Consider the following 72089-nt stretch of genomic DNA (forward strand, 5'->3'; position numbering starts at 1 on the left):
TTTTGTTTGGCCAGAGTAATGAATTTTTTGGAATTTGTTCAAATTGCGGTACTTTTTGTTCAAACTATCGGGTATCGGAGTAAAATGTCAAATGATCGGAAATGAACCACATATCTCAAAAAATGCGTCGATAACGAAATAAAAACATATATAACTAAACTGGCACTTTTACGATTTTAAAGGTTTAACGCAGGGGTTCTTAAACTGGGGTCCATGAACCCCTTGGGGGTCCGTGAACTAATTTCAGGGCGTCCATGAAGGCCAAATTGAAATATTAATGTACGTTTACAAAGTAATCAAATTAAAAAAAAGAATTTAATTAAAAATAAAACGTTTTACCACTGAATGTTAGACTCCCTTTTACTTGAATCATCAGCATATTTCTGACAGGCTGTTTGATTGTAACGTCAATCTATGACGTCATTTTTAATAATTTCTTGCCTACAGGGGTCCACGTGAAGCAAAAAATAATTGTAGGTGTCCGCGGTGAAAAAAGATTTAAGAACCCCTGGTTTAACGCTATCAACGATTTCTGGTGGCACACATTATTTTCATGTAACCCATTTGCATTATGCTCCGGCCAGGCTGCCTTGTCTTAATGAACTTTGTGCACTGAACGTCGTTGCTTTAACGGCTACCGTTTAGGCGAGCATCGAGTTTTTATTTTTGCAGAAAACGAACGAATGGAAACTTTTGTTGTTTGGCATGTTTCTGCAAGACGCCATTTTAGCGTCCCATGTTTGCCCCGTGCGCCTGACAAAAAAGTCGAAACGTCATGCGCCATTGTTGGGTCTATTTTAAAGTTTGTGTCGTTGGTTTAAAAAAGGAACCGCTTTCGCCTTCGTTCGACGTTCCTGAAACACTGTTGCTTCGCATGTGGGTGCTACAATCAGTTCTTTAACGTTCACCTTCGTGGAGTGATGCGCCGCATCCCATTTCCTATTCGTAATTTCTGCGGTTTCTTTTGTGTGTTTGCGAAAATAAACCACAAACTTCACTGAAACGTGTTTTATTTGGAATCAACGTGAGAGTGAGCGGCAGTTTGGTTTTATCACAAACTGCAAGAAGGTACAATGTTGACCGGCAACAGATTAAGTTTTTTAAAAAAACGGTTCTAGTAATGAATAAAACAAACAAGCCAAAAACAACAATCGTTATGTCGCGTAAGGTATTTCAAACATTTTGGTAAATCTAAAATAAAAAGTAGGCCTATAGTATTTTTTTCATAAGAATAATCATAAGCAGGGATGGGAGGCCTCTACAGGTTTCACATGGGAAAAATATGAAAATAAACATTGTGAAGTCGCATGGTTGGTTAAAAAAACTTATGAGCTTGCTTTACATATTTTAGGTTCTTTCCATAACCTCAGGACACTTAGTTACACTTTTTTATACAATGGAATTTTTAGTAAACGGTTTCAAGCTTGTTTGGGTTCTAAATAAAGCTCATAAGCCAAATATAAACTCTATACGTTCATTAAACAAACAACAACACAACAAAATATAAACAATCACCAAGCTCTTTGTTACAAGTGCGATTTGTTTAAATTCACAAATTAAAAAATGGGTATTAACAAATAATAGGTAAGCAATAAGGAAAAGGCACTCATTGGGAAAACTCCCAGCAATTCAAGGCAAAAACATCATGTGGTCGCATGGGGAATTTCTCAGTGACACTTTAAATTATGCTATAACAACTGCAACAATACCAAAAACTAAATACAATCGAAGTATTTTTGGTATAATCACGCATACAACAGGATAAACTCGCCAGTTGCTACTTTTCTATGACAGCTAGCTTTGTTGAAGGTTCAGCCACATGGTCCGCCATGAATGGCTCGCAATTACGCTCGCTGCTGGGAAACTCACCGAATATTTCTTAATCTGCATGGGGGGTCATGCAATTGTGTCGGCAGTACTTGGTATCGCAAATCAGACAATAAAAAAATACAACAGTTAGTTTATCAACATTAATAGGCCTATTTATAATGCAGGCAGTGGTTCACCCGCCCAAGGCCACTTTAATGTCATCCTCATACAGCGCAAGTAGCAGCAAGATAGCCCAGCCGAGGCACATGCCTATGTTTTGTACAGCGAACTGTAGTAACGGTGTGTCTGTTCGTTCCTCCACCATTTCGTGCATCTAAAACATACACAATTACACAGTCCGTCGTTATCCTTCCTTACATACAGTTTCTATAAATGCTATATGAAAAACATAATTTTTGGAATCCGCTTAAAAAACACAATAACACATTCAAATGTGGTTATATTTCTATCTGCATAAAAGACCCGGTCAATGTTTCACAAACGCGTTTGTGTAATTTAATAATAACTAATAATCTTTAAGTTCGTTCATTGTTAGATCCTCCGCTGGTTAACATACTTTTGCCCAATTGCCCGTCTGGCCAGCAACATTCTTTTTTTTGCTGCTGCCATCTGTTCAAAATAAACTGTATACTGCACATCAACATAAATAAAACGGTATTGGCTTGCGGTATGACATATTTGTAGACTCGGGCAGGCAATAAGTGTACATCAGCGTAAAGGAAAATTGTTATGCAGTGATATATTGTTCATTAAAACTTGCAGTGCAATGGACTGCAGAGCGTTATTTGCATTGCCAAATGTCAAAACTCGCGCTGTTTAAAACCCACCACATCCACAAGCGCAATGTAGAGGAACATTCCAGCAATAACCGCAAGCATCCATTCGCGAACCGACGGGTTTTCGGCCACGCTCAAACCGATTTAGAGGCCGATAAAGGCGCAACACGCCGCAAGGAAGTTAAAGCCTAACGCCATCCACTTGCTCATTCCGTTCTTCATGTAAATGGCGAAGTCGCCTGTGAAAAACAATTTGTGATAATTGGTTTTACATTGGTGGGGACTCGTTCGGCAATCAACCTATAGAAAGGCAATGAGCTTACTAAAGTTAAACTCAAAACTTTCATCTGTATACTCACCGAACTCGTGTGGCAACTCGTGGCAGAAGATTGCGATGGAAGCGCCGACGCCGCCGACCCAGCTCGAACTAAACGCCACTCCTAGAGCAATACCGTCGCCAAAGTTGTGAAGGGCGTCGCCGACCAAGACCATAATTCCGATCGGAGTTACTCCTGCAAAGTAACTGGTTCAATAACAATTCTTTTGGTTCTGTGTTCGGGATCCGCTGTTTGCGTAGGGCGCTTCGAAATAAATGCCAAATGTTCACCAGGCTTTTCTAACCTCATTGAACAGCAAGCTTTAAAGTCAAAAAAAATGTTTGTTTCCAAAAAAGTGAACCGAGGCGAATTGATAACTTGGAAAGATAGTGCCGTGTGCAATACATTGAATCGGTTTGTTTGTGGCTAGATTCCATGCCCGAGGGAAATTAAGCATTACGAATGGGTTCTGGAATATTGGATCCTTTTTTATACGTTTTATCGCGGAAAGTTACGCCTAATCGCACGTACGCGATTGGCAAGTTTGAATAAAGGCCTGTCGCCGTGGTGCTGCTTCAAATGTATCCATGCAGTGCAACGTCAGCGTTTTTTCGGGCGGCCAACTACTTGCCGATAACCTTTGCCTTATCGCCCTAATATCATTAGGTGTGCGTCAAATGCCTAATGGGCGTTAAGTTGCAACATAACACTCAAACATAAAACGCACAAACCATACTGCCTGGTTACAAAACAAGTTTAGGCCACTATTCAGCGAGGTTAAACACAGCGTATTTGCAAACTATTAGTAACTAACAAATTAACAAAAGGAAACTACAGAAATCATCTCGACGAAGGTAGTAACTTTCGCCAGAGCCAGTACAAAGCACAGCCAATTATAAGAAATATCTTGGTAAGCTACTGACTAACTAAGTTATTTTAAGTTAGAATGACTGATTTTTTGAATTTTTAGAAATTAAGTGCATTTTGGAATACAATACGCGTTTTTTTAGTTGTTTCAATAAAAATACCAAAACCATTATATTCCCTAAAATCGACATTTCGTTTTACCAATTTTAACCAATTTCAATCAACCGGAAATATTGGGTTTAAGGCATGACAGATTCCATCTATATTTGCTGGAGTCTCTGATGATTCAACATCACAAAGCAGAGCTTAACATCGATACAACATCGGCACTTTTGTATTTTTAACACCTATATTTACTGACCTATATTCGCCCTCTCTTCCTGTTATTTTTTTCTTTTTTTCTTTTGTGTATGTAGCCTATGTGTTATTGTTTTTATCTTCACTTGTATTTCTACACTGATGATGGCATGAGGTATTGCCGAAACGTTTGTAAACAACAAAATTTCGATTTTAGTGAATATAATGGCTTAAGTTTTTTTTTTATTAAAATTAAGTGCATTTTTTCGTTAAATAATCGCTGTGTTTGTTATTAACGTGACGAAGTGAAACAAGTGAAAAAGTTAAACACAACGCCAGGTATTTTTATTAAACAGGGCGGCCACGAGGGTTGAGAGCCTTTTAGCGCGAAGCATGAAAGGTTTAGAACCACTGATATAGAGTCATTGCAGCATAACACGGCTGATTTTAAACGTATGCCTTCTGGCAATGTGGTATTACTCGATTTCCAAAAATAAGGCAAAAATAAGAACTAACATTAACTTTTTTGTTGTTACCGAGATTCACAAAGGCCGCATTACTAAAACGTGTAGTTATTGTCATTTGTTTGTTCGAAAAATTATTGCTGAATATTTTTAAAACGGCAACTCACCACAACAGATTGTTTCGCGAGGAGCTTCGTCCTCTTCGATCGTCAGAGGCACCTGGGACGGACGCGACTCTATTGGTTTCTATTTCCGGAGCAAAAAAAAACGTTTAGAAATAGTGGAAAAGCATCGAAACAGACACCCTTATGCATTACAACTGTGTTTTTCGAAACCAGGAACGATCTGACAGGGCAAAAAACTTTAAACCCAATCCTAAACACGAAGCTCTGCTGGGCCGAAAGTGTGTGGCATTTTTACTAGCAAGCAGACTTGAACAACTATATTTATTTTAGCGTTTTCAATTTAGATTAGAATTGAAATTAGAGCATTTCAGTTTTTTTCAAATTAGATTAGAACTATAATTACCTAATTCTTAAAAAAAAGAAATTCAACAAGAATTTCATTTCATTATTCACAATTCATTTCATTTAAATCGCAAATTATTCTAATTCGGTTGTAAATGGTAAATATTCCGGTACCAATTGTTATGCTTTCCAGAGGGTAAAATTCACTTACAAGTCGTTCCAGTCAAAACATTTTAATTTCCTTATTTTTTTATCGAGAGATTAAAATACCGTTTGACAAAGTATATTTGGGAATATCCGAATTAGATTAGAACTAGAATTATAGCAATTCACAAGCTAGATTAAAATTCCAATTAGCCGCATTTACTCTAATTCAATTAATTCGAAAACTAGAATTAGCTGGTTGTCCAAGTCTGTTAGCAAGCTTAGCTATGAATGTTGCACAGTGGTTGGGTATTTAATAATAGCAAAAAATACACCGCATGGCGACCTTGTGCGGCAAGCTTATTTTCTTGTCGACATCACAATCGTCAGAATTGCTGTTCGCGATCACGGCGGCCGTAGTCATGTGCATTTCTCCGTGATTGTGACTTTTCTTGTTGTCGTGATGGTGATGATGACTGCCGTCCTCGTCATCGTGAACGTGGAACGTGATATTGGTCTGGCGTAAAGTTTTTGCATGAAAAATTTATGCTGGTCATAATATTCAAATTTTTATATAGGTGTATTAAAGTCGATGCGAATTTGGTAATGCAAATTTATTTTTCTATGTATTGTGGAAACAAAACTAGATTTACGAGACCACTGTGCAATGTAAAGTTAAATATTTTATTTTTAATATAAGCCCGGGTATTTAAGTCCAAACGTGAATAAACAGAACATGTTGTTTGTGTTTTTTGACGTTTTTTTATCAAGCCGTATCACTTAATACGGCTGTTATACATTTTAATGCAGAAATGTGGAACATTTCGTACAAATAAAAGGAGTTGTTACCGAATATCTGTAGTGCTCCGCAACCTTTTTTAATAGTGGCGCCCCACCAGGTTAAGGCATTCGGTGATTATGTCAGATGAAATATCCCGAAAAAGGCCGTAGAGAAATGGACAAATATGAAAAGAAGATAAAAATCAGAAGACTTATATTTTAAACGTATATCTCGTTTAATGTTCTAATTTGCATTTTTTCTGAGGATATCCGATGCATACTTTTGTCGTATACCGATATCCAAATTATTGTGCAAATACGGGGTTCCAAATCTTTGTTCTATCATTAATTAATCATTTTCTGTGTTTGTTTTTCAAGATCGCAATGGCTTCGTTGATCGCAACCCGTAGGCGAAATACATTATTTGGTATCGAAATATTATCGACTTCATCCGACTTTTACCAAGTGTAAATCAACTGTTGGTTCCGATCCGATGCTATCGGACATTTTTTTCACAAATTTTTAAAGCTTGTTGCGCTTAAATCGTTAAAAATGGATGTGCGTCACATGATTATGGCCCATTTTAAATTGAAAATACAACTGCTAAACTTTAAAATATTGGTAGTATTTGGAATCGTTTGACATTTTATGTCGATTATAGAATCGATAATATCGGATGTTTTCAGAATATTAATGTTTAAGGTTCAAGTTCCACTTTAACACATTGAACGGGACAAAGCGTAAAAAGAAAACTAATAAAATAATATTCTTGATAGCTATCGGCAAATAAACGCAGCGGGTCCTCACCCCTCTAAGTTGGTTCCAAAGCCGGAGCGAATTCTCAAACAAGTAGAATACGTAGATGCCGGCCACCACCACCAGGATTCGCCAGATGTAGGCGTTTTCATCCTTTTCCTCGTCGCCGTGGTCATCGTCGTGGCCGCCCTCCCCTTCTTCATCGTGCTTGTGCAAGCCTACCACCTGTGCATCGGACAGAACACTTAAAAATATGTGAGGTAAAGCAACACCTGGCTGGTGTTAATTTTACAATACAAAACGTTTTATCATTTATCAGCCATAAAACACGACTTGGCGATTATTTTGATCTTTTTGTGGGTAGGAATCGAATTACGTTAAAATATCATAAGTGCATCATATTATATTATAGGGTCGGTCGAATCAGCCAGAATATCTTGGAAAATAAAGTAAAAAAATTGTAAATATATAACCTGATCAGAAGACACACAAAAATACCTATACCTATGTCAATACGATATAAATGGCCTGTTTAATTTTTGTTCTGGTTGTTTAGGCCGATTTTTGTTTTGGTGCAATTGGTGATTTCGCTTATTTTGCTGTTACAACTAAAGTTCCTTGATTAGTTGTTGAAAAAATGCCCTAATTTTGCCTTGGTTACCACATCACTTAATTGAAATCGTGAGTTAAATGATACTACATGCTATTTTAATAAAATTGCTAGAGGTGAAATCTCTCTGTAAAGTGGCAAGGTTGCCGAACATGCAAAGAAAAAAAGGCACAAGCATTCGATTGAAACGCGATTGAGTGTCATTGCCAGCAAGGTGATGTTATCTGTATTGATCTTGGCCCATTTCTGGCTGTGCATCGGAGAAATATCGACGTGGTCGAATGCGACTGCGATAGGCGGCAGATGCAATCTATTAAATTACCGGGATATAGGATACCGGTTTTCGACACGAGAATGCGTTTTGTGCATCACAGTAGCGCCTTACGTTAACAAAATCACGTCATCAATACCTCACGGTCAATACGCATTAGGACATTTCGATGTATTTGTATACAATTTTACGAAGAAAATGGTATTACCTTTGTCAAGATAAACATAAGACTTTTGCGAGTCAAGCTTAAAAAAGGAGAATTCGAAGATGACGAATTTCCGCCGGCTTTACTTTTGCGGTTGGTATGATTAAAGCATAATGGCAATAAAGTGTATGCAACGAAATAAAATGTATTCAACGAAATGTTGTTGGATGTAAGCATGTTTTTGACTTAAATAAAATACGACACCGAATTAAATGACTGCGTTGTGGCAGGCGCTAACTAAAAGGTACGATAGACCGTATCTATTTCCGAAACGATTTCTTGAAACGTTACGGGTTAAGGCGATTTTGTTTTGGTCTTGCCTTGTCGATGTTGCATTAAACACAAGTCTGCTTATACAAACCATGTGCATATGGAACTGTTTCGCCTAAAGTATTATGACATGACACGTGGGGGCGGCGTCGTGACCGTCCAAAATACAAAACAAATTGACCGTTTTTCGCAAAGTGTATGTTTCGCCTAAAGTATTATGACATGACACGTGGGGGCGGCGTCGTGACCGTCCAAAATACAAAACAAATTGACCGTTTTTCGCAAAGTGTGTTTCGTATTTAATAAAATCTATTACAAATAGACTTTATTTTCAACAAAAAAATTAAAACCGGCCCTAAACTAAATTCTCAAAGCTTCGCAAAATACCTCGGGAATGAGATGCAGCAGCGCATCCCCAGAAAGCGTTCCGACACCGAGGGCGATGAAAAACTGCATGACGATCTTGTACCAGCGACTGTTCATGTTAGGAAAGAGAAGGAGGCCACCGAAGGCCAGCATGCTGATCAGCAGCACAGACACTGTGCCATAGCCGTATCCTGAACCGTTGGAGAAACCCCAGGGATTAGAGTACGACACATATGTAAATATATGTATAATAAATTGAAAACGCAATGTTATAGTTGAATTCTTCCAATTTTGTTAATGCTGTTTATAACTTTTTAGGGCTTCCGCTATATTTTCATGCAATATTCTTGCTTATGTACAGTTTTAAAATATCAGTACCGGTAAAGTGTTTTTCCGTATACCAATTAATTTTTTGTTATATATTTTTTTACGACAAAAGGCATTTATCCAGTCGCAGGACAGCCACATGAGGTAAAAAAATATATAAAATTTGTTTCGGTTGCATTAGTATTAAAATGTTAAATTTTTGCCATTTACCATTTGATTTCCTAAAAGTATATTATGCTCAAGTTTAAAAAGAATCACTGTTTAAACGCATATATATATATACTTTTTTACCTTTAATCTTTCCATTTGCACCCTATTTTTTGTTTTTTATCATTGACAACCTAACACTTTTTATTAACTTTAAAAACTGTTTTCAACCAATCGTTACTTGCTTTGTGCGGTTGTATAACTTGAGGCGGCCGACTCGGTTGTTTTTGCTTCGTCGTGGTGGTCATCGGGTTCACACGCTCCGCTCATAAGTTGCTGGATGAGGGCAGGACAAATCCTCGTGAAACTTTCGAGACTGAACGTGGTGTTAAGATCGAAAATAGACACCATTTCGTTTGTTGAGTAACACTAAAAAAAGAAGTGCAAAACTTAGATTTACATTTTCAAAAAAATACATTTAATAATACAAAGGGAAGTTTTACTTTTATTATGTAGTCTTCTATTTAAACTTTAAATTAGAAGACATAATACTCTTTGTTTGAGGTTAATAGCAAACTTACTTCCCCAGTCGCCTTCTTTAGAAAACCTAATAGCAACAATTCATTGTCATGCCCCAAAACGAAACAATTTAGGAAGCTTCAGTCACATTGGTACTGCATGCTGGGATTCCAGGAACAAAATATAAAACGCTGTGCTGAAGGTCATACGTGTATGTCAAATGCTAAAATAAAAAAATTACGTATTTTTGCAAGACTCATTGGGTGTGTTCAGCAAATCGTTATTCAACTTGTAGCTTTATAGGGATGACCAAACGAAACATCTTTACTTTCCGGTAAAGCGTCCCAAATAATTTGACCTAGCAATTTCTGAAGTTTTATGTTTGATCTCAGAACAATATAGAAAAACAAAATAAATTCCAAAACACCGCACCAGAGTATGGGCATAAATAGCATGACTAGTAAAACCGAAATTATAAACTTAAATAGATAAATGCAAATTTGCCGTTATAACTAAAATGAAGTTAGAATTAATAAGAAAATGTTAGACACAAAAGTTCTGTTTATGGCTTTTTAACGACTCCATTACTGAGAATAAAAAAGGTGAACTGAATTTTGTCGCGACATTTAGAAATTCCAACGATCCTCTAAAATAGGGGTCGGCAACCTTTTTCTAGTCGCGGGCCAAAACCAAACTCAGAAAGGTCTCTGCGGGCCGCACAACATATGTTAACTGAGATTGCGTGTTATTGCAATTATAAACAGCTGTAATTTAGGCGGGCCGCGGATTTTTTAGCATTTTAAAAACGTGCTTAATTACATTTAGGAAGGTACGGTGTTGGCACAAAGCGCAACAAAAGTGTTTGCTTGGTTTGAAATTCGAGTCCATACGTAGTCATCCAAACTACTAATGCAAAAATGTAATGAAACTACTTTGAAAAAACGCGATAATTTAACAGTTACTCTATTTTGGTGTTTGTTAAGCATTTAAATTCAGGAACACCGAGCGAACGAATCGAGCGCGATTTTTTTTTTGGTATTACTTTTCTTTAAAATTTCTTCGAGATTTTATTGCTTTTTCACTAAAATAATAGTTAAAAAATGTATGTCCATTATTTTTGAATACGTTTTCCGATTGTCCGCGACGCACTTGGCAGCCTTCCACGGCGCATCGGTAAAGAAGCGCTGTTCTAGTTAAAAAACAGCATTAGAACGTAAATAAAAATGGACGTAGAAAGAACATTCGCGCGAAGCGCGTAATTTTTTAGCATTTATGTAGTTAAAAATACTTAAATGCGAAAAAACCCCCGCGGGCCGTAGGTTGCCGACCCCTGCTCTAAAAGTTAAAAACGATTTTGTTTCTTGTAAGTTAATTTATTTTGGGGGGTTGTACAATAAACAATGAAAAGTCAAATTGTAGGTCGTTGCGTTACGAAACAAAGGTTTCTGAAAAAGGCAGGTAGAAAAAGGCAAATTTTGCCTCGCGTGAGCACAACCAATGTTTAATTCCGTTAATCCAGACAATTCCTTGCTGAAACGACATCACGTTTCGATATCGGGCATTAAAAACTAAAGGTATGCAAATATCAAGGTTTATCCAAATCATTCTCATCATTTTACACGGAAAATACAATGAAATAAACTTTTTGTTTAAGAGAGTGCGACCAACAGTTGTCGGATTATGGACTGTACGGTACGTGCTACGAAAAAGGGTTTTGGAAAGTGATACGGAAAATAAATATTGTGTTATACAGTTTACTCTTAAAGTGGAGCGATGTCGTTTAGCCATGTCTCATACTACGCACTGCTGAACAAGTACAAATATTTTTGTATAACCATTTAAAACTTACTCTTGATTCCCCTTCGTCTTCCGCACTCCTCCGATGGCGATCCTTTCCCACAACGATGACATCACTCCCCCCTTGTTCTTTGACGTCATCGATTGTGCTTTCCACCTTCTTTTCGGTGGCGAAATCTTCTCCTCCCAGTTTTAGCTTAGAGAACAGCTCCGAAAGCCCTGAAACAAGCGTATAGTTCAACCCGCTCGACGGGTGAGTCCTTAGGTGGGGCATGGATAATTTTGCAGTGGCAGGACAAAAACATATTTTCATGACATTTAGTTGGCCTGGTGGGGCCTAACTTTTTAAACAAAAGTGGTGCCTGGTTCAACAAGTTTGAAACACTGCTCCAGTCGAAAACAAACATTTTCTCTCCCAATAAAGTTTTCTACATAGTCTACTATCAACCACTAACCTTCGACGTCTATTTTTCCAGTATTCCCCTTTAAGAATTCCTCTACTTCCTCAAGGAAGTAGGAGGGATCTGGTAGGAGGCAGTCTGATCTTGCAACAGAGGCGATAAGCTGCATCAGTGCCTCCCTGATCGTTGCAACATTCGAAGTACAGCGTTCCGGAAGAAGGGTGAACGCACTAAAACACTGGATGCAATATACAAGGTAAACCTAGGGTCTATTTAAACTGCGTTGCTAACGAATCATTCCCTAACAACGGAATCGCATACCATTTTTACAACAAACTTTGGTCAGGTTCAATTTTCCAGTATTGTTTGCTTTAAAAACGGTTAAATCTACAAAAGTAAATATATGACAATAAGATACACCAGCAAATTTATCTATTGGGCCTGTTGCCATATACTCTACATAAAACAATTTTTTTTATTTGGTGTTTGTTGATATTTTTGTGTTTTTTTTAAAAGGTACAACAAAGAGATTTTTTTAACTCAACCGATTTAATGCGATAAAAACAACACAGTTTTGTTAGTGCTGTGGTTCCCAAGCAAGGGGACTCAAATGGTTGTCTAGACTCTAGATCAGTGCTCCGCAACCGGTGTGCCGCGAGACCATGCCAGGTGTGCTGCGACGTTCCCGGAGTGGTTTTACGTGCGTTTATAAGAGTACTTTTCACAGTTGAATTAACACGAAAACGGTACTTCAAGGCAGGAATCATGCAATATTCCAGGTGTAATTAACTTTTAAGAACTTTTCTTACCGGTAATATATAAATTTTTTGTAAAATCTGTGTTAGGTTCAATCGCCGTAAGTCGAATTTCTAAACGTTTTTTTTTTACTAACTCAACTAGGAGGAGTACAAATAAACATCAATTGCTTTCAAACTTTACACCCAAGTGGAAAAAATAAGCTCGAAACCAATGAAATATCATATCTAAAGCAGAATAATCTACAATCCCATAGTTTTAAGACAACCAAACTACTAAAACCAAATACGCTGTAATATCATTGACACAATAAGATCAAATAAAAAAGAACTAAACCTGTCTAAATCAATCCTAAGTTCATCGAAATAAGTCATACATGAACAAAATAACGCCTAAAACTAAAGGGATAGGGTAATAGACGATTGGGGGCGATCGGTCTGGCATCGGATGTTTTGGTGTCGACGTTTCGGCGCTTTAGTTTGAACGACGGTTATGGCGCCGTTAAGCCCCGCTCTTTTTCGCATTGGGTTGTTTGCCCCTGTTATAGGACGTAGTGGTGGGTAATATGTAGGGTTAGAAAATATATTAGCGCTAGAATTATTAGGGGAATTACTGATAAACTAAGATTGGGACGCCGGGCTAGGACTTTTGATTTAGACATAAATAAAACTAAGCGGTATTCGTTCTGTTTTGGTCTTATTTCGAACTGTGTTTTATTTCTACCTTGTTGTTATTCTAATTTCGGTCCTATGGCTGGAGTCCCTTTGGCTGTCTTAAGGTATTTTAGGAAGACCGTAACACCGCAAAATCTGAAAACAAAAGAATGTAAAACGTCAAATTTTCGGCGCCTTCTGCGCGCTTTTGAGAATTCGCTCCTTTTGTTCTGGGCAGCCTAGCATATTTGCTTTTGTTGTTTATTGTCAAACGAAAGATATTTCGTAGGTGTGCAACCGAATACTTTTAGCTTTGTTGGTGTGCCGTAAGTGAAAAAAGGTTGCGGAGCACTGGTCTAGATTAGAGTCTGGAGTACTCTAGAACAGGGTTTTCCAAACTGTGCTCCGCGACGACTGCGATGGTCTGTAGCGGCATGACAAGAAATTAAAAAGTCACACATATACGTTGAACAGTACGCCCCTTTCAAGGATAATTCCCGCAGTTATTCACAACTTAATGATTTCGATTTATGTAGTCAAAAAGTTGTTTACAAACAATTCTCGTATTCCTCGTGTATGACGTAACAATATATTCTTTTCGCCATTCGGAAAAATACAGGTCCAGACTTTCCGTGGACTCTGACTTAGTTTGCCTTTCACAAATAACTTTGAGAATTGATGATTTATGCAGAAACAAGCAATTCCCTCCGACCCATTGAAATTGACTGTTTAAATCAAAAATATTCAGCTTTATTTATTGTTTTCTTTGTATTGCGCTCCGCGAAAAAAAAAACGTTTCACAAATAGTGGTCCAAAGAAGTTTGGAAAACCCTGCTCTAGAGTAGACTATAGGGGTCGCTGTGTATTATTTGTCACAAGAAAAATTGATATCATGGTCAGTGGTCAATTTAGTATAAACTTTGAGTTAAAAACCATTAGTAAATAAATCTCGATTGACAAAATGTTAATTTTCGATGTAGACAGTTTCAAAATTTGGCAAGAATGTCCGGATTTACGCAATAAAAATAAACAAGCAATTGTTTATTATAATAATTTATATATAAAGTTACGGTTTGAGGTGAGGCATATGTGTATCAGAACGACTTTAGTCGTAAATAAGAAAATCATATTGCGGTCATGACAAAACCACTTTGTCAAGATTTTATAGTCTATAAATTTAAATTCCGATGACAAACAGCGCATCTTTGACCAGGCCTAAGGGCATCCTTCATTTAGCCATGCATATCATAATGCAATTTGTCTGTCCAAATTGGCGATTATATGGCGTCGATCGCGGTTAGAATACATTCAATCACCTTCTTGGCTCCAGGGTTTGGTGTAAACTTGCCAGCTTTTATGATGTCGTTGATTAGAGCGCTTAGATGACTTCGGCACACCAGTTGCGGTTTAAATAGGTTTACGATGTTGATTGATGCAATGGGCGCTCGATCTTAGAAGAATTTTTTAGAAGAGGTTTTAGAAAACGTGATTTTTAAAAATATCGTTAAGCAGAGCAATTTGCATATTACAATTTTAAAATGAGATTTTTTTATTTTGCACATAAACCGTAGTACATAAGAGTTAAGGGTTAGCATTTTTTATTTTTTGTGAATCCCACGAATACGTCTAATATACTTCGTTTATACAGTATAACAACCAACTTACTTGATGCAGCAAACGAACTATTGCAATGTGTGGCGTTTTTGATTTTGGAAATGATCAAAGGCAAAACGGTTAAAAATTGCGACTCGGAGACCGTGTCGTTGGGTGAAATTTCCAAATACATGAATACCTGGTCACTCGTCAAGCACTTAAATGCAAAAAGACACCAATGAAACAAAATGGATAAATTGATCAGCAATAGTAACATGTGTTTATGTATTAGTTCAATGTTAAATTTCTTCATTAAATTAACATATTATGAGCACCAGACAAGTCATACCGATTCGTTGAAAAGTTCCAGCATTTTTGACATGGCATTTTTATCCATTATTGTGCTTTCAACCGCGTTTAAAATTGTCTCGAAAGCTTTTTCCTCGGCAATTGCATTCTCTGATTCTCCACCGTGACCGGAACCTGGTGGCGATTCCGCAACATTTAAAGCGGGTGCATAGCCGGGACAAAATCCCCCAATAAGTAGGCAAAATATAAGCAGCCATGTAGGCAATGTATCCATTTTGAGTGTTTAAACCAGACGAGTTCTTTAATTGCTAAGCTGGATAACCTCATACAACATAAATGAGTCAGTTATCATACACAAATTTTCACAAAAAAACAACAACACCCGAGTAATTTACAACAAAATACAAAAAATGCAAAAAATCCTCTTTATTTTTGAACGAAGTGTATATGATTATTTTGAACGAAGTGTATAGATTACAATAAATATGTATATTATTTACCTACACCTAAGCAACATAAACATTTTTTTCATATCCAAGACAAATAACGTACAGAATTAAATTAACAGACATAGGTTTGATCTGAAATGAGCTCTAAAACAAATAAAATGAATGAAACTTTATGGCTGAACTATTATTGTGTTGCGATGCTCACACCCCTAACTGTCAAGCAAGAATAGACGTTCGACAAGCTTCGTTATCTGATATTTAAGGATCTCGCATCTTCTACTTAGGAAGGCCTTCAGAATTTTATACGACGCACTTTAAAACGATGAGGTTGCTTGTCTTGAAACAACCCAAACGCTTCGGGGCGATAAACAACGAGCTTTAATTGATTGCTTGTACGTTCTGTGCAGCACCTCTCCAACTGAGCTCGGCAGGATGTGATATTATCTAGACACAAGTTGTTAAAGATGCTATATACGCTGCATACGAAACGTTTTTTAAGTTTCATTTTTGGTATAACTGCCGTGCTATGAAACACAAAATTAGCAAGTGCAAGAAACGAATCTATAGCTATTCTTTTTTTGAAAAACGATTTTCATCTTATAAATTTCGCGAAGAAATTAAAACATTTCCGCATTTAGTGCATGTCATATAATACACACGAATCTAACGGCTTCTAAATAGCAATTGATAAACAGGGACGAGTAGCGCAGTATATAGTACACGTATATACTTTGGGATTCCACAAATGATGCTGTAGCAGCGAGTTGAGGTATACATGTAATATTAATGCGCAGAACCGGTCAAGTTTTCCTACACTGAAATATTAACGAAAAAACTGCTTACAACACCGACTATCGTGATTTAAGTACATATAGATGTACCTCTACGGCTTGATATTGTAGGCCAATAGTAGGCCTTCTTGACAGAGCAACTATCCCGGCATATACAGTCACTAGGTCAGCTAAAAGGATCACACAAACAAGTACAAAGAAAATCAAGTGGCTGGTTTGCAACATAGCGCGTACTTCGTAAACAGCAACGAAAATAATAATGTATAAATTCACGGGGAAATATTTACAGATAACAAAGGTAAAACTAATATTGTATAGTATACTTTCAAGCGGTGGCAATATTCATTTTTATAGCCTTATTCTTATTTAACAATATACATCAGATATAAGGCTTCCCTACGATACTACCAAATAGGCCTAGCCTACTATTTTCCAAAAACCTGTTCGTCTGACTATTAGTATGTTAAGAACGGATTAGTACTAATGTGATTTCAGTTATATCATTACTGAGCTTATCCTACCTAAATACACTCATTCACTGAATTTTCTACGCTCTTAGGCATAAGCATTCAATTATGCTTAAATGGGCTAGATTTTGTTGAAACCTGACAATTACATAGACAAAGCAGCACCGCTTCTTTTTTAGGTCTGTAAGTTTAATAATTACCGTTTCGGCGCTTTAAGCACGGTGCATTCTGCCATGAAACTTCGTTGATTTCAGTCTAGGTCCTAGGAAATAACTTATGTTGCTGAAGCAATTGTGGCTGCTATACAACAGCCATGCTGCACTGACTTGTTTTACTATATTTGGAATATACACAAAAACCGCGCGCCCATTTTCATTTTGGAAAAAAAACTAAATCAAGATTGTTGCAACGCGAGAATTTGACAGTTTATCACGGCCGATGCACACGAAAGACGTGATAGTCGAAAATCAAAATCGTGATCGGGATAATTAGAAACGTAGGCCGGGAAAATGCACGGTAAAAAAATCTTAAACGTTTACAACGGAAAGGATCAAATACGTTTGCCGAACACCTTACTGGACGTTACTTCGAAAGCAGTTTATTTTTGGTCAAGCAGTAGCAAAGGCGTCATGTATTCTTTATTATTGCCAACATGACCTCGATCGAACCATGGTTAAGAACCACTGGTCTAGATTTTCATACAAACAGGTTGTTTCATATAAGGTGTAAACTCCCTATTTTTTTAACAAACAAAAAGTTTACAATTCGCTTGAAATTTTCACAGACAGTAAATTTATAAAACAGTTGTTTAGATTCAGAAAGTTAGTTTTCTGTTTGTAAATTCGACTGCATTTATGTCACGTTGCTGATACCGTTCCGAAGTATTCTGGACTGGACATCATTGATACCGATAAACTATTTTTGTAAAGCTTTAACATACTTTTAGAACTATTCCTATACCTCGGTTTACTGGAAACCGCTCGATCTACAAATTTCTAAACAAGCTTATCGCGTTCATACTGATGTGCAAAAGTATCAACAACATTTTAACAAAATAAGCAAAACTCGAATAACCGCCTTATTTTTATATTTTTCTTCATGGTATACTGTGCAACCTAAGTCTTGGAATTGTAAAATACCTAGTTTTTAACAGATAAATATAGGTATACCATATGAACGAAAGTGTCTTGGAATCCGCGAACAAAAAACTTTTGATTTTATAATATTTAGCTGATCGAACATCAATTTCACCAAATGCTTTTTACCATCTTCTATAACATTCATGTGACAAAACGGTAGTTTTTGTAAACAGTTAAAGCTCGAGTAGACTAAAGGAAGCAAGAAAGTCTTATTATAGTACTACGTAACATATGAGGGTCCTAAAACACAGAAACATAACTATGCTTACAGTAATTGTTGTAACCCTCTTGCTCTTCGTACACAACGCACCGGTTCCTACAAGAGCGCACCAAAACATTGGTTCAGCAACGTAATTTAGGTGCCGCAAGGGGTTCGACTTCAATTTGGCCCGCTTTTTATGTCCGTGCTAAATCAATTGCGACTCCACGTACATCGTCGTTTACGCTTCGCCTTCGCCCGTGGCGTTTTAGGTTTGCATCAGTGACCGACGTCAGAAGAGAGCCCTTGCAGCAAACATAGAACGTCGGGTGCCTCATTAAGACTGACGCCCAGCGCTGTACTTCGACGACCCCATGTAAACAAGCGCAATACCAGATATCGTCGTTAACATAAAGCAATCGGGATTACGCGGCGTGGAATTAGGTGACCGCTTGTAAGATATTTCGTGTGTTTAAATCGTAGACTCTTTCTAATCTTTACGCCAGTTATTCAGTATTGTAGGTTTGAATCAAAAGCGACCCACGTTATGTGAGAAAGATTCCTAATTAACTTGAAGAGGGCGTGAAGCGCATACAGATGTGACTCGAATTTGTCGTTTAAAAGGATCATCATACGTCCTTAATATTTTATTGTCGCTCAAACATAGCAAATGCATTATATCAAAACAATGTAAAAATATTTAGCTAAATGCTAATGCAACCAACAAAATTAATCACCAACTATATCCATACTACACAATAAAGTTATCGGTCAATTTTGATATTTGTATTTCGGGCTTCACCTGGGGATAACAAATAATGAATCAATAATAACTTAGATAGCGAATAACGTAAAAATACCATGTAGAACAAAAAAAACCTTTCTACGTCTCAACTTCTTTTCTTTATTAGCCAATATTTTGCCTGTGGTGCGACCTTTGGCGCATGTAAAATACGATTTAAAGCGTACATTTTCTTAAATTGGCAAAATAGCCTACAGATCAAATTTAAGTTAGTGGTGTAGTTACTAACTAAATGGTATAAATGAGTATTTAAAGGTAAGCTATATCGTCTGCTAAGTGAACAATAACTACATGTCGAGTCAAATCAAGTCCCAGGGGTAATCAATTCATTATAATTACAGTATTCTAAATATATCGCTTCGGTTACAGGGCAACCTTAACTCAGGGTCAGACAGTCTAATGCTATTGATGGCGGAATAACATCCGAAATGTTGGTTTATGAAACATATACCAACCATATTTTTGCATTCAACTTCTTTTTGTAATTGTTTAATTAGTTTACTGGGTATGTTAGTTTCCCATATGTATTTGTTCTATAGGTTACTTGCAGACAACACATTTTGTTACGACAGCCTTAGGTACGCTCAATATTTCTTGATCTCAAGGGATACCAAATTGATAAAAAGGACCTCCCCATACAGTACGCCAGACAATACTTTAAGCTAAAACCCTATTGTCCCACTCCTTAAAATTAAACCTTCTACACTTTCCCTGCTTACCACCATTCTATAATACTATCATGTTACCTATTTTAGGGTGGTCCAAAACCTATTATTTGTTGCCCGAGAAACGTTGTTTAAATCAAATATACTGCAACTTAACTCTGTTTACGTCCTGATCCTATACTGGTTATTTAAAGATAAGTAAAATAAGAACAGCAAAGTTATTAAAATCAAGGTTTAAATTGTCAGTGTTTGATTGTTTGTAGTCATCATGCAGACAACTGTACGTGGCCTGCGAATCGAAATGATTTTAGAACGCGCGAATAGGCAAGTTTGGACCATCCTGATCTATGTAAAGATTACCGTACTTTAAAATAATTAATCCTCACTCTGTTGAACAAACGTTCGGATTGTTATTATAAGATATTGGTCTCACTTTTCAAATAAACAAGCTGCGTGATTTGACGCAAGCATTGTGCGCTAAACACAAAAACACAACTTTGGGCACATCTAGAATGTTTTGTCATAATCGTCATAGCATTTACGTTAATATATAAACGTAAGCCAATAAGTATTAAGTAGTGTATGTAGGACGATACCATTAACTCTAACAAGTAATGGTTTGATTTTTGCGGTTACTTCGGTAAAAATATGATGCAGTAATGTGTCCGTGGCAAGTTTCGTTTAGGGTTTAGTACGCATTTACGTCTATGTCAGTCAACACATATAAAATAATACAAAGGTGGTAAAAATTATTCCATATGACATGTAACTTTACCTTATCATAAACTCCTCACAGATACCTTTATAAACTGTTTCAGCGAACATCGACGATGACCTGTTCTTCGCATTTCGAGGCTCGGTAACGCATTTCTATGCTAGGTATAGCCTACGTTCCTGTCGTGTATTACCTAGCAAAAATATGCGCCCTTTGTAGCACTTTTGGCCAACATCCACTGTGTCACACACAACTGTTTTTAAACCCATGCAGGTAGTGTGCAGCTACGCCTGAATTTAACATGTAGCAATTACAGCATTTATGTAGCCGCCTGCCAGAAGTGTGGAAACAAACATATCGGGCGAACTAAAACCAAGTTTTTCACTAGTTTGAACGCCCATCGCTAACTCTAGCGCGCGTAGCAATTTACTTATAAAAATAACTCGTGCCTTAAAACCAATAGGTTATTCACCGGTTAGGTTTCCCACAATATTAAACATTCTTTCAATGACATAAAATTTATTAAAGGAAGGCGGATGTCAAAAGTGTTTTTTCCTTTTCTGTATATAATATAATGTTTTTGCTATTAACGAGGCTTCAAAAGGTATATAGTGAAGGGGGTTGCACTCCAGGAAAACTTCATTATAGGCTTACTCCGCTTTGGACAGTATTTTGTTTCGTTTTCTGTTTTTTGCTAAACATGTGCCACCGAGTTATAAGCAAGCCCCGGGGTAAAACATCGTTTTTCGCGAAAATGCCATAATCGTTTTCTACTTTCACAACAGCGACAAAATAAATCCCAGTTGCCTTTTCGTTTATTTTCATTCGCTAATCACTGAGTCGATGAAGTCCCTCAGTTTGGCGACACGAGCGAATATGCTAGCGATCTCTGTGTCGCAATTCGCCTCGCCGAAACTCACGATGCCCATGTGGTACCAGCGATCATTCACGTAACAGCTCAGCGGTCCTCCGCTGTCGCCCTGTGTAAGGCATAAATAAGGTTATTATTTGTATTTTTTAATATGCTCAAAAGGTATTTTGCAAATTTATTGAGCAAAAAATAAAAAAAATACTTTTCCTTTTGTAACACGACAGGGTTTTGTGGGATTTACCAATTAGAAAAATGTACACAATACATTAATAAGTGTAATTGTTGTGCAAAAGACGCCCGGGCTCTTCTACCTATGTGTCTTCTAATAAACTTATTAGAATAGCGCAGTGGCATTTTAAATTTATAAATATGTTAAAGTGAGTAAAACTTTCTTTTCATGTTTAAATTAAACCTTATATATTTCATTAATATGTTTAATATACAGCAAAATACAGCAAAGCTAGTAATTCAGGTCAGACACAATAAACATATCTTAAAAGATATATATATATATTTCGCCAATCAAGGCATCGTTAGTATATGTCAGTATATCTCATTCAAATTAAGATATACTGACGATGTCTTGATTGGCGTAATATATATATATCTTTTAAGATCTGTTTATTGTGTCTGACCTGAATTACTAGCTTTGCTGGAATATTGTGCTGTTACTGATCAGGAATTAAGGTCGGTATTTATCTTGCAAGGGTCAAGGTGATTTCCATTATTCACATATTCAGTGCAACATAAGTTTTATATATTTATACATAATTTAGTATTTGTATGTTTTATTTGATCGGAGGGGAGCGATTAGAATATAAAATAAAGTAAGAGCTACCTAAAAAAAGGAACCACTTTTCTGTATAACTATCTCTTTTACTTTAGTTTTCATTTTGCCTTATTCCAGTGATCCCAACATTTTATGGCTTGCGGTAGCCTACCCTCAAGTAATTCACTAAAATGTCACAATAAACGACACTGGAACGACACATATCAACTTTGCACAATGTAAAAAAATATAATTTTGAGTTGTAAGAGGCTTCTATATAAGCACCACATTCTTAAAGATTCCCTAATATTTTTTGGCACCTCTGAGCATTGAAAATGGCTCCCCAGCATGGTGCCGCGGCACCCTGTCCGGAACCACTGCTCTAGTTTATGAACGTAGGAGAAAAATCCTAGTGTTTAAAGATTCTTACAGGTCTCAAGTCTTCCGGGCAAGTCATAAACCTTGAATCTCGTCAGAATAAAAAATTGTTATAATAGGCCAGTCACAATTTCAAAAATGTGCTTCATGTGACGATAATCTTGGAAATGTTTTACATGTAGACTAAAAGGAAAACAGGTCATATCCTTTTTAACTACAGAATAGTGGAATTCGCGGAACGTACAATATCATGTAGCACCGATGGAACATGTTTGGCTTCTGGCTCTTTACCTAAACTAGATTACCGCAAAATGAAACGAATACCTTTTTTCCCTGCGAGGATCGTGTGTCCTTTGCAAGGGCCAAGATTTCATATGATTCCTTTTAAATTGTAATGCCAACTTTTTGGGTCAAAGAATCTCCGTTTAGTTAGTGCAAGCAACCAGAATGTATATAGAGAAAAACACAAACTCTACTAAAAACTGATTTGAGGCCTTGTTGAATTTGTCACACAGAAGTATTAAGTTGGTGGCTATATATATACAGCCAAAGAGACTCCTAACAAACCCATAAGCTTGTCTTGGTAAATGCATCCAATATTGATATAAAATGGTCGGTTTACATTAACAAAGTTTTGTAATTCATTCTTGATGGGAATATACAACAAGATGTAAAAAGAAATAATAACTACATTACAAGGTAATAAGTAACCTATCCAGTATTAGGACTCACACGACATAACAGTACCACATGCGCAATATTATCATAACACAAACCTAAGGTTGTTGAAAAAAGTCCAAGTCGCCTAAATACCATCTAAAATAGTACAGAAAGGTAATAGGACAACTGGACGCAGCCGTTTCTGCACTGGCCGTTCTAGCATTGCCAATTCGGCGCCGTGGTTTGAACCACGTCATTTTCGACGGTGTTAGGGCACAGGAGTATTTGCTGTTGGTTAGGATTATATGAATAGGCCATCGTTGTTACGAATTAAGTTAGGGTTTAGGTTTGGGGCTGAAAATCTTGTTCTGGTATGGTTTATGTCTTATTCTGATGGTTTTAGGTCATATTTCGATGTGTTCTTACTCCAAAAGATATGTGTTTTTTTTGCTAAAAGTAAAACTACTGTTGGCTAGACTATAAACGTAGCGTTTAAAATTATTCAAAAAACTTATAAGCACTCGTATGGTTAATGCCGATTGTTCAGTAAGCCAAACTTACGTTGCACGCGCCTTTTCCCTCTCCACCTGCACACTGCATATCTGCGGTCGTGTCGAGGTTGGCTTGCTGGTACAAATTGAAGCAGTCTTCATCGCCCATTAAGGGAAGAACGGCCTGTTGTAAGATGTTGGTGCCGCGGTTACCTCCTGACGAATGCAAAATTAGACTTATTTAACTACAAAATAGTTTTTTTAGGCGCGAAGATGAAAGCTGTATAGTTGAATATAGAAACAAAAGAGAACTTTTGTGCAATGCTACCATTAAAAATGACGAGCCGTATTGTTAGTGTCTTGGGGAATTGTAATGGCAACCAATGATGATTATTCTGCTGCAACAAATCTCTTTTTTACTAAATAATAAATTGAGGAAATATATCAAAACTTTATGTAAAACATGTAAACATTAATTAATTGGGATACCCAAACACATACTGTACTTTTAGCGAACTATGTAAAACAAATAATTTATGCATGTTTCTCTACATTTTAAGTATCAAGTTATTTGCTCGTTGTGTAACTAGATATTTAAAAGCCATTGATTTGGCAATTAAAACTTGAATTTGTCCTGCAGTACATTCAATATATTCTATAGCAGACCAATTAATTGTATTATATCGCCCAAGGCAAGATGCAGATGTATGATCTATTGTCATCTCCTCATTTAAAATTGCAGGTTCTTCAACAGGACGATGCCAAGTAATTGCACTACTACCCAAAGAAGCAATTTAACAAATAACGGGGCGTGCTTGCCTTCAGCGGTCACTCCCCAGCCAGTGACGACACAATTCATGCCTGCTGGAAAGGACCAATCAGCGTGCGCCAAACAGGCCAATGAAACGTGTTCGTTCAAGACTGCAGGAGTTTCCATTCGCACAAGGGCTGAAAACAGAAAACAAATTGAAATTGTTGATCTCTATTAAAAATATAAATGTTAAAATTAGATGTTTGGAGACCATTTGTGAGACATTGGGTGAATTTCAAAGACTGTTACCCACGTTTGATGCCAATGCCAGTTATTCCTCAGTGTGTGTAGTCTGAACAATTGGGCTTCGGCCTTTAAGCTGGTTTTTACTTAATAATATAATATTATTAAATTTGGAAAAAATCAATCGCTTTACCAACGTCGTGGCTTCTATCGGGGTTGTCGTAACTCGGGTGGGAAACCTTGGCAACAATGTCGATTAATTGCTGGGAATTTTCGTTGACTTGCTTGTTGTGCATTCCCAAGGCTACCTGATCGGAACCATAAGTTCCAATACTGCAAAGTGGAACGTAGTTTTAAAGACGGCAAATAACTAATGATTGGAAAGCAAGAGTGTGATTTTAAAAACGAATTATTTCACGGCGTATGAAAAATCATGTAAATCTATATACGACGTTGAATTGTCTACTTTACTATATAATTACAAAAAAATGAAAAAAAATGCAGACATATAATAATAGTAGGACGCTCTTAATTTCTGTTATAGGCATTTTTATTATGAAACACTAAAAAGCAGACGTATTCGCATACCTATTCTATATGGTGTATATCTATTCTAATCGATATACTACGATATGTTTTAGATAAATAAAACAATATTATATTCATAACATGCCCTTTACCAAACAAAACTAAGCTGCAGTGGAGAATTGTATTTTAAATTAGATAAATTTACAAGATAATTTCAGCACAGTGAGCCGCAGTGACCACCCACTGCTCCGTGACCAAGGTTCCGCCACAATATGCCGATCCATATGAACCTTGCAGCGACACCTGGCGGTTAAAAAATATAAAAATTATTTAGCAACGACAGTCAATATTTTTGTACGACTATATCAATGCGATTGAAGACTAAAATGGTCATACAAAAACCCGACCATCTGAAATAGCGAAAATACGGTGTTCGCAAACTTTGAGGCTTGCAGTGTTTGAGCTGCCAGATCGCAGCGGCGCAGTGGCCGGCCAATGGGGTGCACGAAGGCACTCGATCTGTACTATTCGCCACACTAAATAAATAAATGCAAACCGCCTTCAGGGAGATTTTTAAACCAAGTTACCAAAATAACAATCTTCCTGCTTAACCACTTGGCTATTTCATTATAAGTATAGCCCATCTTCGTCTCAGACAACTGACTTTTCTTCAGCCGTTGGCCAATGGCTCTTCCAGCTTAACGTTATCTTAACCAGGGGTGACCAAACTACGGTCTGCGGGAGTTTTTCCAAATCATCCTAAAACACGGGTATTAATACTTTATAAGAAAAATTTTGGTTGGGAAGCACTGAGTTAAAGGGTCCTGTTGTTGCCAGTCAACTTCTCGAAAGAATGTGCAATTAGGACCAATTATATTCCCATTGTTTGCGACGAATTGGAAGTTATGTAGTATTTTATTATTTTAACCGTTTTAAATCCCTATCGTCGGACATTATTGATAGACACCAAAACAACGTTTAGGTATTAGTGACTTTACATAATCGCCCGATTATACTTTTTCGTAGGAAATTGGCTACTTACCTTATAAAGTATTGATTCGACTTAGGAATTAGTGAACAACTAACCCACCTCTGAAGCACTTGTAAGCTATAGTAACGTAACAATTACATTTACACTTAGAAACGCAAACGCAAAATCACTTTTTATCAAGATGTGCAAAAGACTGTTTAAAATAAGCTAATGTCCGCTAAATGTATGAGGAACTGAAAAAAATGAATGGAAAGCCGGGGTATTTTAGTTGGCTAATCGGGGCGCCGGGAAAGTTAATTAGACTTAAAGTAAGTCTAATTTTAACTGAACATTCGCACGCAAATTCGACTGGGAACAGAATGTACTTGGTTTACTTGTCATGTGAGTAAGGTTGAATGATATCATGTTATGACGTAATTTTGTTATATTCCCAGGAAAATTCCCAAAACTCTATAAAGAAAAGGTCTGAATCCGACCCTGTCTTTAACCTACCTGCCACGGCCAGCTGTGGGGAATAGCTTCCTCCCCGTTCACCACTCTCGCTCCAGGGTTCATCCAGGACATGGCGGAACTCTGGGTCTTGTAATCGAATTGGCTCAGATGTGGTTCAACGGCAGGTACGCCACAGTTGCTGTCGTCCTGATTGCCGGCTGAACACATATAAGAATAGTGTGCACTACAAACTAACGTTGCCCGGTCATCGAATAAAACTATAGCGAGTTTAATATTAAAAGTTGGGTCAACGATTTTATAAGAGCATAGCAAAACGACTTACCAAACTTATCAGATTTAAAGGCCCATTTAAGGCTTGTATATTATGGAGTAAAGTAAGGGACAGTTTTTAAATGTGCCAGCAAGTTGGAGTTACAACTTACGCGGGAAGTTTCCTCCTCCACCATTTCCTTGTGTGGTCGTGCTGACTGTGACCGTAGTCGTCGGGTCAGTGGGCGGGTCAGTGGGTGGGTCAGTGGGTGGGTCAGTGGCCGCCGTTGTGGTCGTAGTGGGGGGCTGGTTCGTTGGGGTAATTGTTTGACCCACTGTGGTCGTGGTGGTACTTGGTGGTTCTGTTGTGGTGGACGGCGGTGGAACTGTTCAATGCAAAGCTGAGAAATGAGGCCTGAATATCATTAGTTTTTAATTGCTTTTCTGTTTGAACTTAATGTTTAACTAAATAAAGGCGTTAAAATGAGCCAGCCTCACAAAACAAGTATACGTTTGTCGATATTATAGTAGACTGAAGCAAGACATGCGTAGCGAGCTAGCGGCGCAAAGTTGATGGAGGCCTGACGTATCCGTAGACTTAGTGTATGGCTGTATGTTAGCAATATTGCGCTAAGATCCCAAATCACAATACCGCTATTCGCATTTAATTGTTTTATACTGCTTTGTTTAAATGTAAGCCCCTGGACAGGTCCTGCCTTTATTTTGACAATTTAAAGTTGTATTCCGTCAGAAATAGTAGTGCGTCGTCGTAATAATATGGCGTTAAAAACACTAAACAAAATAATAAAAAAGAAAACATTTGTAGCATGCACAAAAACATTAATTAAATTATTATTATTAAACCATATATACAGTGTCATAATATATTTAAAAAACACAATTTGCAGAAAAATCGATGCTTGTGTTTCAGTATATTATAATAAAAACTATATATACTTAAACAACTTGTACAATTAAATAAACAACAAATCTCATTGTAATTGTAAACGCATGTGCGTTGGTGTTGGTTTAAAATGAATTTTATTGGAAGATATATCACAGAAAAAAAATATTTTTAGTTATGCTTCAATGGGCACGAAAGTGACCTTACTAAAAAGGCCTTATTTTTAAATGTAGAATGTATTTGAGTACGTAAAATAAAAACGTCATTTTTTTCAGCCAGACTTGTTCTATGCACTAGAAACTTTTTAGTCATATAGTAGGGATATTATGTAACAAAACAACTATTACCGTCTCCAAACGCAGCGTAAGTAATGTGAAATCCTTTCCCTCTTGGTCCTGCCGCCCAATCGGACGCGGTCATGAACGAAACGGACATTTTATCAGTTGTCATAGTAAGCGGGGTTCGCGAGCCGCATACCATTGCTGAAATACAAATGAAACATCACTAATTGTATCAGATCCACAATGTATTTGTTCAACAGCCTGTCATTAGAGTAAGGTACAAACTGCCAAAAGCGACCAATTACCCGGCCTATATATACAAAGGACACTTCTTTTGTAAAACAACAAGTTAATATTTTTCATGAACGCTAACTTACATTAAATTATTGCCATGCATTTAGGAAACGTGCTTTCTAATAAAACATACGGTTTACAAAAAAAAAACAGTTTCGTGTACAAGTAAACTCGTTAATTGTGACAACCATCATGACTTTAATGCGTCACCCACAGAAAAGGGGTGGTTTAAACCAGTGCTTCTTAAAGTTTTTTAGTTTTGTTCACACCTAGCATCGATCTCCAGATTTCATTCACCCATGTCTAATGATATGATAAAACTATCTCGTCTATATATAACAGCACACAATTATTTGGGTTGTTTCGATTTTTGTTAAGATCAACTCAAGCTAAGTTTTACCACTGAAAATCTACAATTTCAGAATTATAATGCTACAAAAGCACAAAACACAGTCACCAAATTTTTGTACTTAAACACTCAGTACAAACCAACTTCACTATTACATTAAGCAAAATGATCAATTTATACACCAAGATTCAACTAACTTACTTCCAGGGACAGACGCGTTGCCGTCATCGTAAATCATGAGATAGTCATAGCAACCTCCGGCGTCCAAATCAACAGTGTCAAAAGTAATGCGGTAGCTCTGAGCTCCCGGCACGCGAAATTTCCATCTCTCAGATGAAGTCGCGCTGTAGCTGTACGGGAAGTTCTCGCTGGTGATCGTACCGTAAGGTTCAAAGATTTCGACGATATATTCTGGATAAAACGCAATTATCACGAATCGTGTATGTTGCTTGCGCCCGGTCCTTTTGGCGTAATAATATCTTAACGTAACAGCTTTTATTTTTATTAAATAAACTTTAAGTATATAATTACGTACCTGATACATCAGCTCTAGGTTGAGGCAATGCTTTTGCCAGACAGCACAACAACGATACAACCAGAAAGCTTCTCATTTTGAATTCACTTGAAGCCCAAATTACTCAATACAGTTACAATATGGAAGTTAGGTAACCGCCTTTAGGTAAGTCTTTAAATATACCTAGCGCAGACTATTTTTAATATCGTGTGATCGAGGCCACCTGTAGTTTGCTTGTCGCAAGATCACGCAATGTTTAAACTATGTTTTATTTTTTGCTGTCAGCATTTCGACTTTAATTTGTACAACCAAGCGGCGAAACGAACCATATGTCGGCACTTGTTGGGTTCAATTGATAAATGTTTGCTTTTTGTTCTGTTAGCATAAATGAACGCTAATGCAATGTATTAAAACGTTGCGACACTCTTGACCCAAGTAGAACTAAATTGCTCTTACAATCAACCGGAAGGGCACTAAAAAATATGTCATTAATTTATCTTGTCTTGTAAATGGCTGAATGTCTGTTTAGAAAATCTTGATTTTAACGGCTTTAGGTTTTAATTATACTATAACAGAAACAAACAGCAATTGAAACCAATTAAACGCAATATTTTCGAGCACTACACGATATAAGGTAACATATGACGTCATATCTGACTTAATTATGACAACCCTTGTAACAACGATTTTTGATCCTCGCCCTGATCTGTTAAAATGTCAAGGTGCGATGCCCCAAACGTAACTATAATATACAACATGGTTTTTGCAAAGTTTTTTGTCACTGCGAAGAAATAATATACGCTGTTATTTTATCTCGGTCTTGTCATTAATTTATTTATTTTTGACCAAATAAAGTCAATATAGGACTATTAGTTTTATAAGATTAGGAGTATGTGCGACAGGGCGTTCAAAAGTGTAGATGTTCAATCTGGAAGTTACTGACGCTTCTTTTGTTTCTGGTCAAAGGATATTAGGGTAGACAAATCAGAATGCTGTGGTTGATTAAAAAAATCAGAATGATGTTGTTAATTAAAGTGCACTATAGTCAAAGGTGATAAATATAGGAAAAATCTTACTCTTTAACATAACGAATTTAAAAAGCGATGTTAATTACTACATCGATGAGCCGAACTAATGTTTTTTATTGATAATAAGTACTTAAATCACATGTGTAACGAAATAATTAGTTCATTACTGACGCAATGTTAATTGTAACTAATAAAGCTTAGGCCTACTCGTTTTAAAAAAAGTTGCGCCTAAGTGTACATAGGTTTATGTTGCTCAACAAGACGTTGCAAAGTATAACGCGTAATTGTAATGGTCTACTGTAGGCCAATATTTAGCGAGTTTTCGTCACAATGTAATTTACAATTAATGGTAACGCGTTACTAATGGCTTTAAAATCATTTTAGCATGACGTTTGACTGCTTTAGCATTATGTTTAAATGTCTTAAAAACTGGCTGAATTTGACAACAGTGCATTGTGCTGCAAAGCACTCATTATATGGGCAAAAATTCAACTAACAACCTGGTGTTTTTGTCCCGTATTTTGAATACAATTAAAACATGGAATACAGTTGAAACAACTAACAAATGGTAGTTGGTTACAATGTTAAATATTTGTTACCTAATTTTACGATTACATTATGTAGCAAATTGTTAAGATGGATGGCTGTAAGTTAAGTGATTTAATTCAAAACCTATAATTCTACAATACCTTGGAATTCTACTTAAAACATCCGTAGTTACATGAACTGTTGAACTGATAGAATGCTTCTTGCGGTAATTTTGATAATCCAAAATCATACCTTCTCCCAGGTCAGATAAAATAATTTTTTATTTACGTGATATACGGACCTCAAATTCGTTGAGAAGCAGTGGTTTATATTTCCCTCGAAAAAGAGTGTAAAATGGGGACATTAAAGACTGACATACAACTATTAGGTGTTTATTTATTTTTCTTATTTGAGCTTAGTGGTGACGTCATTTTGTATCGCTAAACGAGTAATTGTAACTTTGCAGGCTCTTGTTCCCTTGAAATCATAAAAAGCTATTTAAAAAAAAAAGTTTAATAGTCACAACATCTTTTTGATTAGCATTAACAAAAACAAGTTATGGTAGACAGGTCGTAAGTTATTTTAACATCATTTAAATCAAAGGAGAATGTAAAAGAGGTTGTGTAAACTTTAAACGTTACTCAACGGACGCCTGTTATAAAAACACCAACTTGTCCTAGTTGCCCATTTAATTCTTTACGATGGATATGGTTAGCGTTAGCGACCCAATGTGCAGCCTCCATATCATCCAAACTAGTTTAAAACATCCCGATTGAAACCAATAAGCAATTACGATCGTATGAAAAATTGAGAAATAAAACAACAAAGCACATACGATCGCTGGCAGTTTATTGTTTCCAACGTAACAGCGGGTCGGGAAAAAACAAAAAAAAAACGTCTTTAATACATTAAAACATGATTCTATATAAAGTTGCATTCCCCCTACCGTTACCGGTGCGGTAGTAATAAAGCTTTGCGTCACGAAAACGCGCTAAAATGAAGATAAAAGACGAATGCTAAAAATGTCCATTAAATGCCAGAGACCCAGTTGGATTTGCAGAGAACCTACACTTCAACGATCACACGACCGCCTTCTTCGAACTTTTTGATCTTCGTAACTTCGGGAAACGCTTGTATTCTTCAGTACATTCCCGATATGTTAACGTTTCGCGGCTTTTTAATCTTTTCGATATTCTTGACTATCATGTCGTGTAAGGTCGACTGTTAAATAAAAAATAATAAACGTCATTGTACACTTTTTGCAGAAAGCATTTTTGGTAAATTTGCCCGACTATAACTTGCCTGCAAAACTCATAATGTTACTAGGGCCGCAACAAGCGAAAAAAAAATTCTCAGGTCACATATACTGAAGTTGATATAACGTACGAACCAGCCATCGCGCAAAAATGACCCTAACTTGGTTTAAATACACAAATAAAATCGGTCCACAACAGACTACTCCGCGTATTTTGGTGTGGCACAATTCTCCAAACGTTAATCCACGTTATGAGCCTAATAATTCAACTATTCATGTTAAAATGCGACTTGCGAACTGTGTTCTCGCCCTAAAATTGGATTTTTACTTAATTATTATCATACTTATTGACACGGCACTGTATGAATGAATTTTACTATCCCGCAAGCCATATGTTGTGCAGACATGAACTAGAACAAGGGCAATGTAAAACAATCAAATAAAAATGTTTTGTACCGAAAAAGATTTTGCTTAAAAAACACGTTTTAAAATATATGTGACACGGTTAAGGGGGAAAACTTTACTTTTTTTTACTTTTTTTAACACTATTTTGCTGTTATAATAAGATAACTACGGAGTTTGTTTTTCCCTATTCCACAAACGATGATAGTTATTTCAAACGTTTGACTGTTGCTCCACAAAACTGGATGTCCAGCCAAAGGTGGTGAGATAACAACACAGTATTTACCAATAGTGGTGTCATTTTGTAAAGACAAACTTGGATTATTCAATTAATAATACGTACGTAATGATTTCTAAGTTCAGCTATCATTAGACGAATGCTAAGTAGCTGCTTTTCGTCGACTTCCTGAACAAACTGCCGGTAGTCGCCGCAGTGCGGATATTTGGCAATCTTCGAAACGATTTGGCCCCTACAAAAACAATTTAGTAACGTTCTAAGGAAAATATAAAAACGCGTCAATGCACACTTGAATAAAACAGCCCAAATATAAAATTCTCAAAATACGATATGTGCCACAAAAGTTGTTAGTCGAATTTGTAATGAGTGCTTTAAATACTCGCAATGTTCAGGTTTAGTAGGGTTGTTCAAAAAAACACTTTACTGTCAAATTTCAGTGGGGACCCTCTGGAATTGTTAGGTTGCGTCTAAAACAGGGCTTTGGAGCAGTCGTAAATGTTAAACGGCTCCGGCTCCAGAGCTCTCTTTTATCATAGGTTAGCTCCAGCTCCAGAGCTTATTGATACCACTGCTCCGGCTCCAGCTCCGGCTCCATTACGTCAAAAACTGAGGTTTAAGGCTAAACGCTTAATTTGCAATATCTAGCGTTTCAAAATATTCACAAACGAAACACCACAATGGTTAGTTACAAAAGGTGCGCCAAAGAGGCAATAATTCCTAATTTTGTGAAGAGTTGCTGTTAAATTATGTGAATTCAGCTATTAGTGGAAGGCTAGTAGCATAGCATCTTATGAAATACATCAGAGCCGGAGCTATTTTTTAAACAACTGGCTCCAGCTCCATTTAAATTTCACGTGGAGCTCCGGCTCCGTTAAAAATGTACGGCTCCGGGGCTGCGGCTCCACGCTCCGGCTCCAAAGCCCTGCTAAAAACCCCTCAAACCAAATCGTAGCACTTTTGGTTAAGTATTAACCGTGCTACGTCAATTTAAAAATTCAGATTTAGGCTAAAATTTTGGAAAAAAATAATTTATCTCACCAAAGAAAAAAACAATTTTCTAGTTTTTGCATTGCGTTGCAATTGAATAGCTAGGAATAAACCAGTTTTACAGTTTAAAAGTGAGTAGTCATTGTATAAATGTTTCATTTCAACAACATTTGCTAGGTTGTTTTATACGAAATATGGCTTAAAAATTTAAAATAAAGTAGATGCAGCACACATGACATAAAATCAATAAAAAAGTGCATTTAGTCCACACAATTATATTAATTACTTACCTAAGTTCCAAAAAAAACGTGCTAAAAAGCCATTTTTCGTACAAAGCAGCCTAACAAATGTTGTTAAAATGTGACATTTGTACCATGACTACTCACTGTTTTACTGTAAAACAAGTTTATTTATGGCTATTCAATTGCAAAGCAATGCAAAAAAAGTAGAAAATCTTTTTTTTTTCAGGGGTAGGACAATTTCTTTTTTTTCAAAATTTTAGCCTAAATCTGAATTTTCAAATTGACGTAGCATGGTCAATACTGAACCAAACGTGCTCAGATTTGTTTTGTGGGATTTTTAGACGCAATCTAACAATTCCAGGCAGTGGCGTATCCAGGGAGGGGGGTTTGGGGGTTCGGACCCCCCCCGAATTTCTGGATACGCCCCTGAATTTCCAGGGGGGTCCCCACTGAAAATTGACAACAAAGTGTTTTTTTTGAACAACCCTAATGTAGCATGTTTGTTTTCAAAATTGTTTTGTTCAGCATAACAGCCTTTAAAGACAGCGCTGTTTGCTTTGATTGTATTTCTTAACAAAATTGTGTTGCTACTACGGGTTGTTTAATTTTTAACAAACAAGGACATCAATCATAAAACTTTGAAAAATATTAAAAGGTGTTGCTAAAACAAAGTTTTAATGCTGTTTTTAAAATATTTAATTATTGTAGCATTTGAATACTCAAGTAAAAGATATCACAGTGTACCAGGTAGGGGCCAATAACATAAATTTGCTTTGTAAAAACATCTTTAAAATAAATGTGTTGGACGAATTGTGCTTTATTATTAATAAATAGTCTTCAGATGCATTCTAAACAAATAAAAAAATGTTAGCATAATTTAAGTCAATATTTTGGTTTACGGCAATTATTAAGGCAAATTTTTACCAAGATGTGACCTTTCTCTTGTCCCACATTTTAATGAGATAATTCTAAAAATCCTAAAATTAATCCTAAAAAAAGTTATTTATTTGTCTTTAAACAAAACGAAAAAGGTTGCTAAACAATTTCAATCAGGATTTATTTACAAAAAATATTACCTTGTAAAAAAATATTTAGAAATTTGATCAAGATATGAAGCTGTTTCACTCTCTACTTGACGCAATTCAGAAAGTGTCTCTTCCTGTGTAAATAAAACACACACAAGTCAATTTTTTAAAGATCAATTTAACTCACAGTTGGCGTGAAAAATGTATTTCCTAAATTTTATTAAACATTACGCATTTAAAACTTTTGCAGCATGACAGACAACAGCAGCATAAAATATAACTTTCCACAGATGAATTCCTGTTTTAAGTTCAAAAAAATATCACTTCAATACAAAATTATTTATAACTCAAAAAAAGATGCAAGTATGTTTGTTAGAAGATATAAATATGTTTGTTTCTTGAGAAATATTCACTTTTTTCAATTGAAAAGATTTACTTAAATATAACTTTTTACCTGAATGGATACTCCAAAATTGTTTCCATCTTCGATTTTGGGAATAAGTAGAGTAACCCACATGCGCACTGTGTTTGACTTTTCAATCAGCATTAAAATTTCGGGTTTGATTCGCTTGACTAGCTTTAGGATGTGTTCATTGCAAGTTACTGTGCCATTTGGAAATAAAAGAACTTTTGAACCTGTAGGCAATCAAGTTTTTTAATAGAACAGCAAATAAAGGAACAAATTACTTAAACCTTATGTTTTGAACAATTTGTTGATAACATTAACTTGTTTAATAAAAAAATCTTTCAATAACAATTTTGGGTTAATTTTTGTTATACTTGAGGTTTTGGATAGATCAAGGTCATCATTTGGTAAAGCTAATTTTCTCTTCTTAGATGAGCTATTGTCGCCAGCAGCCACATGATTGGTAGTCACCTCTGGTTCAGGGATTGGGATGTTTACTTCCTTTAGGAGATTTGTCATGTCTAAAGTCATGCCATCTTCCTGTACAAACAAATTCAATGATTTACATCTCTAGCTATATACCACTTTCTGATAAATTGGAGAAAGTAATTGTATAAACAGAACGATTTAATGGCAGTTTTTAGGAATTTGGGGAGGTCAGATAGGCAAATGCAGTTTTATTGCTCAACCAGGGTTAGGATTTTGCCTGCTCGCCTATTGATTCTTGACTAGGTCCCTATTGATTCCTGTATATTTTTTTGGAGGGGGAAGGGTGGCAAAACAAATCATGAAGAATGATTTTAAACTGGCACAAGCTGTTATGCAAAAAATGAAGCTTTATATCTTTGTTCAGCATGTTTGTAATAACCATAAATCATTGAATCGGGACCAAGGATTGATCAATAGCTTTATTATAGTTCAAAGTATCGTTCATTTAGTCATATTGTTTATTTTGGGGCATGAGGAATTTTAATAAAAACGTTAATTAGTTTCGTACACATAATTGATTAAACTTATCTTACCATGTGTGTAAAAAACACACTAATTTGCAGTTTAAGAAGTATGTATACATGCAAAATAGAAAGGAGACAGAAATCTGCGGACGGTGTGCTGTCAGTTGAGCCGAGTTTTTGGTTTTTTTATCTATTTAGGTTTTAAGCTACAAAAGCATGAAATATTTAGATGCAATCAGGATGTACTAAATAATTTTAATAAAAATAAAGCCTTGGTCTATATTTATGACATAATACAGACTAGGATATAAGAGGTATTATGAAAGAAATAATACAAATTGGAGGTAATAAACTTAATATTATTCTCTGTTCCGCCAACCTAACCCATGATTTATAAATGTATTATATTATTTTGTTATAGATGGAAATGTCATCTTGAGTTTAGAGCAGAGGTTTCCAAACTTTTTTATATGGTGAACCAGTTTACTTTTTTAAAATTATGGCAAGTTTTGTGAAATCTCATTATTTCACATTCATGAGTGGGGAACAGGGGGTTAATAATAAAAACAATCAGAGATTTCAATAATGCTTTTCATAAACTACCATTTGGTCAAACCTACATTTTTACATATATATAATATAAGTTTCTTACTTTCAGCATTGAATCCAATTCTATGCATTTTCTTGGAAAGAAATCATTGATTAATTCTTCTGCTTCCTTTGTGATACTTTCTTTGAAAGCATCTACCTAAAAAGTACACAAAATATGTCTTAATGATAATAAAAACTAACTAACACAAACAAATTGACAAATACCTTTTGCTTTAGTTCTTTATCTTTGATGTCTAGATTCATATTGTTATCAGAAAGCGTCAAATTCAATCAATGTTAAGTATTCTGAACAATACGGTTAAAAGAGATGGATGAACAGTTTAATATATTCTACAAACAACACAAACGCCATAAAAATATTTTTACTAGCATTATACACATTAACGTCAACCTTTTTTTTTAAATAGTTCCACCGCGACCGCGACGATGTGATTACTTTTCAACATTTTCATCACGTTAATATTTCGACTTAAGGCGACACGCGACATATTTGGTATTATTATTCTTTAGGCAAATGTTGTCAACAAGATATATAAGCGCATAAAATAAATAAAACACAACTAGTGCTGTACTGATTTTAGACTTTTGGATAGATTTTGTAAAATTGCTTCGCTAATTAACGCGTCACGGATTAAGGAAAAAATGTCGCGTTTGTAATGTCGCCGCGCGAATAATACTTCGCTTGCTGTCTTTTGCCCTCAATAGTCCTCTGTTGTTCTTTTCAATCTTTTGTTGTTCTAAAGTTAGCTTTTGACCTCCCGCTGTCAATTGCGGCCATCGAAAGTTTAATTCACTATGATTCTCAAATGAAGGTCGAGGTTAGTTTTACTGTTTATTTTAAAGTTAACAGAATATTTGCTTCATTATTTTTAAAATCTCTTTGATTTTTGGTCATGACAATATGCTAATCAAAAAAACATTTCATTTAATTTTGTCTGCTAAATACCCGACTGTTTAATTTTGCTAATATGTATAGCAAGTATGTTATTTAAATTCCTAAAACAAAAACACAAACGTAAGATGTCAATTTCATACCTAATTTAGACCTTAAACTGAAAGTTTACTTGGGCACAAGACACACACCCCCGGCCCCACACGCTGTTGGCACAATGTCATTTTTGGATCGAAGAAATCCATTGTCATTATTTATAGTACGGTATACACTGTTTTTTATTCTGGGAAAATGACTATAGGCTACGTGATAATTGATTAAGTTGAATCAAGATAAACTATAAGCACAGGACAATGTTCCCCCCAACTTCATGACCAATAAACCACATGTACCGTAATAAATTAGAATAACGTCACGTCTCCTAATACCTAAATTAACTATATTTTTCTATATTTGAGTCACATAAACTGTTGTAATGTTTATTATTGCAGCGTATTTCGCGCCTTGCCTTTCACTAATTTCGTAAACCGCGACGTACTTGCAAAGTGCGCATTCTTTTGCTGAGATAACAATTGATTTACGTGGTATATAAGCCGCACCCGCCTCATTTCTGTCTTCCAAATGATTTACTTCTATTGGAAATATAACACGGGCGACGAGGGTTTTCAACGATGATGCAATTTTATTTGTGATTTAGCAACAAGGTAGTCTCACCAACCTAAAGGTTCCCAAGCTTAGAGTAAAAAAACGACCATCAGCAATAACGGGAGGCAATGGTGGCATGACATCTTTCGTGGAAGCTTCTGTCTTTTGTGTCAGCGCATCGAAAAGAACGCCTGATTTCAGTCTAGTTCATCTACTCCCTACGGTGGATCTGCGCAGTTTCCTCATGGCCGACGAAGTTCACGCATTCGTCAGTACGCATCTGCCTCTGACTTCTCGTAAATTTTTGCCCTTGGGCTGAAGCACTGAGGTTACGATTGACCAGTTTCGTGGGAAATGAAGCTGCTTTGAAAGATGTTTTTAAAATTAGAAGCACTGAAGTTGCTTTTTCTTAACTATTTAAATTGCTACGAAAACCTAAGATGCCATCAAGCCAGGGACAGTTCCCTTTTGCGCTGTTTAATGATTTAAATCAAAAAAAAAAATTCTGGAACAGAAAAGGGGGCATAGACGTTAGTAGAGCTCAATGATTGGGAATCTCTGTTGTTCCAAGTGAGGAAATCGCCCTTTCCATGCTGTTCGTCCGGCAGAGTTCGTGTAAGCGGCCACTACTTATCAATTGTAACCCCCCCTTCACACACAACTTCAGCCTATGCCGCTAAAGCAACAACTGAGAGAAGAGCGCAGTTTTACCAATATAGGTCTGTTCGATGTATGCAATCTGGTTAGACATGACCGGAAAGCCAAAGAAATTGGCGCTCAGCAGTGTTGTAATAACTTACTTCAAATACTCACTGTTTTAAATGACTCAACTTAAATAAATTCCTTTAGGTAAATTAACTTGAATTGACTTAAATCTTTTTGACTAATGGTTCAAATTGCTACGAAAACCTAAGATGCCGCTCGGGCTGCCAATTAAACCGTTGTCGGTGCAGAAATGGATGCCGTAAACAAGCTACAAAGCAGCAACGACTTTTCTGGAGATTTAAACTCATGGTGTAATTTTTGCAAGCGAAGAGGATATTTGCAAGATATGTGCCGTTTGAATGTACATATCACAAGCGTGATATTAATGGTGAGTATTCATCACAAAGCAGTTCGAAAGCTAGGTTTACCACTAATCGTTGATTTTAGGTCGGTTAAAGTAAACTCGACACCAATGTATTGCTTACCGATATGCCCCTACTCATATTAAAATATGATTGGCTCCTATTGTTTGCCGAACTAGGTATTTTTAAAACGCTTACGCTTTGCGTCTCAACAATTTGAACATGCTCTGCAAAAGACTTCACTTACGAGATGATAATTTCCTTGGACAATATTATGTATCGAACAAGTGAGTTAAGGCCCGTGTCTCTCATCGAATCACAAAATAAATGCAAGAGAATTTGCACGGATTTCTGTAATTTGTTTAAACTTTAAAGAATAATTAGGGAATCTACAAGGCGCCGAATTAGAGGTGTTGTTAAAACAAAATGTCACACTCGTATATCAAGCCAGGGACAGTTCCCTTTTGCGCTGTTTAATGATTTAAATCAAAAAAAAAAAAATCTGGAACAGAAAAGGGGGCATAGACGTTAGTAGAGCTCAATGATTGGGAATCTCTGTTGTTCCAAGTGAGGAAATCGCCCTTTCCATGCTGTTCGTCCGACAGAGTTCGTGTAAGCGGCCACTATTTATCAATTGTAACCCCCCCTTCACACACAACTTCAGCCTATGCCGCTAAAGCAACAACTGAGAGAAGAGCGCAGTTTTACCAATATAGATCTGTTCGATGTATGCAATCTGGTTAGACATGACCGGAAAGCCAAAGAAATTGGCGCTCAGCAGTGTTGTAATAACTTACTTCAAATACTCACTGTTTTAAATGACTCAACTTAAATAAATTCCTTTAGGTAAATTAACTTGAATTGACTTAAATCTTTTTGACTAATGGTTCACTTGGAATGAAGTCATTGGGTCAAATGACTCGGGTAAAAATTAAGTGTCTTTATTTGACTTGTTTCAACACTGACACTCATGCTCTTTGGGGTACTTTTTTTGCTATGTTTTTCCTTTTGTTATTTCGTCCGTACCGGGCTACTCTTTCAAAAAAAAAGCATTTGCAAAATTCGCGTCGTTTACTTTAACGTCTAGATAAAAAGGGTCTACGTTGCCGGTTGACGAAATTCAAATAGGAACAAAAGGGAGTTGAATACCACTATAAATGATGTAGGTTTTGCCATTTGTCGTAAGAACGTAGGAGTCGACATATAGCTAAAACCTACAAGCACAACATATTTTTGTGATTTAATAATAGAAGACATGGTATCATTATAAACGATATAAAGGAAGTATTTTCCACGTATGTTAGCTTGCCGAATCTCGTGCCCAGCTCCGATTCTACAACCTGTATTCCGCCCATTTGCGTAACTAAAATAGGATGGATATACAGCAATCTACTAGCGGGGTGCTATACAACTTATTTCTCAACAACGCGTGGGTTGGACAATATTACACAATATAGTGTTTGACCTTTACGCCTCATAGGTTTCCATACGGCACTCGGGTAGTCTTACTCGAACCTTAACCGAACTCGAACCTTTTAAGAAAGCGGTTCACTCCCGAATGACGTCACAAGTTGTATTTTACAGAGTCAAGTTATACCATGTTCCAAATTTTCAGTCGAACCGGAGCTCAACCGGAACTTCTAAATTGCTTCGAACCGAAACTGGAACTGAACCGGATGTTGAAAAAAATCCTGAATCCGAACCAAACCTTATTCTAAAAAATTAAACGGTATAACTCCCTGTTTTTTCACACATTTTATACTAAATTTAGCATAATTTATTTTATAAACTTAATTTGACATAATTAAAACGCGTAACGTCATAAAAACGTTATTCCGTGTGTTATTAATTTACCAAATGAATGATACGTTAGAGTTTTAGTTGTATATGCGGGTCTTTCTTAAGAGCCTGCCCTTAGTGGAAAATTTCACGTCGTTTATGGTGCATGACGCCTTATTGACGTCATTACTTATATAGGGCGTTTTGGAATTGAGTTTTTTTGTTTTCCATTAATATGTCGAGTTTTGATAAGCATTTTTAATTTTGTAGCCCATATGGAGTATGATGTCATTATGACGTGATAGACATGACGTTTTATTTTTTTTATAAAATTCTTGGTTCCTTTCCAAGAATCAATAAAAACGTTAGGCGTAATTTCCTGAATTTTTGCAATGTGTTATAACTGGACTTGGCGCCTGGTGATTTTAGATTTTTACCTTAGGACCACTGATTTCAACCTGGAGGTAATTAACCTAAAAAAAACTATTTTTGTTATGAGCGATTGTAGTTGCTTCATTTCAAGAATCACTGACCTGTCCCTACCACTGTGTCTGTATATACTGTAAATTGGAAAAAACTCATGAAACTTTCGCCCTTAAACGTTTTGATTTCATTTATTTGTTTATCTCTGATCATAATAATAACGTTATTTGATATCAGATCGGATCGCAATAACATTTTCCCAAAATATCGGGTATAATAGCTAAAATAAATAATAAAAACATATAATACTAATTGCAATGGTAATTGAATTACAGTACTACTTTAGTCGGCAGATAGGCCGACACCTTCTGCTGCTATAGCCTCAGTATTTAGCGAATCTGAAAGTATACATAATGATGTTTGCAATGCATTGTTCGCTGTACTTACAAAAATATGCTGTTGTTTCTAAAGCGCCCTATTTTAGCTCGAAAAGTTCTAAACTTACATTTTTTTTAACTTGTTGGTTTGGTAGCAATTTTCGTGATCGTCATTTGAAGAATCTGTCATGAACACTACCGGTAAAAAACACTTTGTCAAAAAAATACTTAAATCATCTATTGCTGTGTTATACAGTTTGTACTGGATCAAAAATGAACAAAAGGCTCTTGGATCATATTGTGCTATGCGAGGCCAACCCCAGGGCGTCGGATGATCCCTGTTCGACCATATCAGAAGGTTAGCAAATCCAACGTCCTCAGCCGACAATCTGATAAAATGCTAGATTTCTATAACTGAACAAACCCGGTGTTTGTCACGTTTTTTTACCCGGGTTTAAGTCTCCGATTTTAGCGACTTTTGGCCTTTACCCCTGACCAACGGACAGTACTGTCATATCCGTGTATTGCTTGCTATATCGATTATAATCATTGACTTTCATGGGGTAAGCTATAGTGTAATACCATTTTAAATAAAATCAAATCTTGATTCATTTCAATTCTTATCAAAGCCATTTAGGTACTAGAGCTACCAAATATACTAGCTTTTTTACGAATAAAAAATGTAAATGTAGTAAATTAATTACTGGTTTTCATTATAGTTGTCAATCCAACCCAATGGTGTTCAATGGATTATTTTTATACGGCTACACAATCCATCAAACAATATATGTTTTTTGTTTGATACCAAACAAGTATTTCGGGCTTTTACGTGCACAAAAAGAAGCTTTCGTTCAATTTTTAACTTAACATTTCGTACATCTAATACTTTGCAATGTTGTGATAAAGCTAAACTAAACACTGCCTGTTCAGACGTTCGCTTCAAACTTGCTGTTGTTGGTATAGTTTAATTTAAAGAACACAATCGTTTTCAGGCAGCTCTTGCTTGAAGTTTATTGCGCCTTTATCACATTTATTTTTTGGGCTTCTCAAAGGAGTGATTTTGCGTGCATATCAACATGTACAAAGGTTTCTAAACCCTAAATGCGATGGAGAAACCGTGAAAGTAGCATCAGGAGACAGGGGGAAAATGTGCAACTCTAACTAACTCTAACTAACTCTAACTAACTCTAACTAACTCTAACTAACTCTAACTAACTCTAACTAACTCTAACTAACTCTAACTAACTCTAACTAACTCTAACTAACTCTAACTAACTCTAACTAACTCTAACTAACTCTAACTAACTCTAACTAACTCTAACTAACTCTAACTAACTCTAACTAACTCTAACTAACTCTAACTAACTCTAACTAACTCTAACTAACTCTAACTAACTCTAACTAACTCTAACTAACTCTAACTAACTCTAACTAACTCTAACTAACTCTAACTAACTCTAACTAACTCTAACTAACTCTAACTAACTCTAACTAACTCTAACTAACTCTAACTAACTCTAACTAACTCTAACTGACTCTAAGTAACTTAAATTAACTAACTTTAACTCTAACCCTAACTTTAACTCTAAAAAGGATATAATTTCCCTTTTTTTAAATGGTAACTTGTCAGCGAAATGTTGCGACATTATTCAAATTACATTTTTTGCAAACTTTAACCAGAAATATGATGAAAAAAATATCTCACTTCCTAAATTTTTGCCCTATAGCTGACAGATACCAACAGTCCAAACAAATCGTTTACTAAAATAATCTAAATACCACTATTTGAGAAATGTGCTTTTTTTAATGTTCCAAATGCGCCCAAAACTGATCAATCGCCCTAAGAACACTTCCAAACATTATATTCACGCATGAGACGATCGTGTTTAACAACAAATGTTAAATCTGAAATTATTGATGAATATATTAAACCTTCGATTAAATTAAAAGCTGAAAGATCAAAATATTTCTAATCATGTCATTATAAAAGTTTATTTACTTTAGGTTCTCTGCTGCTTCAAAGAAAATAATTAAACTTTTCAAAATAACTATAAGAACTTATTAATGACCAACTTTGACCACAAGGGGAAAGTCTAAAGAATATTTGCTCAAATTTGAAGTCATTGTCGTCTTTTACGTGTAAGGAAGAGGAGATATCTTTATATTTTACACATTCAGTTTACCATTGCAAGATTGTCATATTAATTTGGGCCAATAGAAATATTAAAGCCATTATATTTAATAAAATCGACATTTTGCTGTTACAAACGTTTCGACAATACCTCATTCCATCATCAGTGTGAAAAAGTGAAGATAAAAACCCTAAAACATGCCCAAAAGAATAAGGACAAAAGTAAAACGAAAAGAAGACGATTTATAGGTCAGTAAGTAGCACTAAGTGTTAAAAAGATACAAAGGTGCTGAGGTGGTATGATGTTTTTGTCCTTTTTCTTTTGAGCGTGCCTTAACCTTTTTATGTTCAGTTATTTTTACACTGATGATGGCATGAGGTATTGCCGAAACGTTTGTTACTGCAATATGTCGCTTTTATCGAATATATTGTCTTCAATATTTTTATTGAAATTATTAAAAAAATTGTGGATTTTGTTCCAAAATTTTGACCAAATTTTGTTGTTATAGTCTGTGTTAAAATTACCTTTTGACCTGATAAAGTTTTCCAATGCAAGTAACCTGATTATTCACCAACGAGGTGCCTTTGATTCAGGCGCTCAAAAACATTTTATCAAACTATGTTATACACAAAATTCGTCGTGCAGAAAACAACATTGGAAACTTTTTGCTTTTTCAAGATTTAGCCCCTACCAACTTTCGATAAAGTTTTAGTGTCACACGTGTCGGATCATGGACGAAGGGTAGATTCTCGTCATTACTTTTTTTCTGGAAAGTTCTCACCCGGACACGACCTTTCTGGATAGCAGCCTACAGTCCTGTGTAAAGGAGCTTGATCCATCAACGACATGGTCTTTCTCGCGACCGGGGCAATTAATAGGCGGCATTGTGATTTTTGCGGTGTCGCGTTTATCCGGGTGCGCGAAACTTGTGGTGCTTTATTAATCGCAGCCGGCGTTGCGCTTTCATTCGTCGTGGTTGTGCAAATACGGACACGGCGGCGATTAATGGCTTTAGCCAACCCCTCCTGGCGACTATGGCCGATGACGCACTCAGGCGCGATTCGGCAATAACACCAATCCTCACGATTGCATACATTAGCGTCGCGAAAAGGCACACAAAGTTCGCTCGGGATTGAGGGATCTCTCTCTTATCGTTTTCCTGGATCGGGTCGCGGAACAAGTCAAGACTAGCGGACGCACAATTGAAATCAATCAACACGGCTCGCAAGTTCCGCCCCAGCTTATATAAAGCGACATTCGCGCCGCCCATCGACAGAGATTTTTCTCGCCTTTTCACCAAGAGTTAAGAAAATTTACCAGGGAACGTTTTCTTTCGAGGAACTTTCCAGGAGTTGTAAGTTGTTGTCGTCGTGTGTTTGCGCGATCGAGGAGGCAACATGCAGCTTTTCCTGCGGCTCGTCGTGGCCGCTTCCCTTCAGGCCTGTGTGCTAAGGTAAATCATACTATGCTCGGTTAAAAAATGTCCCACTTTTATACGCTGCTGTAAAGCATTGCGCTTCGTAGTCGGCAGAATATACTTTTCGCGATACGACCTCTTGCGCCTTGTTTACGTTCTATAGATACAAATATATCTGTTCAACTATATTTTAGATTCCGTTTATCTTCTAATTTCAGAATATCCGTTTGACAAATGTATAAATAATTATTAGGCGAATGTTTAAGGTAAAATATCCTCGACTAATCGTATATTGTATCTACTTCATAGTGCATCATGATAGCTGTTAAACTATTTTAAGCACAAGGTAACCTCGCATTATTGCAAATCAAAAACAAAGTCAATGCTTTCCACGAAAGTAAAAATATATTACTGTTTATTAATTACGTTCGTCCAATAATATAAATTATGTAGCCGAGAAGTAAAAAAACTACATGAATATTTTTATCTAGCGCCTTGGCTAAAGTAATATATTTTCGTATACTTTTATGTATAGTTTTGATTCCCCAATCAGTTTAAATTAAAACAAAGTAGAACCCGTCTTGTTGTTCTAATGTGCATTAACCTTAATTTTGCAAACTGTTGCAAATATACTTTCATGTTTTTCAGGAGCGTCAATTCAAACGCAATCGCATCAAAAGGTATGTTTTTTATACTGGCATTTCTTGTGTTTGGTGTCTAAACTAAATTGTAAACAATTTATCTTAGCTGACAAACAATTAAAAAAATTCTGCACAAAATTTTTTAAATCACATTTTAAATGTCCTGTATGACAACGAAAAAAGAGTTTAAAAATGCGTAACATGGACCTAATGTTAGAAATATGTTCCTTATATAGCCAAACGTGCTACGCTGGGAAATGTGTAATATGGACCTAATGACAAACACAGAGCTGAACTAAGAAACCCCGAAACACATGCTTTGTAATAAAGGTTAACGGACATTTTTGTCAAGATATGTTGCCATCCGTTTTAATTAGATGTCTAACTTAACAAAACTACGAGTTCATCAACAATTCCAATTTGTCACTTGTAATACGCCACACTTGATAATTACCGGTATAATTAAACATAAATTACACCTGCCGTACGTCTATATTCTATTTCGGTGTCCCATAGACAAAACGGATATCTCTATCTGGTGTTCAACAAAAATATCCTGTTATTTTTAAATTATGTAAAATTACTCAAGGTACACTTGAAATTAAACAAATAGGTTTAGTGCCTTTTAGGTCCGTGATCAGGTCAATACAGCTTTTCTTAAAAAAACTGTTATAAAATATAAGCCTATACTCATTTTATTTAGGTATTTGTTGTGCGATTACTTATTGTCAAATTGTACAACAAACGCTGAGTAATTGTAAAGCGAAAATCTGAAGCGACAAGGGGACAATCACGTTGCAAACACAGAAAAAATGACATTAGACACCAAAATTTCACTATAGTTTAAACCAGTAAAACAGAGTTTCTAACCGAAAATCAAGAGGTTTAACGAAATGTTGCCAGGCCTTGGGTGCAGCAGAAAAAACACGAGAAATACCGTAGAAACATTCTAGATTTGAAATATAAAAAATTGTGGTTTTCATATGCTTTGTTTTAAAAAAATGATCTTGCCATAACGTTTAAAGTGTGATGAGCCATAGCGTTAGATAGTTAAGTGTATCTGTGCCTAAAATGCTTCCAATAGAATTCACCCCTAGGGCGGAATTTTGAAGTTTTAAGGGGGGATTTTTATATCGTTTGTTTTGTGTTTTTTGATTGTCAATGTTTGTATTTATAATACACAAACTAGTTTTTTTTGTTAAATAGTTTATTAGGACAAGCGCCATCTCAATGTCTTTACGTTTGACCTATGATTTTTAGCTAAATTAAAATTTCATACAGCTGCGGGGTCAATGCTCTTACAACTTGTTTAAAATCACCTCTAAGTTTTTTGAAAAACTATTTATTGCATTTTTAGCCCAATATGTCATAACTTCTCAAATCAGATCAACAACAATGTGCGAAACCATACAATGTACCCCCAAAATAATTTTTGTGCTTTCCATCGCAAGTAGAATTAATGTTAAAGTCACCAAGATATCGGCCTAACTAAATCATATACTTTAATACCAATTTAGCCAAACAAAGCACATTTTAGTTGTTGGTAATAATCGCGTTTGCTTGCATATTGAAGCAAGTTATGAGCATATGTACTTCCAGTTATTTTCTACCATAGCCTATAGTTTCCATTGAAATGTCATTCAGTTAAGTTTTGTTATTTATTTAGCGCAGTGTTTCTTAACCTCTCCTACTTCAAGGCGCACCTAGAGCTAATTAAAAACGTGGCGGCGCATCTGGCGAGCTAAGCAAGCGCGAGTTTTTGGATATAGCGGTATTCCTCTTGAATTGATTGTCATTTTATTACATAGGCTTCATAGTTGCATATCTTGAAAGTACTGTGAAATCTATGAGGCGAATTAGAAACGTGAAACAATATATGTTTTATATATTAAAATATATTTCCTTTTGCCCGCGGCCCACCTGGCAACCTTTCATGGCGCACCGGTTAAGAAGCGCTGATATAGCGGATCAAAAGCCTACAGTTTTAAAGATGGTATACTTTTTTGTATTAACATGTTTAAGGCATATTTGTAGGTGCTAATTTTTTATGGGTGGGGAAATTAAGTTTCGAATAGCGGTTAAAAAGCCCGACGGGAAGGAAAAGAAGCGCTGTACTTTGTTGAGAACCTCTTACTAAGCCAACTAAAAATGGAGTATCCACCCTCTATATTTCACTTTAAAACTATATTTTTCAAAAAAAATGCTTATTGAAATGTGTATTTTGTTCTGAAAAGCATGAAATTATGTCATAAAAGTTAAAACAGTGTAAAAACGAGAGTTCCATAACTTGAACTGTCACTTTCCGTTATATTTGCACAATATAAATTAGGAAGGCTGCGTTGATCTTTCCGAAAAATGATTTTACATGTTCAAAGATTCCACAAGGAACATAACTATACAAATGGATAGAAAAACTGTAAAATTAAAAACTCTGTAATTTTACGTTTGCAGTACTGTACAACGCTATATGATTGTTATTTTATTAAATTAAGGAATATGGTCCTTTAGCTCGGGCAAGATTGTTATCCGTTAAACACGGATCTATTTTCTGAGCTGCGTAAATATCGATTCCGGTTACGGTCGTTATACATTTCAATGCACTGAGAAAATATGAGTTGAAAACAAACATCTCTCTGACAGGTGCATTTATAAACTTTCCCCAAAGTCCGGGTTTTGTGGTTGGCATTTTAGCTTTCGCTTTATCCGTATTTGAGCTTCCTTTTTGGCATATTTGCACGCGCATTTAGAAGGGCATTATGACGTCACATTCCCCCCAAACGTAACAATACAACTGACCTCCGATCAGGCGTCATTTAAACTTCGCAAATTCGTTTTACAAATCCGACAACCAATAAACCGCGATTGTTACCTTGGATTTGTGAATAAACAACGTTTGAATGGTGTCAAAGCCTTGATATTTATCACAGTAGCGTTCAGCTTTTCTCAATAGAATATTGTTCAGGCCTGCTATTCAGGCTCAAAGAAAAGAGGGCTTGGCACGTGGTGCATTGTTAACAGCGTTAAAATGAACAACAGAAGTGCGATGCAATGAACACATTGCGCAATAAAAGCTTTCAGTTGAACACACTTAGGCTTGGCTTGTTTATGTGAAAATAAAGCAACTTCAATGTACCTAAACTATTGGCGTTTCGAAATGGACATTTTTGTTTTATTTAGCGCCCATCCTGTTCCGGTTTCCTAAGTGCTTTGCCAGATCGCATATTTCAATCAAGGTCTAACATTTATTTGTCAACCAACACCAGCTGTCTTTTAAGGCATTGTTTCGTCAACCATTGGATCAACCTATTTACCGACCTTTATCCTTGCAGCTTATGCAGGCACTTAATTGTGTTTGTCATCTTTGTTTAACCAGAATAATTAATAGAATTTAAAATAAATCTATGTTCTGTCAAATTTACCACAAATGATCTCTCATCGCACGGATATTGGAATAACAATGAATAATGGTTCTTAGCCCAAAAGAAAATTTCTACAAAACAATAATATTATAACTAATAATATTATAACTGGCCCGCAAAAGTCAATAAAGTTAAAATATAAGGGCCTCGTCTGTCCACGAATCAAAGAATAAAGTTGTTTTCAGCACCGAGGGGACTGCTACTAAATAGGTTAAAATAAAGTTAAAATTTACAATAAAGGTGAAATTTATTAATAAAGTCAAAATTTGTCAAATTATGGCTTTTGACAACGTTTTTGTGTTTCTTGAGAGTATAGTTTTTGTAAACATCGTCGTGGAAGCATTGTAAATCAGGAACTGCGACACAATTAAACCACATTAACCCATAAAAGCAGGCAAAATGACACAATGCCCACTTGGATCAGCAGTAACTTTAATCGCAAATCGTCCATTTTTTTATTGGTTTACGTATTTAAATAATTCTTATAAAACACTTCCTCTTCATAAACGTGGTCTTTTCAAAGATCAACAGTTTGAATTTTAGGAATAGCCTACTGACATTCTGTAATACAAAAATGCCTAAGCAAGCTAAATCTATCGCCCCCAAAAAAGATGCACTTTTTATAATCCATAAAATACCTTGACTGTGCGACAAAATATCACGTTTGGGTCTGAAATCGACAAAATACGAATATACTTTTCTTTTAACGAATATACTTTTCTTAAGTTCCGAGACACACTTAGTGTCCCTCGTGGCACCTAGTTGAACAATAACTCTTCTGTAGGGCGTGCAGTTGTGAAGATGCTCTACGACCATTTCTTTTGTAAATACTATGCAAAGAGTTATGCCTGAGCCGCTTGCTCGTCATGAAAATGATATCGTGCTCTATTTAATATAATTAATATATTTCTGTTGTAATTATAACATATTGCAACTATTTTGGGAGATAAATAAAACTCTTGACAAATTTAGTTAGGCATAGGTTATTGTTGAACCACATCGAAAATAAAATCAGAAACATTCGTTTCACACTTATAACGACACTATGATGGTTTGTTAGAAACAAAGGCCAACAAATTAATAACATTCTGTCACGGCTGTTGACTGTAATTAGGTGACGTAACTGGCGACATGCAATTGTCAAACCTTACCTACTACGCGCAGTATGCCCCACCATGATGTTGGGGGAACACGTGGTGTCGACTTGCTACGACAACGATAACGGAAACCGCGAATGCCAGCTCTCTTGTCGGGACAAAAAGTCATTTTTGAATGAACAGTCGGACAACAACATCTACACCTGTCTGGATGGCGTCTGGCACCCAGAAGTGGGCCAACACATCTGCCGAGGTGAGTTGTGGCTTGTAAGTGATTCTATTATGTCGACATGCCACCGCAAATGTCTGAATGCAGTTTATAGGGGTCGTTTGGAAAAGGCAAACGTTGATTTGTATATTGGGTTATTGTTTCTCGTTTATTCTAAAATAGTTGGGTGGACGGCTGAACCATTACCCGTTTCGACGAATTTGAGTGTGTTCAACAGTGTTTTGTGAAGTTAACTGGTTTTGGCAAATGTTTTCTTCGTTCTTCTGACCAAAACATTTTATGGCGGCGTAATAGTAGTTTTCTGTCAAAGTGCCTAGAGCCCAAGGCATGGTTAACCGAATGCACTCTATCATCTATTTATTAAGGCAAAATTTAGTTTGTTTCTATTGTTAACGTTGAATGAAGCGTATTAAGTGCATGTTGAAAATAGATAAAGTTAATTTTGTTCCTAATAAACCTTTTTGCATTCGTAATTTGACTACAAAGTGGGAGATACATAAATAACACAACTGTTTGTTTTTTTCCGCTAGATGGTGTAAATGGGCAAATCACGCCTTCCATCTTTCGCTACTCAACGGATAACTTGTTTTATCCCGGTAAGTCGAACTAGACTATTGACGGACTTTATATATTCAAAATATAGTCATAATTTTTTACTTTCCTTATTTGTCGAACAACAAGCCTACTAGAATATTTTGGCTATGGAGTACTCACTTTCGATTATTACATTTTGACCAACGATTGTTTATCAAGGTGATATAAATTTATTCGGCACCATGTTTTCACAGCGTAAAATTAGCTTTCGTTAATTTTTTGCAATTGTCTAAATTTTCTACTGCGAAATGTGCCTATTTCTACATTAATTTTTGCCGCGTTATCACGCACGATTAACGTTACTGATTACTGTAATCATGCAATTTTATTTTGACGCAGAGCGTACGAGTGTTGTGAGCGACCCCGTTTGCTCAACTTGGAAGCAGTCCCACTACTCCACGTTCGACGGGATGATCTATCACTTCGATGGCAGATGCACCTACAAGCTGGTCGAGGATTGCGCCTACAATACCTTCTCAATTCACGTCACAAACGACAAAACGTAAAGCTTCTTGCATTTATCCTTACCGCATTTACGGAAAAATAGAAGTGTTGTTGGTAGATTGCTCTTATCCAGGGGTTCCGAAACTCTTTTGGCTCGCGGCACACTAACAATATCTTAAATATTTCGCGGCACACTTTTAACAGAACAACAATAGTAATTTTACAAATCGCCCTTTAACACACAACAAGTAAAATGTCTCGATATTATTAATTTATAATGAATAGTGCGTACTAAGCCTAAATGCTTGCGTGTATGCCTATTTGTAACAAAACTAACTTATTTTCCAAAACTACCAAAAGTATCTTGGCACACTTGACAATCTATCGAGGCACACTAGTGCCGCATAACACACTTTAGGAATCACTGCTCTAAACTGCTGTTTTGTTTTCTGCCTGTAGGTGCAGAGGGTCGAAAAATTGCCAGGTGTCGGTCACCATCTTCCTGGCAAGCGCTCAGATCACTTTGGAGAAGGTGGAAGGTAGGATCACCGCCCGAACCGAAGACCAGAGTCTCAACGTCCCTGTCAAGGCGCACGGCCTGCTTATGGAAAAGGTTTTTTGCCTAACATATAAAAGTGGCTAAATCACAGCTCGTGTAGAATGCTTTGTTGTTTCGGTTGCTGTTGACCTAAGACGTACTACGGCCTACTTCACATAGATAAGCAAATTACCCGTGGAAACCACGTGTATAGCTGAACAGATATTTTGCAATATTAACATTTTCGTTTCGTTTGCAGGCCGCGCAGTACTTGATAGTGAAGGGCGACTTCGGCTTCACTCTGATGTGGGACGGAAAAGACTCGATTAAAGTCGAGGTAATTTAGATTTTCTAGCGAATCGTTTACAACTCAAACTCTAATTCTGGCAAACAATTAATTTCAAACCTTTCAGAAGTGGTCTCTGTATCACGAGCAAGGTTCTGTAAAACAACCGGAGTGTTGTTTCACGGTAGTTCCAGTAAAATTGATCGATTAATACAGTGTTTCGCGTCCTTTTTTGCTTGTGGCACCCAACAGAAATTATAAACAGTTCGCGGCACCGTTTCTTGCATATTTGCTGAGTGGTTAACTGTAACGTTAAAATAATCGAGATTGAAACAGCACAGTAACTGTGCAACAAGGTTGATAAACCCTTTTTAAGTATCGGCACTTTGTTCGTACACAAAAAATTGCATCAAGAAGCTTACCAATAGAGCAAAAATTAGAATTCTAAAGAATTTGAAATATCTCTCGGCACCCTTGGGCCTTAAAAATGGCACCGAAGAGTGCCGCGGCCTAACCTTGTTAACAACCACTTGATTAACATATCACGGAATCATTTCGTTGTATTGGTCTTAAATCAAGCACGTTGCGCCAGTCCTTTTTTGCACGTGGTTTGTACTCGTTTGGAGTTGGATTTAGATCGAATGGGATCTCGTTCCAGGTCGCTCCGGATCTGCTAAACAAGACGTGCGGCCTGTGCGGGACTTTTAACCGAAACGCCGCCGACGACCTCTCAGACATCAACGGCGTGCTCCGGTCCAACGTCGCCGCGTTTGCCAAGTCTTGGGCAATGACGTCACCGGATGGAGGTAACGGTCAAACATTTCTGGAAATCCTACGCTATATAAAAAATATTCCACTTAAATTTATGAAAGTCCTATTGTTGTCAAAGACTTACTGCTATATCTTGTATATAGGTTGAACATATTCTAGCATCAATAAGTTAAAACGTTTTGCATATTCATGCTAAAGCGAATAGTTTACTCACACGACGAAGATTAACTCAAAGTCGCTAAACAAAAACTTTAAAAAAGTATATATAGTATCGAATCAGACTTCTCAAACAACAAACTTTGCGTGTTTTCCCTTATAAATAAAACCCCTAATTTCGAAACTTTTAAAAATTATTTTCTTCCGATTTGTTCTGACAGACCAGTGCTTCGACTCCCAGAGCCAAACGTGTGTCTTCGCTAGCCAAAATGACGAGGCGCAGGCTCGAATTCTCTGCGCTAAAGTCATCGACCATGAGATGTTTGAAAACTGCAGGAGGGTAAGTGGCTTAAATCATAGTGCCCTCACTGGTTAAATATCGTAAAATCATTAATGGTTAAATATTGTCGAAATTTTGTTGTCCTGAAAGGCTTTCAACTAAGGAACCAATTCGAGGTTTTGTTAAGAAATAATTTTGGGATTGCTTGTTACATGTTTTATGACGTAGCCCTATGTTTTAATGAACGTAATTAACCAACAGCCGAATATTCAATGTGTCTCGAACGATACTTGACTTTCCTCATTTGCTTTTTGATTTAAATTAAACTTGTAAGTCGAGTCAAGCCGTTATCTCATTCTCTTTACAAAAACCCCAGGCGGTCCACCCAAACGCCTACTACCAGATGTGCATGAAGGACATGTGCGCCTCTGGCGGCGACGTGGCGTCGGCTTGTTCCACTTTCGAAGCTTTTTCGAGGGAGTGTCATCGCTTGGGAGAAAGGGCCGAGTGGCGTAGCGACAAACTGTGCCGTGAGTTATATATCTCGTGCTTGAAGTTTATTTGCAAATGTTTATTTGTATAATAGAATATACTTGGCCGAATGCTACGCAGTGACGAAGACTTTTAAAAATTAAAAAAATAAGTTCCCAAAATGCTATACTTTAGGTTTGTGGATTAATAATTAAAAAAACGAACAACATTGCAAGACGAAGTAAAAAAAAATAGTTAATGTTGGTAAATATAATTTACACATTTACAATTTCTTGTAAAAAGTGGTAATTTGCAAAATGAGTTTATCAATAAAACTTTTGAAAAGTTTTGTATGTTATGGTTAACCATCCAACTTTATTTCTTAGAAAAAGATCATCTCAAACGCTGTTATTAAATCTCTTGTTAAACTAACGTCCCCTGTATGCTGACATTCCCTTACGTTCTCACCACAGCTGCCATGTGCGCGTCCGATATGGAGTACTCTGACTGCGGGTCGGAGTGCGCGCGAACGTGCAACAGCATGGTGTACAACTGCGAGAGCAGCCGCTGCATCGACGGCTGCCACTGCCCGGCCGGCCGCGTGTTGCACGAGGGACGATGCATCGAGCAGGTGTCCTGTCCCTGCATGGCTCACGGCAAGGCTTACCGATCGGGAAAGACGATTCGCCGCGACTGCAATAAGTGGTGGGTGGCCGACCAATTACTATTTATATGAGCCGAAATTTGATTTTCGGGGCATATCTTTTTTTTGCCGTTATTCTTTTCTGGTTGCTATGGTTTGCTGTGATATGTTTCAGACCGATTTTTGTTCGAAGCTTTACAGAAAAAGTATATATCGTAGAACTTTCAAATTCTCAGACATGACGTAGAATGGTATGTAGGTCTAAAACAATGACGTCACTCGCGTATAAGAGCTTTATAAGTCCGCACCCCTAGGGCTTCTAATTGGGGAATAAAAAACAATAGTGTGACGTCATTGTTTTAGATCTTTACAGCTATATACTCCTATCTAGTTAATCACCTGTATTTGTGTGATAGGCTAACGCGACACCTTTACCTGGACACTTTGAATTAACGATATGAAATGTCGTTGAATACAAAAGCGCTCGCATGAGCACAAAATTTGTTTTTGTCATATTTAAACAGCTTCCTTGATTAATTTTTTCCGAGTGTATTATATTAGTTTATTTATTGATTTGCATTGCTTTCTGACAAATTCAAGTTATTTTCACTTATATGATTGCAAGTCCTTAAATACCCAGAAACCTTCTTCGAATTGTTGTATTACCTCATCCGTTGACCCGTATTGACAAGTTCGCGTATCGAAGAACTAATATTCATTTGTGAAATTTTCTTTTTGTCATCCTAAAGCACTTGCACCGGTGGACGCTGGAGTTGCACGGAGAAGGCTTGTCCTGCTGTGTGCAAAGCGACCGGTGACCCGCATTACAAGACCTTTGACGGCAAGAAGTACAGCTTCATGGGAGAGTGCTCATACGTGCTTGCCACCAACAGGCAAGTTTTTCAAACATTTTCGCAAGACTGATAGATGAAAGTGGATGGTTTTAGTTTATAGGAACGTTTCGTTCGGCCTGTCTTTTGTTTATAGTTTTTCTGCCATCAGTTGTTAGTGGACTTTTCTCTCCTTTTAATTATTGTATCAACTTTGTTGGCACACTCGTAAGGATATTATATTTCTTTAGTTTTTCGCCCTACTTTATAATAAACTATTTCCCAAATAGTATGAAAAATAAATATTTTTTTATATATTGCTATACTGAGTTTATAGCCAACCTGCATAATATTTTGACCATATGGGTCAGTCCTTTGTTGTGGGATAGCATCGAATACTTACTGAATCGAAAGCTCGACTCAAGATAAGAATTCAAAATATATAAACCTCAAGTTAGACAATAAATCAGTGGTTCTTAACCTGGAGATAATTACCCAAATGGCTGTAGTTTGACTTTAGAGGTTATCAATTACTACTTGGTTTTATCGATTATTACGCTGGACCGAAATATTTTCAACCCAGAGATTGGAATAAAAAAGACAACTGTTTCGCATTTTTTTATGTCAGTTTCACCATGCATTTCTTGTAATGGAATTTATTTGGGACGTTCAAAAGTAAATTATATTTTTTATTTAATTGATTTAAGCTGTAATTTGTTATTTTGTAAAAAGAGGTTAATCCATAAAGTCTCCTCAGTCCCTAACGGATGAACAAAGGTGGCAAAAAGCACTGCATTGAATAAAAATTAAAACTTTTATGATTCCACAGAACGGCAGAAGTGGAGTACTTCAGCATCGAAGCCGAAAACACAGAATGCAATCTTAAAGCAAAGACGAAAAAATCGTGCACAAAGTCTGTCACCATCAGATACAACAACATGGTGCTGTACCTGAAGAGAAAATTCCAGGTTCTAGTCAACGACAATTTGCTGGTTGCCCTGCCCTATCGCGCCAAGGGAATCTTCGTACGGAAGCCAACACATCAAATGATCAAGGTACCCTTCTTTGTTTGCGTGTTGCTGTATGAATACAAATGGCAAACAAGAACGTCATCTGTTAACTGTTACAAATAATGTCCTATTATTTTCTATTATGCCTATTATTTTTTACTCAATTTGGCGATGACAAAGTTAATATAAAATAGTAATAACTTAATAAAAATGCGCAGCAATTTTTTTATGATACCGGTCATCACGTAACAATAAAAGCCAACTTATTCTCTAAATTTACTTACTATTTATAAATATTTTAATATAAAAGCAAAAAAACACAGATATTTTTTTAACTAAATAAATGTTTAAGCCATCAAAGCAGCAAGTACAGCGAAATTGTTTAGTTAATTTAAGTCGTTGGAAATCCGAAAAAAATAGCTTACCCATAGGCTGGTATGCCCCGTTCTTGACCTTACAGTCGGATGAAATTGAAATAACGAGAAAACAACATTTTATAGAAGCATAGCCTTGCTCCCCTAAATTCAGTTCACTGTTCACCAAGTAAACAATACCCACCCCAACCACCAACTTTCCCTTCGTTCGCAGGTGAAACTCGGCAACGGCCTGATCGTGTACTGGAACGGCAATAACCGAGTCTACGTGAACGCGCCCGCCATCTTCCACTCACACACGATGGGTTTGTGTGGCACCTTCAACCGCAACCAGAACGACGACTTCTACACGCGCCAGGGAGACATCGAGCGAAGCGTGATCGCCTTCGGGAACAAGTGGAAGACGGAGGCGAGCTGCCCCGACGAAGTGGTGGGTGCATAACTGCATACTCTTAAGGCAGATTGGCACTTTTTTATTTTTAATGTAAAGCTGGTTGACCCGTGGTGTTTGAATGACTAAAGCTTACATAACCCCCGTATAGGTATCTTAATTTTAATAGGCCTTACAAATTGGGGAAACATTTCAAGAACTAATCACATATAGCTATTAAAAGCGCCCTAATCCAATAGAAAGCTGTATTTGGATACCTGGTTATATGTGTTTATGCTTGAACGCGAATTAAGTAGGATTATACGACTGTTTTATAGACGCCAATTTATATATTTTAGGCTTTTCACCAATCTTTAACGACTTTGTGTAAAAAAATTAGGCTGTTCCTGAACATCATCCTTGCGACCAGTTCCCACAGCTGCGTACCAAAGCTGAGCGCTATTGCTCGATGCTTAAGACGTCAGTTTTCCAGGGTAAGTTCAGTTTTACATGATTTACATCCATCTTTAATCATAAGGAAAATAACTGCTACACGTTGAAGGTTTTTACGTATTTAAAAGTATCTTGTTGCAAATATAGGAAAAAGCGTACTCTTAGCATTTGTGGAATCTCTGAAAAGTATGGCATCCGAGCTAAACATTAAACAAATTACATGTAATGTCTTATGTGGAAGAGTAATGAATATGACACTAAATCTATAACGCCTTTTGCCTCTTTGTATATGTTATTATTATACATGTCGTTATTAAATTGTAAGCTCCATATTCGACCCAAATATAATTTATATTTAAAAAACGCTTTGTTGGTTACTTTCTACGTGGATAAACCCTCTTTCGGAGACTGACCAAAATAACCTATAGCAGCATCAGTCTCGATACTATATAAGCATGTAAAGCGAATTCGAAATAGTGGAGTAATTTTGGTTGTATTTTTAAGACAAGCACCAATTCGGCCTGTAAAAATCTTCTCAACTGTGTAGCGCAACATAAAACCAGGTTTATGTTGAAGTATTACGTTTAAAATCCCTATGATTGCAGAGTGCTGGGCAGTGGTAGGCACCGACGAGCATTACGACAAATGCCTTTTCGACTTCTGTTCCGCCGACGATGAGGTCGTAGAGACTGCGTGTGCGTCATTTGCCGATTACGCGAAAGCCTGTGCCGACCAGGGGCTGGTGCTAGACTGGATGACCAGCATACCCGAATGCGGTATGTGTGTTATATATTGCCATGTTGGCTGCTCTGGAATTGGCCCTGTCGTGATGAGAAAAGTATAAACTTAATGAAGATTTAAAAAAATAAGGATGAAAAAGGATGTATAATTTTAGGCAAGGTTACCCGTGATAGTAAAACTATTCAGAAATATTGAGACAGTAAAACAGATTAAAAAAGTTGAAAATTGCCAATTGTTTTTAAATACTTAAACAATTTCTACATTTTAGCTTACGAAATTTTAATTTTTCACACAGGCGTGTCCTGTCCTGGAGATACCGTCTTCCAACAGTGTGGTTCTGCCTGCACAGGCAGCTGTGACATCATGCAAGAAGACGAAGCCGACTGCATTGAAAGTTGCGTTGAGGGATGCAGTTGTCCTAACGGTGCGAAAGACATTGTTTGCTATCTAAACATATCTATAAGTTAGGCAACTGAATCCGTAAGAGTTTATATGTAGCAAATGTATTTAGTTATTGTTTTTAAGACTATTTGCTTACGAACAGTTTATCGCATAGTATTAGACCAATTCATTTCGCAAGGTTTCGCTAATAACTAACACCGCGCATATATTTTGTAAATTACCTTTTTTAATTATTTTTGTTCTAATTGGTTTGCTAAACCTTGCAGGTTTTTTGCTGGACAACGACGGTGAAAGTTGCGTGCCGAAGGCTAACTGCAGCTGCAAACGAGACGATAAAATTTACGCGTCGGGAGAAGTTTATAAAGATGGCTGCCAAATATGGTAATGGGTTGTTTATTGGCCCTAATTCGGCCTTATATATATAATATATATGGGTGTTATATCGTTACACGTAGGTTTAGCAAGTTGCCATTTAAATAGCAGTCAAGTTGCAGCGAGTGAATTACCTGCGCGCTAAACAAAAAGCATAAAACGCACATAACGAATATTGCTTGAGTGTTTACTTTACACTGCTGCAAGCAGCCTCAGTTTTCAAAAATCCTTCCAACAACTCCAAGACATCCACATTACATGTAGCCTACTCAAATGGATTAGGTTTCATCAAAAAGACACTGCGTTGTTTTGCAGCATGTGTTTGGAGGGAGAGTTCAAATGCGACGAAGTGGCCGACCTCTGCCTGCCCGAGGCCAACTGTCCAGCCAACATGCACTGGGACGACTGTAGGACCAGCTGCCCAGCCACATGCCAAAACATGGCCAGCACCTTGGAGGTCAATTTAAAAATGCCTCAGTTTAGTACTTCAGTATTTCAGTGGGTAGGCCTAGTATAAGTCCTTTGAGTGCAACTTGTTACTTCGCGCTATAGCCCCTTACAATATAAGCACATTTCGCAGGCTTAAAAAACGCGACACGCCACCTGCCAAAACATTGCCAGTACCTTGGATGTCAATTTAAAAACGCCTTTGTTTTTTTCTTTTTTAGTGGGTATAGTGTAAGTTCTTTTGTGGCCAACTTTCCGCTTGCCTATGCACTTTTTAAGTAAGTTCCACAGGCTTGAAAACTTCGCGTAGGTTCTAACTGGAAAGGGGGTCGCGACGACAAAAAGGTTCGGAATCACTGATGTATAATAGTAACTCATTGCTATTCATTACAGTGCGTCACTGACGTGTGTGAGGGCGGCTGTGTGTGCGACAAAGGTTACGTGCTTGACGGCCAGGAATGTGTTCTGGCTCACACCTGCGCCTGCTTCCACGGCGGCAAGAGCTACCAGGCCGGTGAGACGGTCATGATGGACTGCAATCAATGGTGGGTTTGATCAATTTCTTGTCTTTCGGAAGCCTTTTTACCTATTGTGCGAAATAAATAAAGGAAACTATACGCACAAGGGGCGTGTCCAGGATTACTGTAATTGGAATAAAAATAGATATGACGTCACAAGTTGCATCATAATATGACGTCATAATTCATGTAATGTTAAGATGCGTTCTGCTCTTAAACAAAATTTTGTGCGAAGATCTGATGTTTAGTTACTCGCTCGAAGCGCAAGAAATCATACCTTACGTTTATTTTAATTAAAAAATGGCTCCTCTGGGAATGACATTCGTAGCAATAGTTTACATATTTACGACGTTATAAGAATATTACAGCCCATACAGAATTAGGTATCATTTTTTTGCACTATGTTGAAAATGAATAGAGTTATTCGAAACGTTCAAAACGATACTTACTTTGCTATTCTTATTACGTCTTACTGCAACCTCCAACCATTATGCTCACAAGTTTACATATTGTGTTTCTCTTGTTTAAAAGGTTGGATAGGTGTGCAATATTCTAGAGGCGTTATATATTTGTTTAAATTTCCCCTCATTTAAGCGAAACGCAAGAAGCTTTTATCGTTATTTTTAACTACGCGTTTGCATATAGCACGTGTAAGGGCCAGTCGTGGGAATGCGAGGAGAAAGAATGCAATGGGGAGTGTACCGCGTTCGGTGATCCCCATTACAAGAGCTTTGACGGAAAACGATTTGACTTCCAGGTAATTCTCACTTTTGGACATTTTTTTGACTTAGCAGGTAATTCTCAATTTTTTGCCAGTCTCCATTCCTGTGATTTCTTTATAGATTTGAGATAAAAGCGTATAGTTGAAGCATGAAGATATGTTTGTTTTACTTATTGTTTGGACGCAGAATAAAAACAGAATTCAATTTCGATAATATGCTATCTCATTCTATACAAATTGTTAAGAAAAATATTGTTTAAAATTGCTATCAATTCGTTTTGTTCGTTGAAAACAATTGGTCTTTTTACAATCAACTTGATATCAATTGCAAAACATCAATTATATGTATAATTTTTTTAATACGTATGCTTTATATTTTTTTGCAGGGCAACTGCGACTATGTTCTATCTCAAAGCAGCGCCGACAATTCAATAAAGTTCAGCATTATTGTCGAGAACATTCCATGTGGATCTTCAGGGGTGACATGTACCAAAAAAATCACCCTCTCCGTCAATGGTATGCCCCGCAATTTTTACCATTTTTAGTATATTTTATAGTAAGACATAAAGACCGTTAATGCTTGATAGAGTATAGCAAATGTCAAAGTGAGTCGTGAAAGCGCTTTAGTTTATATTAGCCTATTAAATCTAAAATCTAACAAAAATCGTTGTGCTATAACCTCAACTAAACTTAAAAGTTTTCAATTAACTAGTCCAAAGAAAAACGTTCACCTAAAAACTTAATTCTCATTACGCTTTTGTCCTTAAAAATATACGAGATCTTTGTTTCGATTAATTTAAAGTAAAATAATCCAGTTAAATTGCTTGAGTAATTTACCAAACCCAATTCCAGCCACATAAATAGTGAGTGTTTGTTTGTGTTTATCCACGTTCAGATGGCAGCGAAACGTCCCAAAGCGTTAAATTGGTAAGGGGAAAGCCTCTGAGCCAACTGCGCGCTGAAGCCAACGGACTTGACATCTGGTCGGTCGGTTCCTGGGTCATCGTCGAGGACCGCGCTGTGGGAATTACCCTTAAGTGGGACCAGGCCACGCGTGTCGCCGTCACCCTTGGCCCCAGGCACAGAGGCAATGTAAGAGGGGGCATTGAGGTTTTGTGAAACGGAAATATTTTAAGTTTTATTTTACAATTAATCAAAGTCGCGGTAAAATTTAGCGGTAATTTTTTTGAACTATCGAAATATGGGAGTCAACTTTGATTAATTTCCTTAAAGTGGAATAATAACCAAGTCCAAATAAAAATAAGTTACATTGTTATGGCATTTCGACAAGTTTTGTACTATATTTACGTCTTATCATAAGCCTTCTACAGTACAGGATGGGAGGTTTTAATTTTATTTTCATAGTATTTCCTTTAGTATAAACCAGGGCAAATTCCAAAAAACATCCAGCTGCTAAAAAAATCGTGTGTTTTTTAACGTTTACGTTTAGACGCGCTCTTTAAAATAGTTCTTAACCCATGCAGGTTGAAGGTCTGTGTGGAAACTACAATGGAGATGAGAACGACGACTTCCTTACTCCTGAAAGAGGTCCTCCCGAACAACAGGCCCACGTTTTCGGAAACTCATGGAGGGTGAGCGATAATTAATGTAGTGGATCTGGCGACCTTGGCTTAGTGTTGATATTTCTTAGAAACTATCAGTGGTGGCTTGAAAACTTTTTTAAATATGCGAAGTGGTATAGGACTTGCTTGATGTATGTTTTTGTTTTAAATGTGTTTATTGGGCAAACCGGTTGTTATTTAGGGGTGCTTGAAACACAAAATGGACCTAAATCGTCGCCAAATTCTGATAGCTTCCTCTGTGGCTAAATACTTGCTTTTTGGTTAAACGAGACTGCTTTACACCTTATTGCAAATCAAAATAGGCTAATATTGGCTGGGTCGGATACCCCATTAGTTAAAGTGCAATTCTTGGACAAATGTATCATTTTGATTCCTATTCCTTTCATGTTTTTTAATATTCAAAACATCTGTTATTTAGGTGCACACCTACTGTGTTGACTCTTTCGAGATAAACGATACTTGCAAGTCCTATCCAGCCAGAAAGACTTGGGCGATTAAGAAGTGCGCCATCATTAGGTCCGATACTTTCAAGGCCTGTCACATTTTGGAAGATCCAATGAAATGGTTGGTGGAGTTATTTGTTTGCTTTGTATTTCTTACTTTGCTTTACAAAGTGCGGTTGAAGTGCCATTACGTCACATAGGTTTGTGGGATATAAAGTTTAATCTTTCGTTAAAGATTAAAAAAAAAGTTAAATATCAAAGCTTTAAATTGCCACCTATGTTTTTGTAAATGGGGTATGAAGTGATATTAACTACAAAATTGTTTTCAAAAACATTCTTGGATGTTCTATACTAGGGTAACGTGTAGTTTATCCCTATCGAAATGAAAATATTCTTTACTAAATGCCGACCTTTCGCATCGTGACCGCTCCAGGTTCGACATGTGCGTGTTCGACGCGTGCGGCTGCGATTCTGGCGGCGACTGCGAGTGCGCTTGTACCGCCATCGCTGCTTATGCGCAGGAGTGCAGCAGACTCGGGGTTCCTATCGCCTGGAGACAACGTGACGTCTGCCGTAAGTCAACTCTAAGCTTTAAAGTTTAAAGTAATCGACGTTAGAGGGTTAACGCCTTAAATGGTAAGGTGTTTTACCCTGTTCGACAAAAGAGACCAAATTTAAAGATCTAAGCGATGCTTATTAGTAATGTACGAAATTGCAAACATTTCTTGTTTAGATGCTGATATAATGTGTAAGCCTGGTCATTAAAAAGTTGTTGTTTACTGAATCGTTTGTCTTAACTCTTTTTTAACTTTTTTTAATTGACCGTTGTTATATAGATGCATGTAAAATATAAAGTTTTGCAATAGGGGGGGTTCTGTACGCCCAGCTTATCACGTGAAATACGATTAACTGAATTTGGAAACCTTCTTGCAAAAAACTGATCCTCATTACTAGTTTAAAACCAGTTTTTGCCGTTCAGCGATCCAATGCGGTGACTGTCCGCTCGAGTACGCACCTTGCACCTCCGCTTGCCCCAAGACCTGCGCCAATATCAACTACTACGAGGAGGTTGCGGCCAATTGCACGCAGAGCTGTGTGGAGGGATGCGCTTGCCCCGACGGAAAGGTAATATAACGTGCGCGAATGTTGAGTTTGTCGCGGAAGCGAACGTTGGCCAGTATGTATAGTGCAAAAAATCGAGAGATCATACAAGGGGCCTGAACCTGGAACAATAACAAAAATAGTTGAATTTTTAAAAGCCTGATGAGTTTACCAGTTTTTAATGTAACAGGTATATAGAATTGAAAACATTGAACTACAGTTTTAAGTCATTTTGCAAGTTTCTGTCAGATCTTGTTCTGCATTTTGGAATTTGTTACTTTACGAAGTAATTTCTTTTTATCTAAATGTCTTCTTTTCCGATTGTTTCTGGCGTATTTTGGCATTCTTGTCGTAACTATCTTACGTACAACGAAAGTATTCACTTTGCACCCCCTTCCACGACTTCTAAATCAGTTGATTATGGTTGTTAGAAAAATTACTTACAGCGTTCTATCCGTTTTTACACCTGAAGGTTCTTGACCAGAGTGGCACAAATTGCATAGATGAGTCGCAGTGCGAATACTGCACGGAACATGAGGGAGTTTACTACAAGGAAGGTGAGCGTGGCCTTTTCCCACTGTTTTATGCTTCGTAATTGAGACCAACCTTTGAAATTTAACATTTATTGAAGCAGATCCTTTTTGTACACTTAGTAATTATACTACTCGGTAATGTTTTGACTTATTTCCGTTAAAAGAAATTGGCAATACTCAAGACTGAAACTTAATAAATGTGTTTTCCAATCACTGTGTTTTTATATCATATTCCATATAACACGTTTTATATGGTGGAAGAGGTTCGATTGATATTTTAAATTTATGTATGTTAGCCTTTACGGCAAAGGGTTGACAAGCGACAAAGTGTAAATTTAATTTCAGGAGAAACTATACCATCTCTTTCGGACGCCTGTCGCACCTGTTACTGCACGGCTCGAGAGATCCACTGCCTCGGCCAGGAATGCAAAGAATCCACCACAACAGCCCCTAAAGTTACCACAACCCCTGGCTTTTCCACTCCTGGTAGCACCACTCCTGCGAGTACCACACCTGAGAATACTTCCTCCCCTAAAAGTACAACTACTCCTGAAATTACTACAACCCCTGGCGTTTCCACTCCTGTTAGTACTACTCCCGAAAGCACAACAACCCCTCCTGAAATCACCACTTCGCCTGCTGTTTACACCCCTAGCAGCACCACTCCTGGCACTCCACCAACCCCAAGCACAGTTACTGAAACCTCAGAAAAAACGACAACCCTTCCGATGTACACTCAAACTAGTACATTCCCCGAAAGGTAAGAAGATAGGTATGCGTTCACCACTTGATTCATATACTGGCCAGTTAGCTGAGCTGATTTCGCGCAATCCATCCTTTTTTTTGTGAAAAATATCTTACCCACTTTCTCTGAACCGTTTGAAACTTGACGTTACGTTATAGGATAATTCTATAAAAACTGCCAACCGTTCACGCCACAGCAGTTTAAACGAAAAACGAAGCACGTTTCTTTCCTTCAGGTGTGTGACGAGCAGCTGGACCAGCTGGATGAACAGCTTCAACCCTGACTTGCTCAACAATGGAGACTTCGAGTCGTACGAGAATCTGCGCAAGCGCTACATCTTCTGCGCCAAGGACATGGTCACCGACGTGCAGTGCAGAGTTGTCAACACCGTTATCATGGCACAGGACTCAGGAGAGGTATTTTGAAATAAATTTGCATCTTGGTCGAACACAATTATCATCATCGGTATACTACACTGTTTTATAATGTTAAGCCAAAATTGTTTTTATAACCGACTATAGCTTTATGTAACCTCCATTGTTTGTAAACCTAATTATCGGTATCTGCGTGGAATACAGTTTGAATTAAGACTTCATTAGGGTTCACGTTTAGTTTTATCGCACTAAGGCTCGCCTTATTTAAATGGTGCAACTAAGAAATCTCAGATTGGGGTTGATCCGCTATTTAAGTTTGCTGAAAAATATCTGAGCTCATTCTACAGATGGTTTGAACCTGTCATTGTACTTTTGACACCTTTTATCGGAAACTTTATAGGAGAGCGCTTCGAATGTAGGGTTGTATTCACTCACATTTTTTATTTGTTACAGATAGTAATATGTGACCCCAACCTGGGTCTACTCTGCCGCAACACCGACCAGTCTTCCAATCCGCCGCTCTGCCTCGATTACGAAATACGCTTTCTTTGTAACTGTGGAGGTATAACTAAAGGCAAAGCTATGTGCATTCAATATACCAAATACGACCCATTAATCTTTCGAAACACAAAGCAATGTTGAACAACTCTTTTGTCGAAACATTTCTAACAAAAATCAATCTATTTTTTTTTTAGTTTACCTTATTTCTGTTATAGAAAATACCTTTGTGGCATCGTAACTTAATTTCTTTTTCGTCATAAGAACGTTTTGTGAAATACATCACACGCCAAAATTTTACGGCCAGTCAAGTCAGTGTGTAAGAAGCAAACTTTAAATTAAGTACGCGGTGCGTAGAATGGTACGTTACACGAATAAACATTTGTCCATGCTATAATTCAAAAGTCTAAAAACTTTAAAATCCAGTTAGTAGCTCTGGAAATGAGTTCATTTGTTACATTGAACAGTCTATTTTCATAAGAATGGTTAAACATTTCTTTGCGAAAATAGAAATTTATTTATTTTTTAGAAACAACAACACCTATTGTTTCTACAACTAGTCAAGTTATCGTAGGTAAGTAGAATAATTGATCTTTTACCTCTCTAAGCTGACATTTTCCATGTATTACACAAATTTTGTTCGAAAAAAAAACACAATTTTGTTCGAAAAATAATCTTTATTCTAGTTTTAAGTGAACATAACACTGTATTTTTTATTGCATAAATATAATTTTGTGTTATATTTTTAGATACCACAACCCCTGGTGTTTCTACGACTAGCGAAACTGTTACCGGTAAAATTTCTTTTAATTTCTATATATAATTACTTTCGCAGAACGCCTTATAGCTTTCTGGAATTGTGCCTGATAATAAATAAAGATCTACTGTAGTACTCAAAACACACAAATGCTGTCAAAAAGCAACAAGCTTATTGGTAATCTTAAAAAAATCATTTTTTCAAACAAGTAAACTCTATGTAAACTTACTTGTCCCTTGAGTATTATTTCATTACCATACACTATAATATTTAATTGTGATTATAAATTCTTCAAAGGGTCTGCTTTCAAACTCAGGCAACATATCTGTTTTTTTTTTTATTTAACTTTTATTTAAGATTAGTCAGTTTTAAATTTGGTTACCTTTGCAGTGAGCTCCTCGAGCGCCGCAGAGACAACTACCACATCAGGTAACAAATACTCTAGTCAGTTTTACGTTAAAGCAAAATATGTATTTGGACGGATAAACCTTGATATTATAAACTCGTTTCTAAAGTATTTGGCCACCCTTAGTTAAACACCCGTCAGTAGCAATACTATTCCTGAAGATATGTTACTTTATTTATTCGAAGTAATATGCACTAAAGGTGAATTATAATATATTTTTATACCTTTCGAATATAAAACGAATTTTCTACGCACTTCTTTCTTAACTCACCGTTTAGCTGTAATTTGAGTGAATTAGCTTTCGCGAGTTTCTGGTAATCATTTACAAATTTTCTAGGTCAGCGGTTTTTAATTCATGACTCTTATAACAAGTAATACGTTATTTAAAACGTTAGAAGCACTGTTTTAGAGCCAAGTCACGATATTTGGTATCAACAGAATTATTTTAACACCAAATATAACCCTTGGGTACCAGGTATTTTTGGAATTTATATTCTATACTTCAAGTTATCTTGCTTTTAAAAATAGTGATTAATAAGAAAATGAGATGCGTTAACTTGCCGTTCTTAACTTAAGGTTTTGAATTTATATGTAAGTATTTCTTTAAAATATTTGACTTATTTAAATTTAGCTTTCGCACCAACGCAAATTCAACGAATGTAACTGAAATGTGCACAATATTATCTACTCACTGATATAACCTTTCTAAAGACTTACTTGCCAATGACAACGGCACGCATTATGTAGTACACCGTATGCCTTTAGCTTACCGAAATCAGTTAGCCTAATCAGGAATACAGTGCAAGTAAAGCCACAGAAAAACAACTAGCTTGTCGTGAGGTTCGAACTCACGACCTCCAGGCATACCGGAACCCGCGAATTCTGATTATAGGGTGATTGATTCCAGTAAGCCTTCCCGATGGCACCCGGTGTTTAACAAATGTTTTTTTAGTTCATTTGTTACATTGGTCGATATCAATCGCGTTTGTTTGTGTTAGGCACAACAACAACATCCGCTTGTGTCGAGGGTTGGTCCGACTGGTTTAACTCCCACGAGCCCGACTCTGATGGTGATGTGGAAAGCGTGGCACAGCTTAAGGAGGGCGAAGAGATGTGCAGGTTAGCATTGATGGTTATTTTGTCTTACTGTCTTAGATTGTTTTGCATGGTATGCAATTTTCCTGACAAAACAAAATTATATTCAAATGTCCAATTTAAGGATGCACGTTTTATACTAAATTGCAAAGAATAAATATGCTGTTGCTACCAGGCATTGTATAATAAAAATAAGTTATTCTGGCATATATTTGTTAAACCAACGTTTCGGCTTACTATTTGGAAATCTTTCATCAGGGAATGACACACATGGCCAACAGAACGCAAAATAAAATTACACAAAGAAAAAAAGAGATAGAATGTGCGAGACAAGTTCAAAAATACACAGCGATTCGAAACGTTGGTTTAACAAATATATACGGTACCAGAAGAACTTATTTGTATTATTGCAGAGAATAAATTGACATTTCTCACTGCCAGTGCCAGATTAAATAATCCCGTTCCTTTAAACTAGTGTTTTTTTAATTAATAGCCACACAACGATGATTGAATGCCGTACCGTTGATGGTGTCATATACCACGAGACAGGACAAGATGTGACTTGCGACTTACCAACGGGTTTCAGCTGTTTGAACAGCAACAACGACTCTCCCTGCTTCGATTATATGATTCGAGTGTTCTGTTTGTGTGACAGTAAGTGTAGAGTGGTTACGTTGACCAGCCTTCTTAGATTTATCGTTTGTGTTCGGTAAAAGTTATTTTTTAAATCCCTAAAATTTGTTAAAAACGTAACATTTTAAAATCGCGAATCAAGAATAGGATAATTTGTCAAGTTGTTTGTTCCGTAGTTATAATGTATGTTATAGTTAAAACCAGGGCTGTGGAGTCTGTTAAAAATAACCCGAGTCCGAGTTAAATTTGCCGAATTCACCGAGTTCCGAGTCCGACCCTAAGCAGCCTGTATCCTACCCATGTATGTAACCAAACAGGGTGAATATACAGCAATCTAGTCAGGATGTAACATAATGATTAACCCCCCATAATGCCTGCGGTTTAAAAATATTCCACCATATGTTATTCCATCGCGTAGTCTCACTCTGTTTCTACTCCAGAGAATTGAACCGACACCGCCGAGTCTTGATTCCGACTCCGACTACGACTCAGAAGCACTGGTTAAAACGACAAAAATTCACTAAAGTTTTGTTTTTAGCATGGTCACCCGAGACATCCAAATCTGCACCAATCACTACCACAACACCAGGCGCCACAACAATTAGAAGTACCACGCAAGAACCCGAAACAACCTACCCAGGTATAACTACACCAAAAACCCAGAGCACCACAACTCCAGAAACTGAGAGTACAACAACTCCAAAATCTGGTGCCACTACTCCAGGACCTTGTGTTTCTGGATTTACCGATTGGATGTCGTCCGTTACGCCGGAACTCGGAAACACTGGTGACATGGAGCACTTTGTGGTTGGTTTTTTTTTATACCAAGCATGTCTTATTTGCTATATCGCCAACAATTTTATAGACCATTGTAAAAAAAGTCACTCAAGCAAAAATTTCTAAAACTTTACGAACGCTCTTTTATCCAAACGCATGTTAATCTACCTATGCCGCACAGAACCTCCGCTACAAGTACGAGTTCTGTGAGTACCCGACAGCGATCGAGTGCCGCGAAAAGGGTTCGCACCTCACGATTCAAGAGTCGGCGAGTCGAGGACTCGTGTGCGACATCTCCCACGGACTCGTGTGCCTTAACGCTCTCCAGTCCAACAAAGTCTGTAACGATTTCGAGGTTCGCGTCTACTGCGACTGCGAATGTAAGTGGCTGGATGTAGTTTCCGAATATCTTTTCGTTAACTTACACTAGTGGCATCTTTTGTCTGGTTAAACCAAGGGTCGACAACCTTTTGTTTCCAGTCCCAAGCCAAACTCATATTCTCGGCGGGCCGTATTAAATTTCCGCTTGTAATTTTGTTATAAAAACGTGCGATTTGCAAGCATTTTACTAAAACAACTTTTAACCAAGCAAGGACACAGGGTTTTTACGCAATTGAAATAGGCCTAAATGTTTAAGACGGCAGCAGCGCACCCAACGAAAAAATATAGTATAGCATAACCAGGGTTAGCCAACCAGTCTATCTTTATCAGTTTCTTCCATGATTTTGGTATTTATCGACAACCACCAAACATCATCCCACAAAAAAATAAACTATTTTGGGTGAAGGAGACTTTTAAACGACCAAATTATGCCAAAGCAGTTTGTCAATATTATAATCACCAAGTCTGGTTTGCCACTATTTTTATTTTTTTCGCAATCTTTGGCAACAAAACTTGACACAATTTACTTGCAGCATTTACAACCGACTATCCTACCGGAAGTCCGTCGCCTCCAATCACAACCACTCAACCATCGTCCACTGCACCTCTCACTTCCGGAGGTCCGTCTCAATAGTCGTTTAAGTTTGTTTTATTTCTGTTGAAGCTGTGATTTATTTTAAGTCAGAAGTAAATGCAGCCTAAAATATGTAAAATTCACAAAATGTTCATGTGTTCGTATATAGCATGCGTTGTTTTACCACAAAGACAAAAACTCTCACGGGATTGACTGTGGTAGGCCTAGTTCACGCCCATTTTGCTTTTTGAGGGGCCTTTTGTTGTGCCCTTTTGGTTCGAAGACGTTGAACCCTTAAAACCGAGATTCGAATTTTTTGCAGTCACAACACCATCCACAACTACTCCAGAGATAAGCACAACTACAGGGCCTTGCGTTCCCCGTTGGACCGAGTGGCTTAATCCGACCAAACCTGGCCGTTCCATTTATTCCGGCGACTATCAGGAGCTCGACGGACTGGTGGAAAAATATGGCAGCAATTATTGTTCCAGGTATTCTTAATTGATTTTTTTTAACCGCCAGACATCAATCTGTGTTTTCTAACGATTTTTATCCTCCTTTATTTCTTGAACAATCTTTCAAATATTCTATACTTAATACTTATTAAGGTTATTTGTTTACAAGACGGTAGAGTATTTATTTTAAAGAAAGTCGGCTCTTACTAAGCGTTGTGTGTTCAACATGTTTTAATAATCCAACCTGAATCATATTACTGCCGAACAATATTCATACAAAATTAATTGTTAAGAAATATACTTTTTCCATGGGATATTCCTAAAAAAGTACAAATTTCTTCATATATTCCAATATACTTTTTACGTTTTGGATCACCCGTAGCAAATAACACTTACTCTATTTAATGGTTTAATCTTTTCATACGTGTGTTTTCTTTAACATGAACAGTTAGCAATTATCCAACTCCGCTTGAAATTGAACGCCTCCGTATACTTATACATTTTTACGGTATTATTCATCTTCAGAGACATGATGTCCAACATTCAGTGCGTGTGCGAATCATCTGGAGTTAATTGGAAGCTTGTTGGTGACGTCATGGAGTGCAACCTTCAGCGCGGTCTGAAGTGCAACAACATTGATCAGG

The 72089-nt window shown here is 36.8% G+C and overlaps 3 protein-coding genes across 3 annotated transcripts; all 3 read right to left on the reverse strand.

The window, feature by feature from the left end:
* Positions 1 to 1030: 1030 nt before the first annotated feature.
* LOC146133182 (metal cation symporter ZIP8-like) lies at positions 1031 to 15340 on the reverse strand. Its single transcript, XM_083397667.1, is given in 13 exon segments — positions 1031 to 2143; positions 2658 to 2845; positions 2966 to 3118; positions 4719 to 4797; positions 5509 to 5679; positions 6750 to 6923; positions 8442 to 8611; positions 9140 to 9323; positions 11263 to 11429; positions 11666 to 11849; positions 14337 to 14470; positions 14686 to 14830; positions 14963 to 15340. Coding segments are annotated over 13 exon segments (2124 nt in total). The 5' UTR covers positions 15197 to 15340; the 3' UTR covers positions 1031 to 2002.
* A 5630-nt stretch (positions 15341 to 20970) lies between these two features.
* LOC146133183 (chymotrypsin-like protease CTRL-1) lies at positions 20971 to 28972 on the reverse strand. Its single transcript, XM_083397668.1, has 10 exons — positions 28897 to 28972; positions 28563 to 28772; positions 27785 to 27919; positions 26707 to 26919; positions 26324 to 26481; positions 25046 to 25143; positions 24506 to 24645; positions 24138 to 24266; positions 23389 to 23534; positions 20971 to 21129 (listed from the first exon to the last, which is right to left on the reverse strand). The coding sequence occupies exons 1-10, from the start codon at positions 28970 to 28972 to the stop codon at positions 20971 to 20973; spliced, it is 1464 nt and encodes a 487-aa protein (XP_083253794.1).
* Positions 28973 to 31321: 2349 nt separating this feature from the next.
* LOC146133184 (proteasome activator complex subunit 3-like) lies at positions 31322 to 36794 on the reverse strand. The gene is made up of 7 exons (XM_083396684.1): positions 36756 to 36794; positions 36592 to 36687; positions 35361 to 35526; positions 35035 to 35216; positions 34632 to 34714; positions 32432 to 32558; positions 31322 to 31652 (listed from the first exon to the last, which is right to left on the reverse strand). The coding sequence occupies exons 1-7, from the start codon at positions 36792 to 36794 to the stop codon at positions 31572 to 31574; spliced, it is 774 nt and encodes a 257-aa protein (XP_083252810.1). The 3' UTR covers positions 31322 to 31571.
* Positions 36795 to 72089: the final 35295 nt, after the last annotated feature.

Source organism: Ascidiella aspersa, chromosome 9 (assembly GCF_963924565.1).
Source record: "Ascidiella aspersa chromosome 9, kaAscAspe10.2, whole genome shotgun sequence".
Lineage (NCBI taxonomy): Eukaryota > Metazoa > Chordata > Ascidiacea > Phlebobranchia > Ascidiidae > Ascidiella > Ascidiella aspersa.

Coding starts and splice junctions, on each gene's coding strand:
- LOC146133183 (XM_083397668.1), bottom strand. CDS start 28,972: ATGAGAAGCTTTCTGGTTGTATCGTTGTTGTGCTGTCTGGCAAAAGCA. Junction 28,773..28,896: donor ACCTAGAGCTGATGTATCAG/GTACGTAATTAT, acceptor CGTTTTATCCAG/AATATATCGTCGAAATCTTT. Junction 21,130..23,388: donor AGGGAAAAGGCGCGTGCAAC/GTAAGTTTGGCT, acceptor TGCCTTACACAG/GGCGACAGCGGAGGACCGCT.
- LOC146133184 (XM_083396684.1), bottom strand. CDS start 36,794: ATGAATCTAGACATCAAAGATAAAGAACTAAAGCAAAAG. Junction 36,688..36,755: donor ATAAAGAACTAAAGCAAAAG/GTATTTGTCAAT, acceptor TGTACTTTTTAG/GTAGATGCTTTCAAAGAAAG. Junction 35,217..35,360: donor TGATCTATCCAAAACCTCAA/GTATAACAAAAA, acceptor GATTGCCTACAG/GTTCAAAAGTTCTTTTATTT.